The sequence below is a fragment of the Erpetoichthys calabaricus genome, chromosome 4 (genome assembly GCF_900747795.2).
Source record: "Erpetoichthys calabaricus chromosome 4, fErpCal1.3, whole genome shotgun sequence".
NCBI classification, from domain to species: domain Eukaryota; kingdom Metazoa; phylum Chordata; class Cladistia; order Polypteriformes; family Polypteridae; genus Erpetoichthys; species Erpetoichthys calabaricus.
In genome coordinates this window covers 145,926,674-145,998,762 of record NC_041397.2, presented here as the reverse complement: position 1 = coordinate 145,998,762, position 72,089 = coordinate 145,926,674, and positions in this window count along the sequence as shown.

The window sequence follows — 72,089 nt, the reverse complement described above, 5'->3', positions numbered from 1 at the left end:
GTAATACTCCTCAATAATAAAACAAACCCCAGCATCCATATGAATATGAGCCACCCACTCTTAAGCAGCGGCAATTAAAATAACCAGAGAAGTGGCTTTCCAAACTACTTTCCTAAAGACCTGTAGCACTAAGCAAGAAAATAACACAAAATGTAAGTGATACAAAAATATTTTATTAAACAATTACTATACTTACACACCCCTGTGTTGCTATGCAACCCTACTATAAACAACAATATGAATAACACATTGGATACAAACAAATCTGGTTGCAATGAGATTAGATTTAATGGCCTGTATGTAATAGGTAAGGTGGAATAGATCATTACCAAACAAAACAGAAACTGTTCATCCTAGCAGTGGGTGGCTGCAGGCCTAGCTAGGTCCACACCCAGGAAATGATGTGCCTGAGACAATCAACGACAGCCCAGAATTCCAATAGACTCTAGCTGCAGACCTCCAGAACTCCACTTCATTGATAATGTTGTTGCATTACATTAAACGGCAGTGATAACACCTGGTTACACTATGGTTAAAATTAGGGTTGGGGAAGGTTATCTGAATAAACCTGCAATCCACCTGGCTGTCCAGCAGAGCTACTGAATCGCACAGCTGTGGAGGTCTGCAGCTGGACCCATCTCCAAGATCAGCCAGAGAATTCTGCTCAGATAGGACACTCAAACTTGTTGTGTTGCCACTCTTACCTTGCTACTTCAGATGATGATATCCTGCTGTCCTCGCTATTCTTTATTAAAGCATTATTTTCCATATGAAAACCGCTCGTTTCTGAAATTTTGTGGATCTCTTTGGAACATTTGCATTCCAGCATTCTTCACGATGGAGCATTTAGAGTTTTCACATTTAAAAAGTATATTGAAATGGCTCACAATTAACAGTAATGTTAAAAGGTGCAGACAGGAAAAAGGAATAAAAGACAAGAAAATCACAAGTGACACCTCATCAATATTGTAACATGTTGCCAAAATATCAGGAGACAGTAAGTAAAAATGGTGTTTAAGGTATTTCATTTTTCAGAAACCTCATTTATAGTACAGTATATAAATTCAGCAAAATGAACAGATATATTATTCCCATTGTTTTAAGAAATTGTTTAATAGAATTGAGTGAGAAGAAAGGCTGAATGTTTAGTTAATGGTATGTAACCCATACATTCCCACTGCTAGCATGTTTAACACACAAAATGTGATAAATCTTGCTAACCTCATAGAGTTTATATTTAGAATATCATTCTTTTCTCACATTTAAACTCCTTTTTTACTATGGTATCAGTTTAGCCCCTTTGGTAATTGTATATACAATATAATATTTAGATTTACATCCAAACAGAATGATGTAGAAAGAATGTTTTTAGAAACAAACTCATTCAGTTTTCCTCCAGAGACCTATAAATGAGTTTAGAGTTAATGTGTGGGTGCGGACCTTATAAACATACACTGGATATCAAAAGTGTGCACACCCTTTTGGAAATTTCAGCTTTTGTTGATGTAAAGGCCGAAATACAGAAGAGTCAGATGAGACCTTTTTTCAAAATATTTAAGTAAAAATAAATTAATATTTTTATTTTAAAAATCTGTCAAAAATAAACTAAAAGGTATTGGTTGCATCAGTCTGCACACTGTTTAACCAACTTTATGGAAGCTCCTTCTTTTTCTTTGATGATTACAGTACAATAAGTCCCTTTTGGCTACATCTCCATTTTATACATGTCTTTTATACAGAAGAGTTGAAGCTCTGTCAAACTACAAGGAGTTCTTTAGGTTAGTTCATGGATTTTGTATAGGATTAAGGACTGAGCTGTGACATTCAACTTCCTTTTCAAAGCTGTTCTTTGTGTTAGTTGGTTGTATGATTTTCATTAATTTCAGCTTTCAGTTAGAGGGTATACAATCAAGAGACCAGTCTTTAATTAAAAAAACAGAATTATGGGAATTTTTTTTCTGTTTATGTTGTACAGTAATTTTTCTAAAGTAACTATTTGCAGCCAGGAAAATAATATACGGGTGTCTGCCCCAAACCTTGCTATGGCTCTTTGTGGAGTTTATGACACCTTCCACTGTCATGTCTAGTCCTCCCGCCTCTGCAGGACTTCAATACCATGCAGAAAGAATTGTCAGGCAGTCAGTCATCTTCCAACCCGCTATATCCTAACACAAGATCATGGGGGTCTGCTGGAGCCAATCCCAGCCAGCACAGGGTGCAAGGCAGGAACAAATCCCAGGGCAGGGCACCAGCCCACCGCAGGACACACACACACCAAGGACAATGTAGGATCGCCAATGCACCTAACCTGCATGTCTTTGAACTGTGGGATGAAACCAGAGCACCTAGAGGAAACCCACGCAGACACGGGGAGAACATGCAAACTCCATGCAGGGAGGACCCGGGAAGCAAACACAGGTCTCCTAATTGCAAGGCAGCAGTGCTACCACTGCGCCACCATGCCATGCAAGAATTATAAATTCTATGATTAAATCTTGCAAGTACAACGCTATTGTTATTTCCGACCATGCCCCTCTGATCCTGGAGATAAAATCATTATGCCCCATATACTCATCTCGCAGATGGAGTCTTAACCCACTTTTATTGGCAGACGAGAACTTTACAGAATTTATAACAAAACAAATCAGTTTTCTTCTAGAGACAAATATATCCTCAGAGGTCTCTGCAGGGATACTCTGGGAAACCCTGAAAACCTTCTTAAGAGGACAGATTATCTCATATCTTTCCCACAGAAATAAACTGGAAAGCAAGCAGGTATCAAAGCTAACCAACGAAATTACTACAACAGATCAAGAACATGCCAGGTGTCCAAGTGAGGGCTTCATAGGAAAAGGCAGGCTCTCCATTCAGAGCTCAACCTCTTAACAACTAAAGAAACTGAACAACTCATTTTTAAATCAAGACATCATTACTATGAACATAGAGAGAAAGCTAATAAGCTTTTAGCTCAACAAATCCACAAGCAAGAAGTTCGAAATGCAATCCCAGCAATTACCAACACAAACGGAGACATAATCATTGACCCTAAAAATATAATGCACACGTTTAGAGACTACTATAAATCCTTATATTCTACTGAGTTTAAAGAAGACAACACACAATCTAATGCATTTCTGGATGCATTAGAGATATCACAAATGGATACTCTTAATGCAGAGGAATTGGCGCTACCAGAATTACTAGATGCTATAAAGTCACTTCAGAGTGGGAAAGCAGCAGGCCCCGATGGCTACCCTGCCGAATTTTATAAGAAGTTCTCTACTCAGCTAGCTCACCTCCTAATAGATAGATAGATAGATAGATAGATAGATAGATAGATAGATAGATAGATAGATAGATAGATAGATAGATAGATAGATAGATAGATAGATAGATAGATAGATAGATAGATAGATAGATACTTTATTAATCAGACACCATTCACAGAAGCTAGAGACAATAAAATTCTACCTCACACTTTCCGTCAAGCATTAATCACCATCTTTCCTAAACAAAATAAGGACGTATTACAATGTGCATCATACAGACCAAATTCACTTCTGAATAATGATGTTAAGATACTGTCTAAAGTCCTAGCTGGAAGGATGGAGAAAGTGCTGCCTTCAGTAATATCACAAGATCAAACTGGATTTATTAAAGGCCGGCATTTAGCGTCCAATCTCCGACGCCTGTTTAATGTAATATACTTACCCGCAAAGTCAAACATCCCAGAGATTTTATTATCCTTGGATGCAAAAAAGGCATTTGATATGATTGAATGGAACTACCTTTTCACTACATTGGAGAAATTTGGGTTTGGCCTGAACATTTGTGCATGGATCAAACTACTGTATACCAATCCAGAAGCTTCAGTTTGTATTAACAACATTAATTCAGACTACTTTAAACTAGAACGTGGTACCAGACAAGGACTACTTTTTGCAATTGCCATTGAGCCACTGGCAGTTCACTTTCGAAATGCTTATGAGATAAAGGGGATTATCAGAGAAGGACTTGAACAGAAAATTTCTCTATATGCAGATGATATGGTACTGTACAGTATATATCAGACACACAAAATACTGTGCCTGCAGTCCTAACATCACTAGCAGAATTTCAAAAGATTTCTGGTCTCAGAATTAACTTGACTAAAAGTGAGCTCTTTCCAGTGAATTCTCAAGCACACAATATTAGATTGGACACCTTCCCTTTTATCATCGCAGATCAGTTCAAATATCTAGGGGTAAACATCACAAGTAAACATAAAGCTGTTTATCAACAAAATTTTGCTGTTTGAATGGAAAAAATCAAGCAAGACTTGTATAGATGGTCAACCCTTCATCTCACTTTAGCTGGAAGAATTAACATTGTTAAGATGAATATCCTCCCAAAGCTTCTCTTTTTATTTCAAAATATTACAATATACATCAATAAATCGTTCTTTAAGAAGACTCAACCATAACCTCATTTATTTGGAATTCAAAACATCCACGTATCCAAAGAGCGACCCTACAAAGGCCAAAAGCAGAATGTGGCATGGCTCTACCTAACTTTCAATTTTACTACTGGGCAGAAAACATACAACATATTAAAACCTGGACATGGACACAAATAGATGAACATATGCAGGCTTGGTCTGCAATAGAAATAGAATCCTCCAGTTCATCCTTGTATTCCTAGCTTTGTGCCCCAATAAATGTAAGTTGTTGTCAATATACTAATAACCCAATAGTGCTTCACTCACGTAGAATATGGAACCAATGTAGAAAGCATCTTAAGATAGAGAATCTTTTATCGGTGGCACCTCTGCACGAGAACCACCTTTTTCAACCCTCGCAAACATATGCAGTTTTTAATATCTGGAAAACATTTGGGATTAAATCACTTAGAGATCTGTACATAGACAATGTCTTTGCATCCTACGAACAATTGCATTCTAAATTTAACTTTCCAGCAACACATTTCTTTCAGTATCTTCAAATTAGAAACTTTGTTAAACAGAACTTGCCCAATTTTCCTCATCTCCCACCTCCCTCTATGCTGGAAAAAATATTGCTCAGTTTCGAGGACTCAGACAGCATTTCTGCAATATATAAAATTATTTTACAGTCCCTCCTTTTCAAAGATCCAAGAGGACAATCAGAAAAGGATCTCTCCCTCAACATATCAGAAAAGGAGTGGAAGGTAGCAATGCAGAGAATTCACTCAAGCTCCATATGTGCAAAGCAGACAATTATTCAACTAAAAATTATATATCGAGCACATCTGTCTCGCTTATAATTGTCCAAAATGTTTCCAGAGCAAGATCCAACCTGCAAATGCTGCAATCAAGTTCCAGCGTCACTGGGTCACATGTTTTGGTCTTGCACCAAATAACATCATTTTGGACCAAGATTTTTAAATGCCTTTCAGACAGCCTCTGTGTCACAATCCCTCCTAATCCACTAACAGCTGTGTTTGGTGTTCTTCCAGATGGGTTTAAATTGGAGAAGGACAAACAAACTGTAATTGCCTTTACTACACTATTGGCACGGAGATTTATCTTGCTCAACTGGAAGAATCCTAACTCTCCCCTTTTACGTCAGTGGGTAACTGATGTTGTATATTATTTGAAATTGGAAAAAATAAAATTCTCACTTAGAGGATCTGTGCAGAAATTTGTCCATACCTGGCAGGATCTAATCAATAACATTTTAGAATAAGCTTTTAAAGCACTGAGGAAGCAGATTCTCTCCCTATTCTCTTTTTTTTCTTTTACTTCTATATTTATCTATATTCACTTATTAATCTGTCTAATTGCTTATTTTTACTAGGTTTAAGTTTTATTCTGCTGCCCATGCTCTCTTTCTCAGGAGTGGGGGTTGATTCGTCTTCAATCCTATTCTTGTAAAATTGATCTATTTGTATAGAATGTTGTGTGATTTCAATAAAATCAATAAAAATTAAAAAAAAAAAAAAAGAATTGTAAATATGGATACAATCATACCTGGGGAATGTTTTCAGCTTTACCTTCTAATAATACTTTTATGCATATACTAAGATTCACATGAGAGCTACAAATTAAATCTGAATGAATAATTAAATATCCTTAGTTTAGGACCCTAAACCAAAGCTCAATTTTGATTGGTCTCTGAAATCAAAGGTTTTGCCAATATTCTACAATGTCAAGTAAATTTAAACAAATATGAAAGAAAATAACAATTTCAGCAAAAAGCTCTTTGATCTGAGAAGAGCTAGGGTGTTGTACCGTGTTAGCTATTATGAATGTAGTGAGAAGTCAAGCAAAATGACACCTTTTATTGGCTAACTAGAAAGATTACAATATGCAAGATTTTGAGGCAACTCAGGCCCCTTCTTCAGGCAAGGTGTAATACAGAAACTGGAATTCCCTGTTCTTATATAGACGCTATGGCAGATACAGCATTGGAAAACCTTTAAGTGAGACATCTTAGATGTAAATAATTAATAGACCTCTTCAGGCTAGGATTCATTTAGCAAGACAGGAGGACAATGTATAGTCAAGATCTTTTAATAAGATAACTGTCCAACAAAGTCTTCTGAAGTTTCTGATAAATTATCAAAACAATTGTCACACACATGTGAATAGGAGGTAGCTGAAGGGCTTAGAGATGAATGGTAATACATCTGCCCGTGTGCACTGACGCTCTTTCTAAGTTCCCTGCAGGCCTTTCCCGAGAAATCCCACCAGGAGCCACCGCCTCGACTCGGGACACATCACTTCCGGCCCCGGCCCCCGAGGACGACATCACTTCCGGTCCCGGGCCCAAGGACGACATCACTTCTGGTCCCGGCCCCATGGATGACATCACTTCCCCCAAACTTCCTATAAAGCCTCACATCTTTTCCCTGGAAGTCAGTTCTGTTTTGGACTCTGTCTTGCAAATTTGACTAAACTACAAAGCATTTACTTTTGCAGCCACGATACTGAATCATACGGGTGGCTGCGCTGCCCCAACCCTTGCTATGTCACTTGTCCCTTCTTCTCACAGTGGCGTAGTCGGCAGGATGATGTCCCTGAAGAACCCGGGACAAGACCCTAAAACAACCCAGGTAGGAAAGTACCGGGGCTGAGTTTCTGGGAGTGCGTCAGGGGGTCAGGAAGGACCCGGGGCAGGCTCCGTTCCACAAGGGCAACCCTGGGCTGAAGTCCTATCTGGTGGAGAGTGTTGAAGGGACCCACAGGCCTGGGCTGGTTTCTGGGGAGGATGCAAAAGGGGCTAATTATGCTCTCCAGGGTAGGAGAGCTGAGCCGCCCATCAGGACCTAGGTCCCTGATAAGGATGGGCTTTCCCCAGGCCAGCAGGTGAAGGAACTGCAATTCTGGGAGTTTAACCCAAAAAGAGCACACCCAGAACAAGCTATGGCTCTCTGGCAGCAGGTGGGTCTGTGGCTACAGCCATTTGAAAGGACCCCAATACAAATTGTGCAGCAGGTTGCCTGCTTTTTGCTGCTGCAGTATTTACCCCAGGACTTTGCCCAGCTGGCCTGGGATAACTTCCGTTCCATGCAGGAGCTTTTACAACTCCTAAAGACCCCAAGGCCGGCCTTGAAACCTGGGGGTGGGGGGTGGGGGGGGGGGGGGGGCAGAACGGCCCCTTAGTAGAATCCATGGGAACTATGTCCCACTTAGGAAGTCCCTCACTCCGGAGCCTGTTCCGAAGTCGCCGGACCACCTGGCCTGCGACCTGTCGAGGAACGAGGTGGACTGCAGGGGGATGGGGCGATGTTGTTGGTGTGCCCTTAGCAACCCTCTGGCGGATAACAATACTGGGGAGCTACTCATTAATGGACATAAAGTCCAAATGTTTGACTCTGGCAGTAACGTGTCTGTCGTTGCTCGCCGTTATGTTTTACCGCAACAGTGGATTAAAAGAAAGACCAGTTTTAAATGTATACATGGAGATATCCGCGTGTATAAATCCACCTGGTGTTACGTATGTCTGGAAGGAAACCATAAAAGACTCTCCGTGGCGGTTCTTCCGGATCCACCGTTTCCAGTGATCCTAGGGCGGGACTGGTCTGAAAGTAACAGTGGTAGACTAGTGAGTATTCCCGGACAAGCTTTGGCCCTAGTTATAGGTGAGAAAGACTCGTCTCAAGCTGCCTCCATGCCGTGTAATCAGCCGGCAGAGAGGCCAAGAGAGTGACGCAGAAACTCCTGGACTGTCGAGGGCTGCTACGTCATCTACCAGCACCCCGGCAGCTCGGGAGGAATCTCCGCCCCTTGAGGTCAGACCGGACCCGCTCTCTGAGTTGCATTTTCAGTTTAAAGCGACGCCGGCTTCTTTCAAGAGAGAACAATGGAATGACGACTCTCTGAAACATGCAAAGAATGCAGTGGTCCTCATCAACGGCCAACGCACGCATCAGCCCATGCCACAGTGACCTCACTTCGTCATTGAAAATGACTTGTTATATCAGGTCGCGGAGCATGAGGGGAAGGACCGGAAGTTGCTGCTAGTCCCGCGAACCTACCAGCGGCAGGTCTGTGAGTTAGCACACTCCCACCTTCTTGGGGGCCATCTCGGCTCCGACAAAACACTAGAGCGAATCAAGCTCCGTTTTTTTTGGCTGGGGATTAATGAGGAGGTTCGCCGTTTTTGCATTTCCTCTCTGGAGTGTCAACTGTGGCAAATTACCAGGAGGGACCGCGCTCCTCTTGTCCCCCTTCCCCTAATTGATGTCCCTTTTGACTGGAATGGGATCGACATAGTAGGACCCTTGGAACCCTCAGCCCGAGGACATAAATATATACTCGTCCTTGTGGATTATGCAACCCGATACCCTGAAGCCATTCCCTTGCGCTCGGCTACTTCCAAAACAATTGCACGGGAACTAGTAGGAGTCTTTGCATGAGTTGGTGTCTCTAGAGAAGTCCTAACGGACTAAGGGACACCTTTTACCTCGGAAACATTCAAGGAGACTGCCAAGTTACTGAAGACAAAGCATTTAAAAACCGCGGTGTATCATCCTCAAACCGATGGGTCAGTGGAGAGATTCAATCAGACTCTCAAGCAGATGCTTCATAAGGTGGTCAGCGAGAATGGGAGGAATTAGGCTCAACTCCTCCCCCTCGTCCTCTTTGCCTACTGGGAAGTCCCCCAAGCCTCTACGGGCTTCTCACCGTTTGAGTTGTTATACGGACAACAGCCCCGGGGTATATTAGATATCTTAAAAGAGGGCTGGGAAGGAGAGTCTCTTCCCTCGACAAATATTCTGGAATATATCGCCCAGTTGCGCGATAGATTTGATACAATTAGACCCATTCTAAAGAGTCATATGGAGGAGGCGCAAGCAGCACAGGCCCGCCTTTATGACCGTGGCATGACTCTCCGGGAGTTCCATCCAGGGGATCGCGTCATGGTGTTCACCTCTTACTCCAAATTGCTCGCCCATTGGCTGGGCCCTTATGAAATTAAGGAGAGGAAGTGATTGGTGGACTATTTGGTGAAACAACCCAATCGTTGACCAAGCGAGCGGCTGTATAATGTGAACCTGCTGAAACCGTGGAAGGAGAGGGACCCCGATCCCTCCTACGGTCAGCCCCGCTCACTCTTTGCTCAAACAAGTTCCCTTAATTTCGGCAAGCAGTTATCTCCCAGGCAGAGATAGGAGCTGGAAGCAGCTATCCGCTCCGTCCCAGAGGTGGTGAGTGAACAACCTGGCCAGACCTCTCTGGTTGCGCATGACATATTGACTGACCCGGGGGTGATCGTCCAAGAGCGGCCCTATAGACTCCCGGAGGCAAAGAGAGCCGAGGTGGAACTGGAAATCAAGCGAATGCTGGAACTAGGAGTGATTGAGAAGAGTTTTAGTCCCTGGTCCAGTCCCATCGTCTTGATTGCTAAGCCCGACGGCAGTTGGAGGTTTTGCAATGACTTCCGTCGGCTTAATCAGTTTTCCCAGTTTGATGCTTATCCCATGCCTCGTGTGGATGACCTCCTCGAGAGGCTGGGACCAGCTAAATTCCCGACCACACTTGACATGACGAAGGGGTACTGCCAGGTTCCTTTAATGGAGTCCGCGAAGGAAAAAAACGTGTTTAGCACTCCTAGCGGGCATTGGCAGTATAGTGTCCTTCCATTCAGGTTACATGGGGCACTTGCAACTTTCCATCGTCTGGTGGACAAAGTGCTCCGACCCCATAACTCGTATTGTGCTGCCTACCTGGATGACGTTGTCATCTATTCCAGCACGTGGACGATGCACATACAGCAGGTCACAGCGGTATTGCGGGCACTAGGAGAGGCCGGGCTTCGAATCAATCCCAAGAAATATTTCTTCGGGTTGAGAGAAGCCAAGTATTTGGGCTATCTGGCGGGCCGGGGTACTCTGAGGCCACAGTGTTCCAAATTAAATGCCATACTGACATGGCTCCATCCGTGAACCAAGCGGCAAGTCTGATCCTTTCTCGGTTTGGCCGGGTACTACCGCCGGTCTGTGCCTCGCTTCTCCGAGAGAGTGGCGCCCTTGACCGACTTGACGAAGAAAAGAGCTTCCAACCTAGTGGTATGGTCTGACAAAGCGGGGACTGCATTCAGTGACTTAAAAAAGGCTCTGACTTCAGCACCTATATTAATCTCCCCTAACTTTTCTCTTCCATTTGTCCTCCAGACGGACGCTTCAGACACAGGCTTGGTAGCCGTGTTGAACCAAAGTGTTGACGGTGTTGAACACCCCGTAATGTACCTAATCCGGAAACTGTTGGACCAGGAGACCAGGTATGCAGCGGTGGAGAAGGAAGCTCTGGCGATTAAATGGATGGTTACGCAGCTGCGGTACTACCTCTTGGGTCGGGTGTTCACTCTGGTGACGGATCATGCACCTCTAAAGTGGATGGCCCTTCACAAGGAGTCGAATCCGCGAGTCACCAGGTGGTTTCTTGACCTGCAGCAATACAAGTTTTCACTCGTTCATCACCAGGGGTCTCTTCATGCCAACGCTGATGCCCTCTCCCGGGCTCACGACCTCTTGGTGCAGGACGCCTGACCCGACGGGTCTGGGCTGAGGGGGGAGTCTTGTCACACATGTGTGAATAGGAGGCAGCTAAAGGGCTTAGAGATGAATGGTAATACATCTGCCTGGGGGGGGCGGGGTGCACTGACGCTCTTTCTAAGTTCCCTGCAGGCCTTTCCTGGGAAATCCCACCAGGAGCCACCGCCTCGACTCGGGACACATCACTTCCGGTCCCGGCCCCGAGGACGACATCATTTCCGGTCCCGGCCCCAAGGACGACATCACTTCCCCTCAAACTTCCTATAAAACCTCACACCTTTTCCCTGGAAGTCAGTTCTGTTTTGGACTCTGTCTTGTAAACTTGACTAAACTACAAAGCATTTACTTTTGCAGCCAGGATACTGAATTATACAGGTGGCTGCCCCAACCCTTGCCATGTGTCTTGTCCCTCCTTCTCACACAATGTGGATCTGTAGTCAGGTTGTCTGGGACAGTCCGAGAGATGCAAACAATCCTCATATCTGGCCATAAAACTCTTGTTTCTATTCAAACCATGTTGTAATGTGTTCAATTTTAGCATGAGTTTAACTTCCCATTCTTTTCTCTCTTGCTGTGTTCTAAAGTTGCTCATAAGCACAGTGACTTTTAAGTCCCTCTTACAGTGTCCTTGGCTGTTGAAGTGAGTTGCTACAGGAACATACAGTATCTGTTGCCATGTTTAATGTGGAACCTGTGTAAATTCATTCTTTGGCGTAGTATTTTTCCAGTTTCTCTCATAGAGAGTACAGTGTTGGGACATTTCATACGGAGAACTAGGTAGACCAAATTTGATGATCTGCAGGAAAATTATCCCTTTATGCGATGATATGAGAAGAGAAATTTAGTTCAGAATAAGAAAATCAAAAGGTACTGTCAGTAAACTTTTCTTAACAAAATACAGTGTCATGGATGGCACGACTAAGCTGGCATCCCAGCTAGGTCCTGGTCCTTTACCTGGCTGGATGGCCAGGAGAAAAAAAGGCAGGAGACTTTCTGACTTTGCCTTGAAATTGGCAGGAGGAGCCAATAATTTGTGGAGTGTGTGAACATCCTGGGAGGGGCGGATAAAAGACCCTTAAACTGGCGGTGAGGAGAACATAATGGAGCAATCAGGTAGGACTCTATACCCTAGATGGCAGCATCCCTGGGCCTTGGTACCCAAATGGACACCCGCAGGGGATGCTGGAAATTGTACTACCAAGGAGCAGCCCATTTGGGTTACATGAGTGCCACCAGGAGGTGCTGTGGGAATATATGCGCCCTACTTTCAATGAGTTCCACTTGACCTGGAGAGGTATGCCCTAGCACCAGAAGTACTCCCGGGTCTTACCTAAAAGGAGTCACTCTGCCTCACCCAAGTGAGCTGGAGTCGAATGGAAGAAGGAAAAAGCTTGCCTGGGAAAAGTGGAGACGAAAAGAAGAAGAAGAGAAAAAGTGGTTGTGGTTGTGCTTGTCTGAAGGTTATTATGCTAAAAAGAAGCTTGTGATAAGGAAAAATATATTATAAGAAACATTTGATTTGAACCCGACCTTGTGTCTGTGCAGTTGTGTCTGGGGAATGGGGTGGTGCAATGCCCAGTAGTGGTCACAACAGTTATTATACATTTATTTGTAAACCTACCTTTTCTGCAGCTTACATTAGAATATACACATCTAGCTTATCTGTTGGTAAAACTTATAGCAGTGATTTGGGACTTTCTAACCATAAAGCAGTACTTTCACTGACTCATTACATGTCCTTCCTCTTACCAGTAAACATCAAATTATTATAGAAACCTTAAAATATCTGTGCCTCTATCCTTGTTGGATCCATTTCTGATCTTTTTCTATCTTCTCATATTCCATCAACACTAGATAGTTTTGCTGATCACTATAACTCAGTCCTTCATTCAACACTAGATAAAACAGCTCCTTTAAAACATAAGGAAGTTTCCTTTAAGCATTCGGCTCCTTGGTATTATTCAGAATTTCGGTCCATGGAATCAGCTGTGTAAACCCAGGCTTTCTCTGACCATCAAAGGGCTTAAAGGGATGCACTAACTGAAGCCAAGAACACATGTTATGGCAGAATAATATAAAGTGGCTGTGATAACCCAGGGGTTTTGTTCTCTGTTGTTAATAAACTACTTCAACCTGCATCTGGCTCAATTATCTCCTTTTTCTTGTCTGCACCTTTTCCGTAATAAAATTAAAAATCTAAATTATTTAACTAACACAAATCCATCATCCAGTTATATTTTTCCATCTTCTCACTCCATCCAGCTCCTTTTCTAAAATTTTCACCAGTCACATCGGCATTTGTTAATGACCTGATTTGTAAGATGAGGCCAACTACTTGTGTACTGGACCCGATCCCCACCACACTTTTAAATCCTGCCTTCATGCCATAATCCCGACTGTTACGACAATAATAAATACATACCTTAACATCGGCTTTGTGCCAGCCACTTTAAAAATCACTTCTTTAATCCTAATGTTAAAAAGTCTGGTCTTGATGCTGACAATCTTAACAATTTTCGGTCTGTTTCTCACCTTTTCTGCCAAAAGTTCTTGACTGTGTTGTAGCTTCACAACTCACCAAATAACTTCTGATAATTTCACGGAACCCTTTCATTCTTGTTGAAGAGTGCAGCACAACTGTGAGACTTCTCTGCTTCGGGTAACCAATGATTTGCTTGTGGCAGCAGACTCTGGACAAACCAGCATATTAATTCTGTTAGACCTCAGTGCAGCTTTTGACACTGTCAGACATGACATTCTACAGTACATACTGGGTATCTCTGGCACTGCCTTCCAGTGGTTCAAGTCCTATCTGACTGACTGGCAAGAGTTTATTAGCCTTGGCAACAGCAGATCCAGCTCAGCGCCGGTCACACAATGAGTTCCTTAGGGCTCTGTCCTCGGCCCTCTACTCTTTTGTATCTAAATGCTTCTCCTTGGCCATATCATTCATAGCTATTGATTATATTTTAATGCAGATGACACTCAACTCTATTTCAGGGTTAAAAGTGAAACTTCATCAGGACTTTCTCAGCTCACAACTTCCCTCAGAGATATTAAAACCTGGATGGAACAGAACTCTTTAAAATTAAACTGAAACAAAACTGAACTCCTGCAAATTGGCACTAAAGCGCAATTTAAGAAAATGAGCTCCTTCTCAATCACTCTTGATGGTGATCTCATCAGACCTTCTTCTAATGAAAGGAATCTTTGTGTCATTTTTGATTCCTCCCTTTCTTATTCCGCCCACATAAACCACATTAAGAAACTTTCTTAGATGCACCACCATAACATATCCCGTGTTCACTCATTCCTCTCCTTTTCTAATGCTGAGAAACTTGTTCATGCTTTTTTCACATCGATTATTGTAACTCCCTTCTGGCAGGTGCCCTTTCTAATCTTATATCACAGCTCCAATTCATTCAGAACTGTGCTGTAAAAGTCTTTACAACAGCGAGCTCATAACACCCATCCTGCTTCTCCTTCGCAGGCGCCCTGTGTCTTACAGGATCAAATAGAAAATGTATTAATTACCTACAAACTTTAAATGGTCTTTTAGTTGACTGCATCAGTGACCTTCTCGTCAGTGACCTGCTCCTATTTGCCCACTAAGGTCCTCTGATTCTGGCAATCTTGTTGTGCCCACACTAATGTACAGTCTATGGATGACAGGGTCTTTAGCTGTATAGCAGGCAGACTTTGGAAAGACATCCAGAAATTAATTAGATCAGCTGACTCCATTTATTCTTTTAAAAAACAACTAAAACTCATCTGTTCAGGAAGACTTTTTAACTTAACCTAACATTCTGCCACTTCTTTCAGTTTACCTCTCTGTCCAGATGCTCAGGATAATTTGTGTGTGTTATATCACAAAATGTGTTTTTTGTTGAGGCTTTTCTTCTGGTATTGATTTTAATATTTTACTCTGGTTTATTGTCTTTTATTTTATGTAATGCTTTATATATCCTGTATTTATCTGGCTTAGGGTTCTGTGCAAAACATACTGTATTTGTATTCAATGTTACATATACCTTTCTGTTCTTTCTAAGACTCTGTGAAGAGCCTTGAGCATGGGAAAGGTGCTACATAAATAAAATGTATTATTATTATTATTATTGTTATTATTGTTTACAAAATCAAATGACTGAACTAAATATGTACAATTTCATTGACTTATCTGTCAGAAGCACTAGGCAGTACTCCCTTTTCCTCTCCCATCTCATTCACTCACCCCCCCACACACACTCAATAACACAGGGGTGATAGGGTAGTTCTTCACCCAAGCCGGGGATACCTCCTGGTTCTGAAATGTTCTTAATAAGACCTGTGGCTGACATGACAGAGCTCACTCTGGGGCCCTTTGTATCAGTTACTTAGTTAAAAGACAAGCACCATAACTGTTCCTGACCTTCCCTTATGCTCAAAACAGTGCACAGGGTTGTACTCATGCCTCATAGGTGCCCTGTGCTGCCCCCCTGGTTATTTTGATAATTATCTCAAGCTTTTATTTCCCCTTTAATACCTTCTTCTATCGCTCACTCACTCTCTCTGTGGTCAGAGGGCCACATACCCATAAATACTCTCTCCTTTCTACTCCCTTTGTAGAGCAGTCAGCAGCCTAATGTTTTCTTTTTCCTGACATTGTAACTGCCTTTCCCATCATCAGTGTGGTTTCTTCTGTTTTGGATGAGTTCCATCAAGTGGCATCTTCATTCCAGCTCAGCCACTTTATCTAGTGTATACAGTAAACTATTTCCTGGAATGAGAAGACTATCATCATCATAGGTGTTTTTCACAACAAAACTGTGAATTTACCCTTCAACCAGAAAAACATCTTGTGCAGTGAGGCATTGCAGCTTGACAGACATACAAATGATTGTTAGGTACATTTTAACCCAATAAGGCCTAGACAGAATAATGCCTGATCAAGTCACTTTTAAAAAGGCTTCATTCAAAGCTGTGGTCACAGCAAGCCAAAGTCCACACTGAGTCAATTTTCTTTGCATTCTACGATGCTTTGAATGGCTTCAGAAGCAAGGTAGAGTGTAAGTATGGCCTGTCATTATGAATTAAGTGGCTCTACCACATCCTGACTGCAGGCAAGGTTTCAGAAAACAGACAGGGAAGATGGCTGTCCAAGATCTGTTTACTATCGAGTTACCACACTGAAACAGGACCAACACATCAGCCCTGGTGTTCTGAGAGACCATTTCAGGTCTGTCACATGCACTGCTTCAGAAACTGCTGGCAGAGGTGTCAAACAGTGCATACTGCAAGAGGTGGTTACACTAGACAATGAAGGACTACAACACCAAGTGCCACAGAAGAATACTTAAAGGAGAAACCAAATAGAGGAAGACTGCTTCTACTGGTGAGGAAAGCAGGCTCTATTGTAGGCATGGAGCTGGACAGTTTGACATCTGTGGTGGAGCGACGGCCGCTCCGTAGGCTCCTATCAATTATGGAGAATCCACTGCATCCACTAAACAGTGTCATCTCCAGACAGAGGAGCAGCTTCAGCGACAGACTGCTGTCACTGTCCTGCTCCACTGACAGACTGAGGAGATCGTTCCTCCCCCAAACTATGCGACTCTTCAATTACACCTGGGGGGGGTGGGTGGGGGTAAATGTTAACATTATTCAAAGTTATTGTCTGTTTTTACCTGCATTTTTATTACTCTTTAATTTAATATTGTTTTTTTGTATCAGTATACTGCTGCTGGAGTATGTGAATTTCCCCTTGGGATTAATAAAGTATCTATCTATCTATCTATCTATCTATCTATCTATCTATCTATCTATCTATCTATCTATCTATCTATCTATCTATCTATCTATCTACTTACAGTTCATAATTATTGTATAACATATTTTTGTACAAATGATTAACAAACAGAGATATAGTATGCACAGATACTCAGCAGCTCTAGTCAGTGTATGCTAGACTAAATCTGTGAATCTTCAGCCTGGACTTAAAAGCTGAGACATGAGATGAGATGGGGCATCTCTTATATAAGCAGGCAGACAATTTCACAGGTTTGGGCCCTGCACCTAATGACTCCCATTGTCAATCTGTTAGTCCTTGAAATCTTTATTAGGCCTAAATTCATATAGGTAAGCAGGCCCTTGGCCATTTAAGGTTTTATATGAAAGAAGGAGGATTTTAGAAACAGCCCTGAGCTTATCTGGAAGCCAGTGTGTATATTTAAAACTTAGATACTGTACTTAGAACAGTCAGATACTGCAAGACTTATAAATGATTCCAACCTTCTCAGTTGATGCAAAACATTTTTTCTTAACAAGTAAAAATTTCTTATTTTAAGGTAATATATCTAATATTTTGCCCCAAGAGATTAAATATCTCATGTTGCAATGTACTTGCTAGATTATTTTGCTCAATTCAAGATAACTGGTCTTAAGCTGTCTGACTTAGATATAAAGTGTAATTCCAAAAAAATGTGTACTTAAAAAAAAGCACAACATGAGAGAAAAGCCTGTTATCAACTACAGTGATGAGCGAACAAGGACATATATTCTTATTTCAAGAACCAAAACTTTCTAGGTTTATCTTGTTTTAAGAAATGAGTAAGACACAACCCTGAGATTTAAATGAAACTCTTTTTATACCAGAAAGGTTTTAGAATACAACCTTGATTTTCTTAACAATGACGAGATTTCAGATTAACACTTGTCTAATTCAGTGAGCCTTTTTCTGTAACTAGTATGATTTAACAGCTGGATTCCCTGCAAAGAGTAGTACTTTATTATATTCAAATGGTAACATTTTTCATCAAATCAAAATGGTTTCCACATTTTAAAATACATGACCCTTGTATAAAAAATGTGTCTGGTGGTTTGATGCCTGAGTTTTGTTACTGTGTCAAATAAATGGCTTAATCCAAATAGTGTTGCTGGAATTTATTAACATAAAAAGGAAAGTTCAAGAATTTAGGAATCTTTAAAAGTTTTATATAGTTCAATGATATCCTCATGATAGAACGTCACAAGAATATATATTTTGTTTTTCAGTCATATAGTCTCACAGGAATTAAAATTAACCAGCTTCATAGCATCAACAAAACGGGTGGATTTATCCAGGTTAGGGATTTTAATTTCAAATGACAAAACATCTCTATCAAAGAACACAGCATCATGAACTTGAAATTCCAAGCAACTTAATGTGTAGTGTTGATATGGATCAAAAGTCGTTTTAAACTCAAAGCCACAAACGAGCAGCAAATAAAACAACGCCAAATCATCTTTGGTGTTTAAACAGCAAAAGCACGAATGCTGAATGACTGTAGCCGTTATGATGTGGTGTAATATACAGGATCGTTCCATTATTTTAGCAAAAGAATTTATTTACGTCAATGACATTGTTGAGTTTATGAAAAGCTAACAGTATAATTACAGTTTCTTTGCAGTGTCCAATTTTTTTTTTTTTACAAGTACTTTTTTTTTTTCAAATATAATATCCAGCGCTGTTTTTGACCCTTTCTTTGGATGTAATGGAACATACCTTTCTTTCAGCATGCGTAAATGCGCTCCCTGCGAAGCATCCTTAGCTTTCCCGTGCATCAGATGTTACATTTCAAAACTTTCTCACCATAAGATTATTAACAACGTTACAATCGTTACATAGATAGCTAAAATACTGCTTTGCTCTTCGCAGCTGATAAGTATCATATAAACCAATGGATTCACTTGACAAAGTCACATTGGAAATATTAAAAGGTAAGTTTCTGATTGACATTTACTGTTGATGCAGTGCATTCTGTTTTTATAAATCCACAAGAATTCACCTGTCCATGTTGATACCTATAATCATTACAACACAAAATAGAAGTAATGGGGCAAGCTAGTTTTGTGTAACCATTATATAAAATTTAAAAAATAAATGCAGTTGTTTATGTTATAAATATTTTTTTTTTCATTTCCAGTTTTCATCTTTGCAATTTATCCAGCAAACACTGGCCTGAATTATAACTTCCACTGCACGTAGTTCTTGCATTCGAACATATTGGTACATTTTACTCTTGCTATTTTAGGCATTAATGAGTGGTTTGAGGCTGCACAGCAACCACAGACTCTTTTTATCGAGCACCATCATTGTTAGATTTCATATATACAGAGAGTTATTATGAAATAAATGTTGGTTAAATGTCCTTGATTTATTTATTTGTTACAGTGATTTATGAAAAAAGTTGTTAAAGACGTTCTGATACAGACTTCTGCTTGCTTAAAAATAAATTGAAATGTATCTTTTAAAAATGTGCTAAGTTCTAACTGCATTGCACGTGCCTCATGCTATTACCAGTAGTAAAAGCGAACACGACCCAAGTCGCTTCTGTTAGAGATACCTTTAAAGAAAAACTTTAAAATTTAGAGGCCAGTATTTTAAAATTATTATCGATTTTGAGGTATTCACAATTGTAAGCTCATTGCTCAAATATAAAATGATCGCTGCACTTGAAACTGCAAGGGGAGCATCCATCCCCCTTAACTTCGATATCAATACCATACATGAGTGTGTCAGAAGCACAAATTGGACACTTCCAAGAGTTCCCCACTCACTCTTAAATTTTCTATAAAAAATTGAAGGTTTGGGCACGACTTGTACAGCTTTGCCCTGAGTGAGACAGTGCTCTTTATTACTTTAATGGCATAAGTGAAGGCCGCAGTCTGGGAGAAATGTTAATGCCCTGCTAATTTTATACACTCACAAATTAAGTTAGTAAGTCGTATGTATTGTGTCCTTGATCAGGCAACACAGTAAATATACTGTACCTCTGTAGGATATCTCTACTTGCCTAAAACCTAAGTATGATATACTTGTTCAGAAAAGAAACAAAATATAAAACACCTTTAAAAAGGCATCATGATTTGCACTTGTACCATCTTTCAAGACACTCTTAAACTTATCAAAATTTGTAAATTTAGCACTTAAAGCCTAAAACCTGAGTTGGAAATGACTGCCAGTAATTGTGCAGATGACGTCCAAATATGAATGAATTACTGGTCTTCCCTGTTGCTTTCAAGTTGCAAATGTTACAGAAGATCTTCTAGGGACTCTTTCACATGAAGATCTGAACATTTCCTTAGAAGAAAAACCTCATGGCCAGCAGTACATCAAGAGGTCAGCATTATTTAATTTATTTTTTAAGAAATATTGTTGAGCAAACAATGTAGTTATTATCACTTTTGCTTTGTTCTTTTTGTTGAGATTAAAGACTCCTGTAACAACGTTTATGTCAGAAGTGTCCATGTCCTGATGATATCTGAGATCAAGCAGGGTAAGAAATATAAATGATAATAGGGAAAAGGAGGATGTTTCTGATATGAAAGTGATGACAACATAAATACATATTTATAGAAGTGGAAATTTGAAGAGTAGAAACTTGGGCTTTGTCCTTCTCAATTAAAATTTTCCATAATTTCAATAAAAGCAGTTTGAAATGTCATACCTGAGCACAGAACAGCTCAGGCATCCATCAAGGCTGTTGCCCCAACATGTTCACCTCACCATATGAATCTTTGTGTAAACACGTATTTATGAATGTTTGTAATTTATACAGAGTCTACATTAATGCACAAATATTTTGTGTGATAGTTGCCCGGACCCCACCAGTCTGAGACCACATCTTTATCAAAAGACTTCTTTTTATTTGTCTTCTCCACACAACAACACTACTTAATTCACAGTGCTGTCAGCCCCAGTCACCTCTCTCCTTGTCCCTGGGCCACCTGTCCTCTCTCTCCAGGAGCTTCGTCCTGCTCCCGACTCCAGCTCAATGACAGGAAGGAGGCGGCCCCATGTATCCTCACCCGGATGAGCTCCAGGTGCTCTACCTGACGTCACGTCCTGGTGTGGCAGAAGCGTCAGGAGATCACCCGGAAGCACTCCAGGTGACCCTGGAAGGATCGTCCTCCATCTGTGTGATGGAAGTACATAAGTCCCGGATGCCATGAGGCTCGGGGTGCCCCCTGGCGGTGAACAGAGGCCCCAACGGTCCTGAGCCTTCCTGCTCCCCTTCCGTGGGCCTCTTCTACTCCAGGGCGGTTGCCCCCTCGTGGCCCGGAGGACAAATGTGCCCCGTCTTGGTCCTTCCAGGCGTCCCGGCCAGGTCTGACCCCCAGCCATGTACGACATTTGATAAACTTCTTTATCATGGCGCCAGAGAATGATAGTGTGTTACATGTTAATTAGCACACACAAGTAAGAATTTCACAGTACTCATGTAGCACTTATTTAGTTAATACAACATAGTGTGAAAATACTCCATATCAATAGCTAACTGAGCACATACGAGTATTGTTTCTGTGTTTTATCAGGAAGTAAAGAAGATGAGCCACTATCTTGTTTTTAGATACCTAAAAATTTAACAATGAAAATATATGCGGTCAGATACTTGAGCAATGCTGTCTTTGATTACTAATTTCATTTATGTTAAATAAAAGTAAATATTTCCATTTATGTCAGGCTTCATCAAAGTTCATAATTCATAAACAGTTTATTGATAACTGGTGACTTTTCAATGTCCTTTTCCTGTATTTTTTTAACAGGAGCTGCACTTTTCTGTGCAGCAAGATAACTTACAAGACAGCTGCACATCTCCCTCCTCTTCTGAATGCAATACTCTAAAAAATGGCAGACTTTCACCTACCCCTCAATCCAGTGAGCAAGGATGTTCCACAAAACTTTTAAGGGAAGCCAGTCCCTCTAAAATCATTCAACTACCAAGCCCTGAATACATACTTCATAGTGACAGTGAGTTGGAGCAGGGCAGAGAACATTACTTTGAACTGCAGCACATAGGGAAAGAGGAGCACTGTATTCTTTCAAAGGATCTTCACTGTAGATTAATTAGAACTACAGTGACCAACATAGTGCCCATACTGAGGACAGCAACAAGGGAAGACAGATATACCTCCAAACATGAGGTTTCTTCAATGGCAAAATGTATAGTCAAGTATTATCCAATGCTACGTGCAGCTGAAGATCAAAATTCATGGGTGAGTGTAAGTAACTAGTTTTTATAGGGGTTTTAGACTGAGCACTCACACCTTGTATTCACTTGCACACTTTTTAAAAGAGTGTAATCTCATTACAGGAACCTATGTTTAAACAACTCCTGAAAAGGCTACAGAATATCTGCACACCTCAGAAGCGACAGGACTGTATGCCTCTAATAAATAAAGAGATGTCTCGGCGTCACCACTGACAAGCCTGATGCTGCTGAAGTCGAGAATTCAGGCGAGGCCGATTCCACTGCATCATCGGGGAATTCTATTGATTCAGTGACGCTTGTTAACGTGTCACTTTCTAGTCGTACCCAAGAAGTTACAGCAGAGAAAGAATGTGAACCATCTGGTAAGTGCACAATAGAGATGGTCATATCCCATCTTAGTTCAGACTGTTTAGAAAACACAACCGATTTGATTATTCATTTATATGTTTTTGCAGCTGTTGACACAATACTTTTCAGCCCCTAAATACAGGCCAGGCACTACAAAACACTACAGGACCTTTACAAGAAGCCAAATCCAAATAAATTTGCAATTACCTAGCTCCTTGATCATGAATTTAATGCACAGAGGTAATTTATAGATTATATGGGAGGCTTACCCATGCTTTAAAGAACTGGATCATGTAAGTACATAAAACATAGACATTTGACTGAAATATTTTTGAAAATGATTTCTTAAAACAAAATATGTGCTGACTTTGAAGATTGTGCTTATTTTATAGGTAATGGATGAAATGCGTTGTATTCTTAGTTGGAATAATCTTAACTACATCACAGAAGTTAAGCGCAGATGGACCAGTTTTTATGGAAAAGCACAGTTTTATGGTGTAATGAAGAAGATCCTGAAGCCTCCACATATGCACGATGACGGTAGAATTTGTCATGCATATTTTATTCAAACTCATTTTATAGTTAGTTATGCACTTTACTCAGTGTTGCAGCATGATAGGCCTAAATGAAAATCAAACTGAAGTTGTTTAAAGTTATGATATTTTGCAGTTGATGCTCAAAGGGTTGCACTTGTTTATGCCATTTTGTCCATAAAGACCAAGTCTATATTATAGTAAGCCAAACTTTGAGAAATTTTCATGCAAAGTATTATTACTGCTCTCTTTGCCAGTAACTGTTGATTTGTGAATTCCAGGTTCCTTTTTCTTCATTGTATTAGAAAGTTGTACTGTGTTATTCTGAAATACATTTTTGCCTTTAGTTATGTTTTTAAAAAGCCATTTATTTGCATTGTAAATAGTTTTGTCTAGCATCTTTTTAGGACACAACAGAATAATAAACTGACTGACACTATCCTTTATTAGGTATAAATAATGAAGGGATATTTTAAAGAATACTTACAACTTTAAATATGATCTATGTAAGGTTCATTTCAATTGTTTATTCATGTTCGAGCATATTAGTAGATAAAAATAATACCAGACATCATATAATTTTTGGTATAAATCATTCTTAATTTAAAGCTTGTTGTATGTTGTTGTTTTCATTAAAAGGAGAATGTTCGAGTTATACTAGAACATAATGCAAAAGATATTTAATAAGAATTATGTTCTTTTCTTTTTTTTTTTCATTAGTAAAAAATGCCATCGCAATGTTTAGAGCTCTGCCATCCATGTTTCCTTCACTTTCTCTACCCACAAAAAAGTTGGGAAACAAAACATGAGGCATTAGTTCATGGCCTTAAGATAAAACTTTGCATTTTTACATTGTTTAAAGGAAAAATAAAGACAGTTACTGCAATTCTATCTATCTGTGACCAGCAGCAACTTTCAGGGTTGTTTTTAATGTTAGCTACAGGAATGACATTATACATTAAACGGTTTGAATAAAAGGGCTCAACAGAATATAACAATCTTTAATTTTTAATGACGTCTTTGCTATTTCAATTACAAGCTGTGTATAACTGCTTCTGTTAAAATTAGCACATTAATTCAGTATTATAAATAGGTAAATGTATAATAAATCTGTATAGGACTGCAGAGGATACAATAAATTCAGCCTGTTTTCTTTGTTGGTTTTATGTTTGTCTTGATGACCTCCGAGAATCCTGATGCCTTTCTACAGCAAAGACCACTCGCTAGCCCTGCCCTTATTGTGGACCAAGATACTGTAACTGCATGCTGGCTATTGGAAGTGAGCCTGTGACAACTTTCCCTCAAGAAATGTTGCAGGAAGGTATCATGTACCTTATGGCATACTATTATGCACTACATCTAACAAATCCCAAGTGCATTGCCACTGTCCTCTCTGCAATTCAAACTGAAATATTACTGGACACAATTCATGAGAAGGATGTAACTGCGTCATACAGGAAAGCCTTAGCTGAATGGAAACAGTTTATTGGTCAATAATCACTGAGGCACTACTTAAGCCTGTCTAACATAATTAACTTGATACATTTTGAAGCAAAATGATTGGTTAAGTGTAACTGTAAATTAGGTAAAGTGTGATTTAGAAACCATTAATACAAAATTGTACATACATTCCAAATAATCCATCCATCCATCCATCCATTTTCCAACCTGCTGAATCCAAACACAGGGTCACGGGGGTCTGCTAGAGCCAATCCCAGCCAACACAGGGCACAAGGCAGGAACCAATCCCGGGCAGGGTGCCAACCCACCGCCGGACACACACAAACACACCCACACACCAAGCACACACTAGGGCCAATTTAGAATTGCCAATCCACCTAATCTGCATGTATTTGGACTCTGGGAGGAAACCGGAGTGCCCGGAGGAAACCCACGCAGACACGGGGAGAACATGCAAACTCCACGCAGGGAGGACCCGGGAACCGAACCCAGGTCCCCTAACTGCGCCACCGTGCCACCCCATTCTAAATAATTTGAAGGGAAAATACAAACATGCTAGAAGAAAAATTGTGTGAGCCAAATGTAGATCAGGAAATGCATGTCTATGATGTACTGTATATAATTGCCATAATATCTGAAAATCAATTAGATAAATTAATTATAAATAATTAGATTTTTTGTGGATTTTAACTTGTTAGGTTATATTTTCTTTGTCCTGTTTTTTGGCAAAGTTACCACTGTTAAAATTTTGCAAGTTTATGTTATGCGTTTCTGACTGTGAGTTGTGACAAGATGAGAGTCCTGAACTACAATGTACAATAATGATATGGATTTGAATCTTGTGTTATATGCAAGGTAATTTTCCTGTGTCAACTAATTTTCATGTGCTTATGTTTTTCTCTGTTTCTATATTGTAAACACAGCAGTAGTGCTGTTGGATACTGATGTAATACTTAAATAAAGAGCAATGCTAATGATTATGTCTTTATTGTAAGTTATTTTATGTATTCAGGAAGCCAACATATGTCGGGAAATTATATCTTAATTATGTGTCTTGTTGTAGCAATGAATTCTTAATTCAAACCTCTGCTAAAATGTTTGGTTTCGATTTGAAATGAAGACCATCCTAAAATGAGAGCACTGTGCTACTTTTACCTTGTTCTTTTGTAGGTGGACTGAAATGTGTTGTATATATCATGCAAATATAGCTTAGTATGTGTTGAAATTAACTAATTTCAGGATTTTTAAAAAATCCAAGTCAATATATCTCGCTCCATTGGCATATAATTTTGCTTATTTCAAACATTTATTTCTTGATGATCATATTTTTTTTCTTATTCTGTGATTTTTGTAAGATAATTTTCCTGTTTTAAGATATATGCTCTGAGATTAAATATTGGACTACCTATTTCAAGATGAGCTAACTTGTTTCAAGTAACAAGACTTTCATTCTCCATAGGTATTAAGAATTTTCCACTTACAGTATATTAGTGATTTATTCTCTTGCTCCTTGGCCTTCATTTTTCAGTGTGCTAAAATTAAGAATGCAAAATAACTGAATTAAAAATTATTTTCTAATATTCAGTGTATTTCTACTGTAGAAAGTCTAATCTCAAGTAATTTGTTCTAAAAAACAGCATTTTTTCTACTTATTTCAAACCTTTGAACACCTATCAGAGCTTTCTTATTTCTAGACTGGAACAAACTTATTTCAAGATGTCTTGGCAAGTAAAATTATCTTGCTGCATGGACAGATAATTTCACTAATATTAAGTCATTTTCTCCTGAAATTCAGTGTTTATATTTTATTTCTTAGCTAAGTTTTTTTGCAGTGTGGAGCTTGGAACTGGGAGAGGAGCAGAGATGAGGACTCTTCCTGTTGAGGATGAAGAGGAGGCCAGAATGTACAAAGGAGCATATTACATTCAAGAAGTGTGTTTTGACAGGTCCTGCGATGGCATAGTTTTTATTTTTTGTTGCCCTTCTGGTGGAGATTTGTTTCTTTCATTACTTTCTTTCCTTGTTGTTGCATATTGTGAATTTCCCATTGGGATTAATAAAGTATCTATCTATCTATCTATCTATCTATCTATCTATCTATCTATCTATCTATCTATCTATCTATCTATCTATCTATCTATCTATCTATCTATCTATCTATCTATCTATCTATCTATCTATCTATCTATCTATCTATCTATCTATCTATCTATCTATTAAGTGATGTTTCTGTTGTGTTACTGAACTTGTCTGGTGTCTTTTTTGGGGATGGGAATGAGCAAGAGTTCCCCATTTTGTCAATAGTTATATATTCATACTACTATATATACTGAATATATGTAATGCAAAATATTTTGTTGTAGTTTAATTATAAAAACATACATCTATTCCAATATATTTCAAATAACCCAGGTTCTTTTTAATGAACCTAAGCTGTTTGAAAACATATTTCTTTCTTTTCCAGTTAGCCTATTTCATTGGAATATGTTGAGGCTTATTACAGATTTTCCATTTCTTCTGACATACTATATACATATTGCAGTTTTACCATTTGATATTTGGCATGTTGTATTACAGATCTTTTTTTAAATATATTACAGTGCAGTACCATAGTCATATTTAAGACAATGTACTTTTTACATTTGAAAAATGTTTGCTTTCCTTTTGAACATTTCAACACTACAAGTGCAGCACAACTTTACTGGCATGATCCAGTATAATATTTAAAATATCTGTTGTTTTGCTTCTTTTTCCATTTACAGACTGCAGTTAGCCAAAGCCCACCAGTACAGTGTCAGGTAAAATGCGACAGTCAACTATGGATGACACAATGAGAAAGGAGAGAATGTGATTATTGCTAGACACATTCAGCCACACTCACCCACTCTAGCTGAAAATCAGACAATTTTATAATAATGATAATAACTCTTTGCATTTATATAGCGCTTTTCTCACTACTCAAAGCGCTCAGCAATTGCAGGTTAAGGACCTTGCTGAAGGGCCCAACAGAGTAGAGTCCCTATTGGCATTTACGGGATTTGAACCGGCAACCTTCCGATTGCCAGTGCAGATCCCTAGCCTCAGAGCCATATTATATTTATTAGTGATTCTAAGAGCATAGTTGAACTAAAAAAGAAACTAAAGTCTCTTGACAAAAACTGACAGCTCAATCGGGAACTGGTTCAAACTCAAACAGCAGTGGCGCTTGCTTCTTCTCATTTTCAATATAATACTTTGAAAGAGCAATAAGCAATTGACAATTATAACAGAAAAGAAAACTCATTAACAACAAAATTATTTGCTTAAATCAACTGTACATTCATTTCCATAAGCATAATGATATGTAATAATGAATATGCTTGTATTGTACAATCAAACTCCTCCTATTTCAAATTTTTGTGAAAACTCACCAGGACATTTAATGCACTAGTGCCCTAGCAGCACTCCATAAATGCCACTGTAGTGGAAAAACAGGATAAAACACAAATATATATCAAAATAAACATTTGACAGTATGCAGCCTTTAATTACATGTTACTGTAGATCCTACCCAATGGAAGCCACTCTCTCATTATAAAGAATTCAATAGTTACATCACATCTGAAATATGAGCTCCAAGCACAAATCACTTTGAAATCCTGATTTGTCATCTGATCAATAACATTAAGATCATCACTAAAAAAATTGCGTCCCAAATGTAAACCACATAAATGTAAATATTTTCATGACTGTGTTTCACAAATGCACTGCATGTTAGAAATAAATGTAATATATTACTAACTGAGGGGTCAGATTAACTCCTGGGGGGCCCGTTTCTCAAAACATGGTTGCCACAACAGAGACAATGTCTTGGCCAAAATAAACCAAATATATTCAAGATTTGTAAAATGTAGACATTAAAAAAAAATATATATATATATATATTTCTGAATTGATGCAATAAATGTGGATAGGGATACAGGTTGAATTTAGTTCAAAACACCTAACCTTAGGGGCCATACATGAAAGAAAATGGGATGCCTTGACCTACAGCATAAACATAGAAGTGTCCCTGTTAGGCGAACAGAAAAAGTCCCAGGGAAATTCTGGATAAACCTTTCGTATAACTTTCTATTTAAATACCACAAATATGTGCCTACACTGAACAAGTTACACCCCTGGATGGTATCCCATCTTTTTTGTGTAATATTATTTAATGTCAGAGCCAAATCTTAATAAAAAACAGCAGTTCTGATCGTAAGGCTCCTCTTACGTCAGGCAGATGAAGTATGTTCATTTATATAAGAGAACAGCTCTTGTGGTCAATCAAAACCCGAAATAGCACATTCAATTATAGATGATGTGCAAATTGGCTGAGCTAATGGTGAAAATTCAGTTCAATTTGTTCTAACATAGTTCTTCTCAAATGACAGGCTCAGAGAGCAAACTAGGCCAAATGCACCTGAGTGTTGTGACAATCCCTCCAGATAATGTGCTGCAGAAATAATATAAATGGGACACCTCAGTGGGGGGGTGATGTTAATCTTACACAGGCCTCTGTTTCCTTCCCGGTGAAGACAAAGCAACACCCAATATCAAATGATCAAATGGATCTCCTTCTTTTATACAAAACCAAAATTAAATGTCAAAGTGAACATTTCAAAATGTTCAAAGGTATTGAAACAGATTAGTTTTACAGCGTTAAGTATGCAGTTGGTCTCATCCAGCAGTCAAGTAGAAAGCACTTCTCCATAATTTATGACTGAATATATGAAATTATCAGTCAATCATTCAGAAATCCCTTTAACCCAACTCAGGGCCTTTAGGCTCAAGACTATGCAGCAGCAATCAGCACAAGGCAGGACAGGGAACCAGACATGAAATAAAATTTTCTTTCAAATATTTAGAATTTATTAACATTGCATTTTGAATGACTTTAGATGAGTAGCACTGTGAAACTGAGCTTGAATTGCCTAAAGACTAGTCAATAAAAATGTGGCATTCAATTCTTGACATGCCCTAAAATATTTTGCTGCCATGCTAGACCTGTCTCAATAGCTTCAGCACTCCTGCGTACATGGTGAGGAGTCTGACTGACTTGAATACCATCAAAATGAAGTAATCCACTCTGTTTCTCTCTCTCTTTCACTTTTCGTATTCCCAGAGTCACTTCCAGCCAAGCACCAATCTCCTAAAGATACAAGGCTAGGACTGCCTCTAATACTCTGTTCTGTCCCAGCAACTCTTTGCCTTCTGACATTCTTAAAAGGATAGACAGCTGAAGTCAGAAGTTTACATACACTTATCGTGAATTCTAAAAAACTCACTTTTAAACAGTCATAGTACATATCGTTGCTTTTGGTTAGAAAAAATAGGAAACAGCAAAGAGAGGAAAACAAGCAGACTTAAGAGGAAGTGTACTAAGAAATAAAAACACTTTCACTAGACAGCGTAAAGTGAGACAGCAGCAGAAGGCAAAAAGCATATAGTAGTGAGAGCATAGAGGGGGCCAATAAGTATTAAATGGGTACTGTAGTTTGTCACAATAAAATTATATTTAATTTCAAAGAATTTAACCGTCACTCAAACAAATTTTAATCATGAGACCAGTAGAAGGCAAGACCTGTATGATGTTGGACTTTTTAGAAGCTGCCTTTGACAAATTCTTTTTCCAGTAGTCTTACATATGAAGGAGATGCAAGCAGATCCAGAACCTCAAACTGAGGATTGCTGAATTTGAGGAGGAGGTGGCTAGTCTTTGTTGTGGTAAAGAACTGGAAGACCTTGCCCAGATGTCATGTAGGGAGGTAGTGTGCACCCCCAAATAGTAGTGGGAGGAGACCCCAGATGAGCATGACAAGAGGTACACAGGATGAGGAAGTATTAAAACCAAAACATGAGGTTTCCAATCATTTTCAGAAGCTTGCAGAGCTAGATGGTGGTTTCTGATAACTCAAAGTGAATAGGTAGGGATGGGGATCCTCTAATCCAGGGGTCCCCAACCACCGGTCCGCGACCCACTACAGAGACTCACTCAGACTTTTCAGAACGCTTGGCGGGCAGGGCTTTGCAGCGGTGCAGAGAGAGGAGAGAGACCGAGGTGAGAGAGTATTACAATAAAGTATTTTTTACGGTCCCGACAGTTTCCCCATATGACACGAGTCTATAGAAGTCTCGTTACTACGAAGTACATTCAGCAGATGCTTACATTACAACGAAGTGACCTTGAAATGCCTGAATGAATCATCCACAGTGCAGTTAGATCTGTGGTCACAGCTCAGTTGTGCACGTTTGCACAACGATCCCCAAACAGAAACATTGTAAAAAAAAATTCTTTCTTCGAACTTTCCTCGTACTGTTTTTTTTTTTTTTGCTGTTTTTGTTTTCTGTGATATCTTTTGCTTATTGCTCGTCAACATTTGAAAAACATCCATTGGAATTTAACTCATTGTCACCCTCCTATAGAAACGGCAGACACGGAAAAAACGATAACATTGTTAATGTTTGTGATGTGCAATCTGTTGGAATGGCAAATGCAAAGCATATGTCTTTGTTATATGCAAAAAAAGAAGAAAAATCTCGGGTTGCAAACGTATGCGAACTGCTTAATAACTTAATAATAATAGAAATGTTATGTAAATTGTGTATAAACCGCCTCCCCCCCCCCTCCCGGTCCATGGAAAAATTTGCATCTAATAAAGTGGTCCTTGCTGTCAAAAAGGTTGGGGACCACTGCTCTAATCAAAACCAGCCCCCAGAAAGAGAGAAGTAGTGATAATGGGAGGTCTCAGTCATTAGGGGAATACAATGCAGGTATGTTTGAGAGATAGAGAGAGTGTTACCTTCCGGGTGTACAGGTGGGGGACGTCCCTGGAAGAGTGAATAGGCTGTTGGCCAGAGTGGGGATGGATCCAATTGTCATTGTCTATACTGGAACAAATGACATACATAAGAGTGGTCTGTCAGTTCTGCAGTGCAAAATCAAAGAGTTAGGTGCCAGGCTGAGGATCAGAACTGACAAGGCAGTCTTTTCTGAAGTTCTGCCTGTGCCATGCACCAGTCCATTGAGGAAATTAGAAAGCTTAACATGTGGCTCAAATCTTGGTAAAGGGTAGAAGGGTATAGGTTTATGAGGCATTTAGACTCCTTTTGGAACAGATGAGACTTGTTCTGCCATGACGGGTTACATCTGAAATTGAAGGGCACCAATGTATTGGGGAGGTGTATGTGTAGGGTAGTCAAGGATTGTTTAAACTAGGGAATGGGGGGTGCTGAGATTAGGACAGGCCAGGCCAGGTTTAGAACTGAACATGGAGGAACAAACAATGGTGTAGAAATAAAAATTCATAGCAATGTAGATTCTAACCCAACATTTATAGAAGGAGTATAGAGTATAGAGGAATACACATGTTTTAAGAAGGATAGACAGAACAGAAAAAGTGGTGGAGTTGCTATTCACGTCAAAGATAATTTAAATTCAAGTCCTATTCAGTTGGATGATGAGCCCCATCTTAGTGAGGACATGTGGCTTTGCCTGGAAATCATTAGGGAAAGAGGTCTTATTTTAGGAGTGTGTTATAGACCACCCAATACACACAGCAATTTTCAACACACATCATTTTAGTAATATTAAAAAAGCAAGTTTACAGGGGGATATTATAGTAATGGGGGACTTTAATTATCTGAATATTAACTGTGATAACCTTGCAAATGGAGGAGCACGAGAACAGGAGTTTTTAGAAGTAATGAGTGACTATTTATTTAACACAGTATGTTAAAGCACCAACACTGGGTGAAGCCTGTCTAGATTTAGTATTTTGTAATAATCAAGACAGAATTGAGAGTGTAGAAGTGATTGAACCACTAGAGCCACATGACCACAATATAATACTGTTCTCAGTGTTTTGTAAGAGTCTAGATGCAAAGCCAAAAATTTTTAAGTTTAACTTTGGTTGGGCAAATTTTGAGCAGATGAGGCAATGTCTAAGGAAGATAGACTGGAATAAGCTTTTAAGTGTGGAGACAGTCGAGGAGCAGTGGAACAGGTTTAAAAATGTTTTACATTGTGAAATGAATAGCCTTGACACACAAAAAAGGTTTGGGGCAGCCACCCATATACTTGAATCCAGGCTGCAGAAAGGAAAGTATTGAGTACAGTTGTGTAGAGAGCTGAGCCCAGAACAGAACTAAGTAAAAGCAGGATGTGGTCTGGCTTTTATGGCTAGTTGGCGGAAGTGATGTCATTGTGGCTGGAACCAGAACTGACATCATCGGGGCTGGAACCAGAAGTGACGTCATTGGGGCTGGAACCAGGCAGAATTTCCTGTGTTTGGTCTGTAAGGATAACAGAGAAAGATTTAGTGCACCCAGCCACCCCCTGGCCTGCTATGGAATTACCTTCTATTGGTCCTTTTAGCTGCCTCCCATGCACATGTGTGTCACAACATGTAATGCAGGACAGGTACATAACTAACTTTGGAATTAATAGGAAATTTTAAAAAACTCCACAATGGGTTAATAAAGAATTAAAAAAGAAGCTACAAAGGAAAAAACAGCTTTATAAGGCATATAAGACTAATAACTTTGGAATGAATCGCAGGGTGTATGAGAACATTAGGGCAACCATTAAGAAGGATATTAGGGAGGCAAAAAGACAGTTGGAGAGGAATATAACAGATAAGACAAAAGACGACCCTAAGAGATTGTTTCAGTGTTTTAGTAGTAAAAGAACAGTCAAGGAGGAGGTGAAGTGCATCAGAAACTGTAAAAGGGGATTAAAAGATACAGACAGTGAAATAGCGGATGCTCTAAACTTTCATTTTTCTGAGATCTTCACAAGTGAGGAAGTGGATAACCTCCCAGCTGTAAACGGGACTACTAGGGAGGTACTGAAGTATTTGGAAGTTGTAGAGAGAGAAGTACTGCTTAGATTAAATAGACTGAAAACAAGCAAATCACCAGGACTAGATAATATTTACCCTCAAGTTCTTAGGGAGGCTAGTGAGTACATATATAAACCCTTGACATATATTTTTAGGAAGTCACTGTGCACTGGGGAGATTCTGAAGAAGTGGAAAATGGCAAATTTAATCCCGTTATATAAAAAGGGGGAGAGGGCAGATCCAAGCAACTATAGGCCAGTAAGCTTAACATGCATCACAGAAAAATTAATGGAAGGAATTATTAAGGATAAGATTGAGCAACACATGGCAAGGACAGGAGTTATTAGGAACAGTCAGCATGGGGTCAGAAGATGGAGGTTGTATTTTACTAACATGCTGGAATGCTATGAGGAGGCAACAAAAGGGTATGATGAAGGAGGAGCATATGATATTATTTATCTTTCAGAAAGCATTTGATAAGGAGCCACATGGGATGTTGGCCATTGAACTAAAAGAAGTGGGAGTTCAGGGTGATGTTTTTATATGGGTGCAGAATTGGCTCAGACACAGGAAGCAGAGGATGATGGTGCGAGGAACCCCATCAGAATTGGCCGATGTTAAGAGTGATGTTCCACAGTGATCAGTGCTAGGGATGCTGCTAGTTTTAATATATATAAATGATTTAGATAGGAATATAAATAAAAAGCTGGTTAAGTTTGCAGATGATGCCAAGATAGGTGGATTCGCAGATAATTTGAAATCCGTTAAAACGTTACAGAAGGACTAGGACAGCATATAGGCTTGGGCAAATTTGTGGCAGATTGTAACGGTCATCTGGAATATGTGTGTGTCACTGTGAGTTTGTACCTTTTCCCATTCCTGTTATTAGTGGAATGGCTTAATTTGTAAGGCTGGCCAATTGTACAGGGGGAGGGGAGCACCTGGGTTGGAGGGCCAACAGACTGGGAGTAGGCAACAGTATGTAAATGGGTGGAGAAGCACAGAGCCAAGAGAGTAGTGGACGCCATCACAGGAAAAGGCAAGAGGGAAAGTATTGACACCGCATGGAAAACATCAGGTGAACCCGGGTTCATTTCAAGACGAACTAATTTTATTTTCTGGTGAAAGGTATTCCGGAGAGAACCTGACAGGCCAGCACAAGGAACTGTTAATTTGTTTGTTTCCCGGAATAGGAGGTACAGTATGGTTGGCGCCTCATTCCCCACCGCAGACTGAGCTTGACATTCCATACAAATAATACTTAAAGGACTAGGAATACGTTTTTTTTTTCTTGCTGAAATTTCTGTATTAGTAGCTTATGTGTTTAAGTGTTTTGCGCCTAGATTTGTGTTGGGTGGGAAGCGCTGCAACGCGTTATTATGCATTTAGGTTTTTTTGTTACAGTAAGTGTGTGTATTGTCTTCTAATAATCATTTTTTACTTAACCCTGCTTTCGCTGGTGTGTCTCTATACTTGGGGCGGTGTAGTAGGAAAGTAGTGTTAGTCGCTTGCACCCCGGATTATTTTTTTTCTTTTTTCCTTTACTGCTGCTCTACGAGGGTGGCACATATTATAATTGTGCCAGTTCTAAGAGCGATACAAGATGAAATTTAATGTCAGCAAATGTAAAGCATTACACATAGGAACTAAAAATGTTAGGATTGAATACACAATGGGAGGTCTGAAACTCAAGAGTTCACCTTATGAGAAGGTTTTAAGAGTCATAGTCCAGAGAAGAGCAATTAGGCTGGTTTCAGAGCTATAGGGGATGAATTATGAAGAAAAATTAAATGAGCTGAACATTTTCAGTTTAAGCAAAAGAAGATTAAGAGGTGACATGATTGAAGTGTCAGGATATAGCGGGTTGGATACTGGATGGATGGATGATTGAAGTATTTAAACTTATTAAGGGAATTAGTACAGTGGATCGAGACTGTTATTTTAAAATAAGTTCATTGTAGACAGTAAGACTTTAGGGACTTTCAAAACTAGACCTAATGTTTTTTAGATGAGTTAAGTAGACAAGACTGGCGAGCTTTGTTGATCTGAATGGCCTATTCTCATTTAAATTATTCTAATGCTGTAATGTTTTGTGAATTTCCCATTGGGATTAATAAAGTATCTATCTAATCTAATCTAATCTTTTTATATCAAGATCTTGACGTTTTCAATGTGTTAAATTCTAACTATGTTTGAGGAGCTTAAAAAACAGGATTATTGTGTGTATGAGCAGCAGATAACAGCTTTTCTACCTTTAAATGTATCCTGCATTGGTTGTATAAGCAATTGGTTAATGACTAGATTACTGGCTGGAGCAAAGAGAAGGGTATACAAAGAAGATTTAGAACAAGATTTGCTTTCCATTGCAAACCCTGCAATTCTGAATGTCCCTGAATTTCTGTCAATTTCTAATTTTTTAATGGACATACAGTATACAATATTTGTTGCCAAATACAAAATTGAAAATTAGGTAGTGCGTTGTCACATTCTGCTTTAGCTCTTTGTAGAATTGCCTTTTAAATTAAGAAAAACTGAACTGATAGTCCAATAAGAAATATTGAAGGCTAAAATAATTGAATATAACTGCATAGTCTGCCTTGAAAGACGTGGCCGGAGGCAGGAGGAGAGGAGGAAGGCAAAGAGAGTGTAACTGAGGGTAGGAATGTTGGCAGTATGACTGGTAAGGAGAGATAGTTAGCAGATATGATGGAGAGAAGGAAGGTTGATATATTGTGCGTGCAAGACACTAAATGGAAGGGGAGTAAGGCCAGGTGGATTCAAATTGTTCTGTCATGGTGTGGATGGGAGGAGAAATGGAGTAGGTGTTATTCTGAACAAACAGTATGTCAAGAGTGTTTTGGAGGTGAAAAGAGTGTCAGAAAGAGTAATGATTATGAAGCTGGAAATTGGAGGTGTGATGATGAATGTTGTTAGTGCATATGCCCCGCAAGTTGGATGTGCGATGAATGAGAATGAGTTTGGAGTGAGTTGGATGAAGTGATGAATAGTGTAACCAAGGGACAGAAAGTGGATTTCAATGGACATGTTGGTGAAGGGAACAGAGGAGACGAGGAGGTGATGGGTAGGTATTGTGTCAAGAAGACGAATGAAGAAGGTCAGATGATAGTGGATTTTGCCAAAAGGATTGACACGGCTGTGGTGAATACATATTTTAAGAAGAGGGAGGAACATAGGGTGACGTACAAGAGTGGAGGAAGATGCACACAGGTAGATTACATCCTATGCAGAAGAGTTGATCTGAAGGAGATTAAAGACTGCAAAGTGGTGGCAGGGGAAGTGTAGTTAAGCAGCATAGGATGGAGGTCTGTAGGATGACATTGGATATCAAAAAGAGGAAGAGAGCGAGGGCAGAGCCAAGGATCAAATGGTGGAAGTTGAAAAAGGAAGACTGCAAGGTTGAGTTTAGGGAGAAGGTGAGACAGGCACTGTGTGGTAGTGAAGAGTTACCAGACAGCTGGGAAACTACAGCAGATGTAGTAAGGGTGACAGCAAGAAGGGTGCTTGGCGTGACATCTGGACAGAGGAAGGAGAAAAGGAAACCTGGTGGTGGAATGGGGAAGTACAGGAGAGTATACAGAGGAAGAGGATGGCAAAGAAGAAGTGGGATAGTCAGAGAGATGCAGAAAGTAAACAAGAGTACAAGGAGATAAGTCGCAAGGTGAAGAGAGAGGTGGAGAAGGCTAAAGAAAAGGCGTATGATGAGTTGTATGAGAGGTTGGACACTAAGGAGGGAGAAAAGGACCTGTACCGATTGGCTAGACAGAGGGACCGAGTTAGGAAAGATGTGTAGCAGGTTAGGGTGATAAAGGATAAAGATGGGAACATACACACAAGCGAGGAGAGTGTGTTGAGCAGATGGAAAGAGTACTTTGAGAGGCTGATGAATGGAGAGAACAAGAGAGAGAAGACGTTGGATGATGTTGAAATAGTGAATCAGGAAGTGCAATGGATTAGCAAGATGGAAGTAAGGACAGCTATGAAGAGGATGAAAAATGGAAAACCTGTTGGTCCAGATGACATACCTGTGAAAGCATGGAGGTGCTTAGGAGCGAGGGCAGTGCAGTTTTTAACCAGATTGTTTAATGGAATCTGGGAAAGTGAGAGGATGCCTGAGGAGTGGAGAAGAAGTGTACTGGTGCAGATATCTAAGAATAAGTGGGATGTGCACAACTGTAGTAACTACAGGGGGATAAAATTGATGAGCCACAGCATGAAGTTATGGGAAAGAGTAGTGGAAGCAAGGTTAAGAAGTGAGGTGAAGATTAGTTAGCAGCAGTATGGTTTCATGCCAAGAAAGAGCACCACAGATACAAAGTTTGCTCTGAGGATGTTGATGGAGAAGTATAGAGAAGGCCAGAAGGAGTTGCATTGTGTCTTTGTGTAACTGGAGAAAGCATATGACAGGGTGCCTTGAGAGAAGCTGTGGTATTGTATGAGGAAGTTGGGAGTGGCAGAGAAGTATGTAAGAGTTGTACAGGATATGTACGAGGGAAATTTGACTGTGGTGAGGTCTGCAGTAGGAGTGACGGATGCATTCAAGGTGGAGGTGGGATTACATCAGGGATTGGCTCTGAGCCCTTTCTTATTTGTAATGGTGATGGACAGGTTGACAGATGAGATTTGACAGGAGTCCCCGTGGACTATGATTTTTGCTGATGACATTGTGATCTGTAGCGATAGTAGGGTTCAGGTTGAGGAGACCCTGGAGAGGTGGAGATATGCTCTAGAGAGGAGAAGAATGAACGTCAGTAAGAACAAGACAGAATACATGTGTGTAAATGAGAGGGAGGTCAGTGGAATGGTAAGGATGCAAGGAGTAGAGTTGGCGAAGGTGAATGAGTTTAAATACTTGGGATCAACAGTACAGAGTAATGGGGATTGTGGAAGAGAGGTAAAAAAAAGAGTGCAGGCATGGTGGAATGGGTGGAGAAGGGTGTCAGGAATAATCTGTGACAGACGGGTATCAGGAAGAGTGAAAGAGAAGGTCTACAGGATGGTAGTGAGTCCAGCTATGTTATATGGGTGGGAGACGGTGGCACTGACCAGAAAGCAGGAGACAGAGCTGGAGGTAGCAGAGTTAAAGATGCTAAGTTTGTATTGGGTGTGACAAGGATGGATAGGATTAGAAATGAGTACATTAGAGGGTCAGCTCAAGTTGGGCAGTTGGGAGGCCAACTCAGAGAAGCGAGATTGCGTTGGTTTGGACATGTGCAGAGGAGAGATGCTGAGTATATTGGGAGAAGGATGTTAAGGACAGAGCTGCCAGGGAAGAGAAAAAAAGGAAAGCCTAAGAGAAAGTTTATGGATGTGGTGAGAGAGGACATGCAGGTGATGAGGGTAACAGAATAAGATGCAGAGGACAGAAAGATATGGATGAAGATGATCAGCTGTGGCAATCCCTAATGGGAGCAGCCGAAAGAAGAAGAAGTCTGCCTTGAGAGACAGTCCTGTTTCTCTAAAATTATAAACAATAATGCTGGTAATCCAAGAGTTTCATTTTCAACTATCCCCCATAGTTATTCGAAATGAATACCAGCATTCCATTTTAAATGACTTAAATTCTTTCACTGGAATAGATCTACCTAAACTACGTGTAATAATTTCTCAAATGAAACCCTCCACCTGTGCCACTGACCAAATACCAACAGGCTTTTTTAAAGAAGTCTCAGATGTGCTAAGTGATAGTGTACTTGACATAATGAACTCATCATTAGATCTGGGGTCTTCCCTAACTGTCTTAAGACTGCAGTTGTTAAACCCTTGCTCAAGAAAAATAATCTTAACTCCTCTGTTTTTGATAACTGTAGACCGATTTCTAACCTGCCTTTCTTAAATAAAATTCTAGAAAAAGCAGTAATTGAGCAGCTAAATGATTACTTGAGTCAACATTCTATTCTTGATAAGTTTCAGTCAGTTTTTAGAGCAAATCAAAGTACAGAAACTGCATTGGTTAAAGTAATAAATTTAGTAATAGTAAATTTGCAGGTTAATGCGGACAGAGGCCGTATATTTGTTCTTGTTCTTTTAGTCTTGAGTGCAACATTTGACACCATAGACCACAGTATTCTTAAAAAAACACCTAAGACAATGGATGGGCCTCTCCAGCAGTGTTTTAAATTGGTTTCAGTCTTACTTAACAGGTAGAAAATTCTTTCTTAGTTGTGGTGATTGTACTTTGGAGACTCATGATATTGTATATTGTGTACCACAAGTATCTATTCTGGGTCAGCTGCTTTTTTCAATCTACATGCTTCCATTAGGTTGGATTATTTTAAAGCACAAAATGAACTACCACAGCTATACAGATGACACACAGCTGTATTTATGAGTAGCACCTGATGACTATGATGCTCTTGGCTCTCTAATCCAATGTCTTAGCAGTATTTGTGATTGGATCAGTATTAACTTTCTCAAACTAAATAAGGAAAAAACAGAAGTCTTAGTGACTGGCAAATTTGGGAATTTATAAGATGTTGCCATTGCTTTCAGTTGCCTAAATTACTGTGATGCACTCCTAACAGGACTACCTAAGAAAGACATCAATCGGCTGTAATTAGTGCAGAATGCAGTAGCCAGAATCTTAACTAGAAAAGAAAATTTGAGCATGTCTGACCAGTTTTAGCATTGTTACACTGGTTATCCAAGTCATTCCGAATTTACTTTAAAATACTAGTAATGGTTTACAAAGCCTTAAATAATCTGACTCTGTCTTATTTGGAATGCCTGTCCCCTTATACTCCAAGTTGTAACCTTAGATCTTTGAATGGAGAACTGCTCCATGTTCCTTGACCTTGCAGAAGGTCAGGGGCTGCGGATCACTGGATCCTGGTTTCAGCATTCTGAGCCGCATCGTTGGACGTGGTACTGCAATACTGGTGATGCAGTGGAGATTGATCACATCCTTGTGGGCAGATGCTGGAGGCTTCTGCAAAATTGTAGGGTCTACAGAAGTGTCCAGTTTGTGAATTCTGACCACAGACTTGTTGCTAGCCTGAAGGTCCAGCTTAGGTCCAGTAGGCTACCACCTACTAGGAGAATGAGGTTGGACCTGACCAGACTCCAAGATCAGGCTGTTTCTATTGAATTTGCACGCATTTTGTGTGAGGAACTTACAGACTTGGGTGCAACTGCTGATCCTAATATGATGTGGGAGACCTTCCATGACAAGGCTCAGAAGGTTGTTGAGGACTGTGTTAGTGTTGCCAGTGTTCCTTGAAGGAGGCGTTCATCTCTCATGGCACCCTGGATATAATTGAGGAGTCAAATCGAGGAGGAAACTGAGAAGGACAGTTACGAGGGCTCTGAGGGCAGATAAGGAGATGTTGGTTAGAGGAATCTGTGAGTAAGTGACACACCATCTATGATCTAGTGATCCATATCCTGTTTACCCTGAAGCATTACGCACAAATCTGTTTACAGAGAGTTGCAGTCAGAGCAGGTGATGGAATGGTCCTTACAGAAGATGCTGCAATTGTTACCAGCTGGGCTGGCTACTTTGACCAGCTGTTTACAGCTGATCCTCCAGCTATGATATTTGACATGCCTGGGTCCATGGTCCTTGGGGCTGATTCTCCAATTAGTGGTGAAGCACCCAATCTCACTAAGATTCCACAGGCTGACAGCTGAGGGTAGGGAAGACAGCAGGGATCTGTGGTATCGGAAGCAAACTTTTCCAGGCTTCCAAGAGGCTTCCATTTGAGAGACAGGCATCATCCCAACTGAGTGGAAAATGGATCTTGTTGTCCTTATTTGGAAAGGGGAAGGTGATCGCCTGGATTGCGAGGGATTACGCTGCTCTTGGTGCCAGGAAAGGTTCTTGATAAGGTCAACCTCAACAGGATCCATGATTACTTCCTTACCCACCAGCAACCGGAGCAGTCTGGTTTTATGCCTAAGAAGTCTACCATCGACTGAATCCTGGCACTGATGGTTCTCATCTAGTGGTAACGTGAATATTGGTAGAGTTTCTTTGCAGCCTTTGTCGATTTTCATAAAGTGTTCAACTCATTTGATCGAACTGCCTTGTTTGGGCATCCTGAGACTTTATGGGATCCCCCAAAGTTGCTGGATATTATGGCCGGCCTGTACACTGGTACTGTGAGTGCTGTGCAGAGTGGAGGCAGAACCTCTGTGGTTTTCTCAGTTGATGCTGTGTTTTGTCAGGGGTGTGTTCTTGTTCCTACTCTGTTCAATGTTTGCATGGACTGGGTGTTGGGCAGGGTCATGGGGTCTAGCAGTCATGGGGCATATGTTGGTGAAGAAAGATTCACTGATCTTGACTTTGCCGATGATGCTGTGATCTTTGCTGAGTCAATGAAGACTATGATCGGGGTTCTTGAGAGAGTGAACAAGGAGTGTCTGGACTTGCAAGAGTCCTGGATAAAAAGCAAGATCTAGGCTTTTAATGACCTCTTGGGCATAGCCATCAGTGTGTCTGTCTGTGGACAGAATGTTGACCTTGTCGAGAGGTTTACATACCTTGGCAGCAACATTCATGACTCTGGTGACATTTCCTATGAAATCAGTAGACAGTTGTGCGACTGATATTTTTGCAAAAGAACAAAGGTTCAAGTCTTTAGAGTCCTGTTCCTTCCTGTTTAGCTATATGGTTGCAAGACATATACACTATCCAATGACTTGACACGAACACTTTGGTATTGTGTCTCTTTAGAGAATCCTTGCGTACTGCTGGTTTGACTTTGCGTCAAATGAGTGGATGTTCATGGAGTCCCAAATGAGGCACATTACCTGCATTTTCAGGGAGCATCAATTACAGCACTACGGCCATGTGGCGCGATTCCCAGAGGGTGAGACAGTTCACACGACCCTCATTGCCCATGTAACATGTGGCTGTGGCAGATAGATGGTGGCAGATTGATGGTCATATCTGGGGGGTGGGACTGGAGTGCGTGTTAATTCTAATTCTAAGAGCCAATTTTAAAAGAAGTGGCAAGGCTGCTTTTGCTGTTATGCACCCAAAATCTGGAATACTTTACCAACAGAAATTCACCAGGCTGGTACTGTGGGTTATGTAAAAAAAATTGCTAAAAACCCATTATTTTATTATGGCTTTTTCATAGCTACATTTTAGTTGTAGACTATATGGGCATATAATTATCATATTCTTCAGGGATCTATAATCTACACTAATCTCTAGTTTTCTGTACTGTTTTTTCGGTTCTTCTGTGGTGGCGATCCACTACCAACTGATCAAGGCACCATGCAGCCCCTTGTGCTGATGGATTGAAGGCGGGTGTCTCAGCTGTCCACAAGACCAATCATCAATTACTATCATGTGAAGCCTGAAAACAAAGAGGACTGATTTATGAACATTTTTATTAGGTAGAATGCCTGGGGTTGTATTTTTGGCCATGGAAACCCTGCAGATTTTATTTTTTTCCAGCCTTTTCCAGAGGTTTTGTTTTGTTTTTTCTGTCCTCCTGGTCATCTGACTTACCTTTTGCATTTGTTACTCATTCTTTAATATTATTGACTAATCCTTTTTGGTTTTCTTTTCATATAACTTTCTTTTTGTTGTCTTGTAAAGCACTTTGAGCTACATTGCCTGCATGAAAATGTGCTATATTAATAAATGTTGTTGTTGTTGCTGAATGCATGGCCATTCCACATTCCAGATGAATGATGCTTTGATTGAGTCTAATTTCTTAAAGAAATTACAGGGGTGCTGTACAATGGTTAAACATGCATTCTGAAGTCCGAAGGTCATGCACAAATACAATTTCACTTTGGGAATTAACACAATGTAACAAAAATGAGTTTTCACTGCTAAGGTGAGATGGAGGGTGGAAGGTCTGTTAACATCTTGTTTGATTTTTTTTTCAATGTCAATGTCAATTTATTTATAGAGCACATTTAAAACAACATCAGTTGCTTTTCACTAAAACATACAATAAACAAATAAAAATACAATAAAACACACTACAAGCAGCAGTAATTTGAAACAAACAAATCACTAAGAGGAGGGAACTATCAGTATCACTGAAGGTCACGGAAAGTGAGAGAATAGAAATGTGTCTTCAATTTAGTTTTAAACAGTTCATTTGAAGGAGACTCCTTAATGTAATTAGGTAAAGAATTCCACAGATGAGGTTTTCGTAGTACTTGTAATATTCTATTGAAAAAGATCTCTATATTCACTAGTGATAGTTATCCTCAGATATTGAAACTCTTTTGATGTTACTAATGAATAGACATCCATTCTGGTATGATGTGGTAGAGAATTCACTGGGAAAAGAACACTTTTATTCAAATTTGGAATTCTGAGTTCTTATGAAATTTTTCTAACACATTTAAGACTAATGACAGAGATAGGGTTGCCAAACGTTCCTTGTTTTATAGAATCATTCCATATTTGAAACTAACATGTTGTGTTCCATAATTTATGCAGAGGCAAAATTCCAAAGGGGAATGGACATTGACAATGCCAAGGGGGACCACCTGGCAACACCACTTCAAACCTACATTTCAAGCAGCCACCCTCACAAACCCCTGCACCCCTGCTTTATGTCACACCTTATTTTTGTTTAGAAAAGTTGGCAACCCTAGGTAGAGATAATGGTTGCTCTGATATATAAAGCAGCATATCGTCAGTGAGTAGTGATTGTTTCTGTTCAAATCCTTCTCTAATAACCCTCTTTATCTCTTGTTTCATCTGGTAATAAATGTCTAATGGGAGACCCATTGCTGATAGTGGTGCCTTTGTTGAGTGCTTTGTGCTAATTTGAAACAATCAGAGTTTGTATTATTAGTACAGACTGAGGCTTCTGGACTAGTATAAGCATGCAGATATGTTGAGGCCAAGACCAAATGTGTGGAGTGTAGTTAATAGATAGTCCCATTTAACTCTATCAAAGGGTTTTTTGTACATCCAAAAATAGTAAGACATCTGGTGAGTCAGACTTTGCGGGTGAGTATATTACATTAAACAGGCCCTCGATTTGAGGCTGAGTGTCTGCCTTTAATAAATTCAGTTTGGTCTTGTAATATTACTAAAAGAGGCTCTTTCTCAGTCCATCTAGCTAAGAGTATCGCTAGCACCTTAACATTGGTAATATCTTAACATTTGGTCTATGTGATGTACATTGTAATAAGACTTTATTTTTCTTGGAAAAAATTGTAATTACTGCTTAGTGGGATGTTTGGGGAAAATCTTTATTTTTCTCTACCTTCTATGAACATTGTTAATGATAACAGTTTACATTTTTTAAAATGAAATTCCACTGAGTAGCCATCTGGCTTTCCTACTTTGGAGTGGGTTTATGGCATCCTGTAATTCAGAAAGTGTCAGAGGTTTGTAAAGTTCTTCTGCAAATAGAATATCAAGCTCTGGTATTTGTTTTTATTGAAAGAATACTTAGTTTGTGGCTTATCTTCACACCAAGAGAAATATAAGGACTTACACAATTCATTAAATGTATCAGTTATCTCCTTATGCCTCCTGATTTTAATTACAATTTCTATTATTGCTTTGCACACTTCCTTGTTTATAGTTTTGTTGAGCTAGAATCTTATTAATTTTTCCTCCATGTCCATAGTAAAGATGTGATTTAAAAATAAGTTGTTCAGATTCTCTTGTTGTCAAGAGATTGAATTCTGATTGTAATGCCAGTGCTTTCCTATAGAAAACCTCATTAGGAGATATGAGATATTTATATTCTGTTCTGGAGATTTATCTGTAATAAGTTTTGATGCCTTCCTAGTCTCCAGATTGTTTTTATAGGATATGAAATAATTTATCCTCTTAAAACTGCCTTGTTTCCCAATGTTCCTGTTTAAACCTCTAAGGATGATTTGTTCTCTAAAAATTATCAACTTGTTTGGAAATGGATTCTATGAAATTTTCACCTGCTATTGATAGAGTGAAGATCCCAGTTGCAAGCTGCATATGTAGGGGGTAGTGATGTATGCTCCAAAATAAGAAGAGTGTGGTCAGAAGTGTCAATAGTGTCATACTTGACAGTAGGCAGGATATTAGTACCAATAAATAATCAAATCTTGAGTAACTGTGGTGTACTGGTGAGAAGAAAGAATATCATCTTCAATTTGGATATAAAAACCTCCATGGGTCTGATACTGTAGATTGAGATCCACAATAAATCGTGAACAGTAATTAGCTTTGCAGTATTAGAAGTTATAATTGCTGCAGTCAAGGACCTATTCAAGTCTGGATTTAAAATTCAACTATAGTCTCTATGACAACTTTCAAAGAGAGGAGTTGACAACCTTTTATTGTTCTGTTTACTCCATGACAACTTTTCAAAAGTAAATTTACCCCCACCCTGTTTTGTTCAGTAATTTGAGTTATCTCTGTCATAATAAAGCAATCGACAAAGGGGAAATTTTAAGATATTGTTTTAAACATATCTAAGTTCAAACAACAACAATAATAATAGCACATAATAGTGCTATTTCACATATTTAAAAATGACTAGTGATGAGCCGATACTGCAAACATGCTCTGAAGCAGGCTGGTGTCAAATTTATGGTTGGCTTCCAACATCAGACTGAAGTTGGCAGGATAGGCTTCAACCCTCATGACTGTTATAAATAAGACAAGCACAAAGCGTCAAGGTTTGGGGTTTTTGGCCCCGTATACTGTAACAAATGCACGGTCAAACTTTTCCAAAAGAAAAACATCAGACAAACATGGATGGGTGGACGGACATTTTAAAGAGGTGGACTGGAAATTAGGGACGTGGAATGCTGGGAAGGTGCCATGGTGGATGGGTAGTGGACGTCATCAATGGGGGACCAGAGGAGAGAAAAGGACCCGGAACTGTTGGTGTTCTGTTTGTCTGGGATGGGTTATGGTGGCGGTGCTTCGTCCTTTCTATGGGAAAAGAGAGAGAGAGGTTAGTACCCCGCCTTTGTCCCCTGGCACGACTTGTCACGATGTGTTTCGAGTCCTTAAGCTGCTCCCCATGCGTTTGTGCATGACACCGTGAATTGGACATGGCAGATATAACTGATGGATGGAGTGCTGTCTGTTGTCCACCTTTATTTGGAATCTGAAAAAAGACTCCAGTTCAACAGCATTTACAAAGAGTAGTTAAGCTCTGTGCACAGCTCTTGCATATTCAAAGAGTCAACACTATGCCAGAAAAATGCACAATACGTTTAAAAAAACAACCTTTTATCTTAATAAATGTTCATTAAATCCAATGTGAGTTTCATTTATCTATATTTGCGGTTAAACTGATGGACTTCTTCTTGGGAAAAGATGTTTAATGCACTCTAATTAATTAGTGATGTGTGGTAGTGCATTATTAAATAGTTCTTTTAGGTCTCATTTAGTATAAACTCTCTTTGTGGTCTTTTACTATGCTTCCTTTCTCATTTAGGCACTTAACTTCTAATAGCAATTCTATTTTTATTTTCATACTGCAGTCTTCACTGTTCCTTTGAAATTTTACAACACTGTTTCTTTTAGAATTTTCTAATTTAACTTTAGTCACACAATCTGTCTCTTTAAGTTACTGGCCAGCAGTGATGTGCATGGCCACTTTTTGTCGTCTTGGTATCCTCTCTCAGATGATTGGACATTTTACTGTTGTTATTTGCTGTAAGTAACTCTTTTTTCATGAATGTGCTCCTCACTGCTTTGGAACAGCAGGAAATGCTGGTTGGTCGTCACCTTTCCCAGTGCTTTTTGACTACCTTGGGCACAGTGAGCTACACAGGGAAGAGGCCTGTTCAGCTTGGTAAAACTGCAAGAGGTGCTTGAACTCATCTTTTAGGTCACTGCGGAGATGTCCCCTGATCTATAAAGACCTGAGAATACCTTTAAACTTTTCTCAATGACATATGGAAGTAACCTTATATTTGGTTGCACTGCCTTATTTTAATGTAATAAATACTCTGTAATTGTTGCTTTAGAAGGCTCAAACAGCTAGCAAGTATTTCTTTGGTAGTCAGTCTCACACAGGTTTAAACTGAGTTATATTTCATTGGGTGACAATTTAGATTGAACTCATATTTCAATGTTTAGCTCATGGCTTTCCTCTTGAAAATAAAAGCAAGGATATTCATGTGGGGATAAATGGATGACACATACAATGAAAATTTAGAAAAGGGTTACAGAGAGAAGGCTTAGGGAAGAGACCACGATAGGGGAGGAGCAGTTTGATTCTATGCCAGGGAGAGCAACAACTGATGTAGTCTTTGCATTGAGACAGCGTATAAAGAAGCAGATAAAAACACACAGGATTGAATATGGTGTTTATTGATTTGGAGAAGGCTTATGATAGAGTGACACATCAAGAGGTCTGGAAGTTCATGAGAGAGAGAGGAGTACCAGAGAAGTCTGTGAGGATTGTCCAGGATATGTATGAGGGAGTGAAGACTTGGGCTGAAAGCAGTGTTGGGGTAACAAGCAAGATCCCATGCATGTTGGACCTACAAGTAAAACTTTGCCATGAAGCAGCAGGGTTGTTTAGATTACATGAGATTGGATGCACTTTGTTCCCAAGGAGGAGCAAGAGAAAAAAAACATAGTGCGTACACCTAATGAGTGCCAAATAGGTTGTGTACTCTTTGTATTATTTTGTATACTATATAATATCTATGATCTGCTTCTTGCAACTGAGAGGATGTGGCTGATGTCTGCTGGCTAGTCGACCAACCATGAGCATTACCTGGTGGGTAACCACCCAAATATCAGATTGTGATCAGACCTATGCATTGTCACACACATGCACGAATAGGAGGAAGCTGAATGGACCATGTGAAGGTAATTCCATGCCAGGCCAGGGGGTGGCGGGGTGCACTAAACCTACTTCTGTTATCTCTGCAGATCAAACACGGGAAACCCTTGTTGATTCCACATTGAAGACGTCACTTCCGGCTCTGGTGCCAAGAATGACATCACTTCCAGTGCAAACCCTTTAAAGCTGCCATCTTTCCTGCTTGATTCAGTTCATATCGGGACTCAAATCAATGCACATGAGTGCTATTTCAAAACCCATTTGCAGACAGGGACAATATATGGGTGGCTGCCCCAAACCTTTTTATGTGTGTCGAGGCTGTTCATTTCACAGCATGTAATACTCTGATCTACATGCAGTCAAATAAGCAAACCAGGTACTGTGGTGCAATGTCAGAGGCTTTACCTCAGGTGCTGACGTCTGAGGTTTGATCCAGCAAGGGGAACCAAAAGTGCATACACCCAATGAGCCCCAAATAGGTTGAAACATGTGTTGTGTACTCTTTGCATTATTTGGCAGGTACTATATAATTTATACTGTATTTATTGTTGTGGACAGCCAGAGCCCTTGCCCAGCCAGGATACCTATATAGTGGAAGTAACAGGGGAGCAGGGCATATTCAGGGCATTATCAGTCCTGGAGTGCTAGAAGACAGCCCCTCTAGGTTGCAGCAGTGCCTTGGACTCCCACATGTCTTCATGGTTTGGATTAGCCCTGTTGGGTCCCTTGGGTACCACCAGGAGGTGCTGCAAGGTACTGCTGAGCCCTTGGTTGCAGCACTTCTGCCACACCCAGAAGTGCTGCTGGAAGAAGGTTGTGAACACCTGGTGCTCTATAGAAGGAGCCAGCTGACACTACTCTGGAAGCTAGAGTCGGGAGGTGGAGGACAAATCTTTCTAGAAGGAGTAGAGGTGACTGAGAGAAACAGAAATAGAAAGAGAAAGAAAAGTGAAAAAGAGAAAAAAAGGTGTGCTTTTGTTTTTGATGCTTTGGAACTGTGCTCTGTGGGAGGGAAATGGGGGAAAGCATTTCCCACAAGGAAAATAAAAAAAAGTGTGTCCTGACATTATGTCCTACGTCTGTCTGTGTCAGGTTTATATACAGTATACAATACAATACAATACAATATAATACAATACAATACAATATAGGGCGGCACGGTGGCGCAGTGGTGGCGCTGCTGCTTCACAGTTAGGGACCTGGGTTCGCTTCCCAGGTCCTCCCTGCATGGAGTTTGCATGTTCTCCCCTTTTTGTGTGGGTTTCTTCTCACAGTCCAAAGACATGCAGGTTAGGTGCATTGGCGGTTCTAAATTGTGCTTGGTGTGTGTGTGTGTGTGTGTGTGTGTGTGTGTGTGTGTGTGTGTGTGTGTGTGCACTGCCCAGGTTTTGTTTCCTGCCTTGCGTCCTGTATTGGCTGGGATTGGCTCCAGCAGACCCCGTGACCCTGTAGATAGGATATAGTGGGTTGGATAATGGATGGATAATATAATATGTGGAGGTAAAGGTCTGTGATATGGTTTGCATATTTGTAGCTGGAAATGCACAAAGGGGGAAAAATGAATCACGTATCTTACAATAGTTTTTTATTCCTAAGCTTTTGATTCCTACCAGAAATCATCGTCAGTGGAAAATGATTAGACTTACAGGAACTAAAGGAAATATATAGCAAAAAGGAAGGGAGGATAGGTGGATGTGTGGTGAGGGTTATCAATGAGGTGGGGTTCAGAGGGTGTTGGTCACAAAGTCTTATTTATTATTTGCATGTTCTTCTTTTCAAGCCTGCATATGCTGGGTTCATAAGGATGTGTTGAATCATGGGATAAAAGACCAATTGCCCTGGTGCAAAAATGCAGAAGGATTTTGGAAGATAGAGGGTTGCAGATTAATAGGAAGATGACAGAATACATGAGGTTTAATGATGATCAGGATTCAGAAGTTAGCCTACAGGAAGGGCTATTGAAAAGAGTGGATAAATTTAAATATCTACTATCAATGGTAGCCCAGGATGGAAAATTAGATGTAGAGATAACCCATAGAGGGCATTGTGGATGGAACAATTGGAAGGAGGTATCAGGAGTATTGTGTGATGGAAGAATTAAGGTGAAGATTAAATGTTAGGGTTTTAAGACAGTGGTAAGACCAGCAATGATGAAAGAAGCTGAGACATGGACAGTAAAGAGAGCACAGGAGAAGAAGTTAGATGTGGCAAAAATGAGACTTTTTGAAATAGATATGTGGAGTGTGGAGAGGGGGCTGGGCAGTCTCATGGCCTGGAACCCCTGCAGATTTTATTTTTTTTCTCCAGCCATCTGGACTTTTTTTGTTTTTTCTGTCCTCCCTAGCCATCGGACCTTACTCTTATTCTATGTTAATTAGTGTTGTCTTATTTTAATTCTTACCTTGTCTTATTTTCTCTTTTTTCATCATGTAAAGCACTTTGATCTACATTATTTGTATGAAAATGTGCTATATATATAAATGTTGTTGTTGTTGTTGGAGTTATAAAAAAGTGCAGAATTAAAAATGAGACAATTGGAGTTACAACTAAAGTGGGAGAGATATCTAATAAAGTACAGGAAAGGAGATTGAAGTGTTATGGACAATGAGATGAGGAGAGAATGAATACATGGGCAAAAGATTGATGGGAATGGAAGTACACAGGAAGAGAAAAGGAGAGAGACCAAAGCGGAAGTGAATGGGTAGAGTAAAAGAAGATTTGGAGGAAAAGGTTTCATTGAGGAGGAGGTCCAGGACCAAGCTTCTTTGGAGAAGGTTAATCAAGCACGTTGACCCCATATAGAAGTGGAAAAAGAAGAAGAAGCAGCTGTGGACCCTAATTTGTGGGAGACAATAGAATTTGGCCACATACATTGAGGAATTTGAGGATGACCCATGTGAGGCCTGAAGACTTCTACGGTTTAGAGACCACTAAATTTGATGTAAAGGTTGAAGGGTGTCAGTCTCATCCTGTACTTACACACAGGAGGAACAGGAGAACCAATCAGATGGTCAGCTACCAACCCCATTACCTCATATGTTGGCTGGCATTGTGAAGTTTAAAAAAACTTTCATTTCTATAATTAATGCATCTCTGTGCAGATATTAGCCTTTATATTGAGTGATGAAAGCCAATCAATTGCAGACAACAATTGAACACATGCCCCCACTTATCTAAAACAAAGTGCCTGAAAAATTCAATGTGGACAGAAAAGCTAGGAGTCAAGATTAAATTCCCTACAACTATGAGGTAGCACTAACCGCAATGCTGGTGTGGCACCCTATTTTAACAGCAGGCTTTAGTTAAATAACTACAGTATAAAGAATTAAACTTGACGTGGAGGGAGAAAACATAGTTTCTCTACTTGAGAGAAACTTCACTGAACCATATATATCTGATAATCAGTTCAGCAGTTATTAATAGTCTTTAAAATAACAGATCAAAGATCACAGAATGCCAAATCAAATAATTAAATTCATTTTAAACACATCTGAAGTTAAATTCTTGGAAAAATTTGGGATTTCTGATTCCAGCATACAATTACTATAGCAAGTCTCTTTACCCAATAGTCAAATAAAATCAATTGTAAAAGTCTTTAGCACCAGCATGTGATGTGCACATTGAAGAAATAAAGCAAATCCACATTTGTTTTCCCGTGTTTCCATATCTGAAAGCCTGAACAAAGCTGGAAGATGAGAAAAGCTGTTTGTGCTGTAGAGAAAGACATTATTAGAAAGTAAGTCATTTACTAACCTGCTTATTTCTGAACAGGATCACGGGGGGTCTGTGAAAACATAAAAGTACTGTGTCTTAAAGACTCTTCACACATGGTGTTTTGTCCTTTTCTTTGAAAAACCAGTGGCAATCATTTCAACATTTCTCAATAAAATTTGATCAATATAGAATGTAATTAAAGATCTTCAATTCCAATCCTTGAATTCACTTGTACATGCTTCACGTTCATGTGCTAATATGATTTTACAGAAATGTTTACTTAATAATGCAATAGCAGTAAATGAAAGCATTTTGGATGTTGGGAGCATATGACTGAATAACTGACATGGGGATTATGCAAAATTAGTAATATGACATACTTTTTTCATGGGCATTTTAATATTGTTTGCTTTTGTTCATTATTGACCTGTTGCTGGCCCCCATCTAAACCCATTGTATCATAAACTATGTAATGCTAATTCTCCATGACAATATAAGGTTAAATGTTTTTCTCAGCAGTCACTAAAACAGCATAGGGTAAGTAACAGATAAAGTAATGAACATTTTTGTGGAGTATTCCTTTAACTCTGTACATCTCGCTGCATCACACTCCCAAGCTAAGGCAAGGAATGTGGCTATAAGAAACTTACAGATGAGGCAATGATTTACCCCTTTATCACTAGAATTACCAAAGCCAATGAAAAATCCGTCCCACCTTAAATCCCTTTGCACCTCTCCGTCAGTGTCTTTTGTCTTGTAAATGTGCCGATCAAGACAAGCAGCAAGCAGCTTACTATTCCATCCCCCCACCGCTGCAGAATGGGCACAAAGTTCTCCCAGTTCCAGCCTTGATTATATGGGAGTCAGGTACCTAGAGATGTATAGGGAAATAATAGATTGTAATTTGGAATACATGCATTTGTCAGAGGGGGACATTTTTTTTGTTCACTGGGTGGTTCCATTAGGCACCCATTGTTGGGACTGGGGGGTGAGAAGTTAAAAGGCTGTCTTCAGGATGTATGTATTTGCTGTACTGCAAAGGAGTTACCACTTTGAAGTTTATGGCTGCTTGAGATTTACAAACAATACCACGTGTGATAACAGAATTGCTGCTTCCTTGGAGGATCCTGGATAATCCAGTTACTGATTGTGTCAGGATTGTTTGTGTAAGTCTTTACTGTCTTGCAAAGGAGTCGCCGCTTTGAAGTCTGGCCTTGGAGGATGTCTGTATTTACCTGGCTTGGAAATATTGGTTCCTAATCAGCATATCTGTACTTATTAATGTTTGGTAACCATACATTTTGTTAACTTGTGTTTTCATTAATTGTTAAACCCAGGCAATTTAGATGTGCCATTGATTAAACTGTTTGTCAAGGACTGACAACAGCTGGGACTGAAGTAAATATAAACTCCTGGGCAGCAGAAGGCAGGAAGGACAGTCCACAGAAAACGCTGCCAAGACATTCGGACAGAGCACAGGGGCTCGTAGGCAGACGAGGGTACCTGGCTGGCACGACGTGAGACACAAGGACGGCAACATTTACTTCCAGGGAGGAAGAGACAGCTCCACAAGGAGACGCCAATTGTGGGTCCAGCGAAAGAGGGAAGCCGCATGAGAGGACCAAGCAAAGCTGACAGACGAGAAATGAGGCGTGCCTAGGTCCCAGCAACACAAGGAGCCCAGAGTGGAAGAAAAAGGAACAACGAAGAGATGCTGACAGGGATTCAACAATTTGACACAACTTCTGTAGGGGAACGAGTGTCCGGGGAACAGAGTGCATCCATGGACAGTTGAACAATTAAGTGTTGGGGTAACACAGTGCGCCAACTGGACTCTGCACCACTAAAGGTTGTATCCTCCAATTCTTGTTGTTAACGGACTTTTAGAGGGTGGACTATGTATTTTCCTTTTTTAAAAAAAGGGAAATTGATTCCTGATATGTTTAGTTTTTGTTATGTTCGTTTATCTTTTTAATGTACCTTATATTGTTTTGTGTAATAGAACTTACTGTTGTTTTTTTCTAAAATTACTATTGTGTCTTTCATTGTGTGTTTACTCACCGCCCAATTTAAAGAAACCTGTGTGCTATTATTGGTAAATTTCAGGAGTTCCCAGTCTCTTAATAAAACTGGGTGGCGTAGTCGGATATTTTAATGGTGTCTAAGTTAGATTACCTATAAGTGTGACCAGACACCTGTGACACATTTAAGGTGTGTTCCGTTTCTACAACAATCTATGTGAACACATCATTAAAACAGAAATGTTTTTCATATTTTAGTAATAAATGACAAAATATTGACATAAACTGTATAATGTGTGAAGCCTGAAGTCCAAAGATTAAATAAACACTTTCACAAAAGGTACAAGGATGATAGAATAGTTTACGTGGCACAGCAGTAAGAACTGCTGACTTGTAATCAAGAGTCCGCCGGTTTAATCCAGACTGCCTTGTATATTTGCCATTTTGAGTAGTGAGTTGCTCTTATTGTTAATATTATACAATAAAAACATACATTTGATTTGCGTCTGTAACAGCCGGTGTGAATAACTGTAGATGTGAGTGGTGTTTTGAAACAATGGAACTGGAAATTTTCTGATCTGGATGGATAAAAGCTGACACATAAACGGTGGTGAATCTGCCTTCTTGGTATCTCATTGTCATTTGATATTTTTTATTCAGTTTTTTTGAGTGTTCCTGCTCATGCTGAATTAGTATGCACCTTATGGTCCATGATGTCAATGCCACACTTGCAATAAACAGAGACATAGGTATAGAGAGAGGTGAGAGATATAGCAGAGTTGAACTCAGATGATGACAAGGGTTCTACATCGAAGAAAGAATGCACGTTGCACTTTTGCTGTCGCTGTACTTTGTATATAAAAGCCAGATCGAATGTTATTTACCTATTTACCTTGATTTGTTTACTTACTTCCTACACCGTAAAGTCAGAAGTAGACTGCAGAGCTTTGCATGCATATATACAAAGTACAGCAATGGCAAAAGTGTGACGTGCACTCTTTCTCCGATGTAGAACCCTCGTCATCATCTGAGTTTACCTCTGTTATACATGGGGGGAGTGTGAACATGACTGGGAGAATAAAACTGAATTAAAAAAAACAAACAAAGCTAACCTTTACATGTACCATAAATTTACACCAGCTGTTACATATTCAAATCAAATTTTTGTTTTTATTCTAAAATAGTAAAAATAAGAGCAGCTCACTTCTCAAAACTGAGTCATCCGGAGATCTTTTGATTACCAGTCAACAGTTCTTACTGTTGCGCCACCAAAGCGGTCGTATTAAAGTCGTGTCAATGACGCAACCTATCACAGGTTCATTTTCTGCAGTTATATTCTTGAATAAAAGTGTACTTGTTTTGTTATACTTGTACTGTTTGTGAAAGTGTTTATTTGATATTTGGACTTCAGGCTTCACACATTATACACATTATACTCTTCATGTCTACATTTTGTCAGTTGTTACTAAAACATGATAAATGTCTCTATACAACTCTAAGCAACTGACACACAGTTAAACAGACTTGAGCTGAGAAAACTTTGTGTGGCGGTGGGGAGATGTGATAGCAGGCTATTTGTTGCTTATCGACATATTTACAAGACAAAAGATGCTGAAGGGAGGGGTGCAATGGGATTTAAGGTGTTTTACAAGTTTTTCATAGGCTTTGCTAATTCTAGTGTTATCTGGCTGAAAGATCACACATTTGTAAAAGCATTTGAAGTATGTTTCTGAATAAATAACATTTTAATGTATCTCTTTTGAATAGCAATTAAAAAGGGGAAAAATAATTCATAAGGTTATGCCCTTTTCATAAGAGAAATATCAGAAAGGAACCAAATCATTTTATGTTGGTTTCTTTGTTGCCCTGCACTTGTATGTACCTGCACATACTGTATATCCATCTTCTATTACATTATGAATATGGTCTATTCTTTTGTTTAATAAGGTGAGTGTATTTGTTTTATTCGTTGAATGGTAAGTCTGTCACCTGCCTGGCCTATAAAAAGAAGGCTGAAGATGTTTATGCGATCATGTGTAAATTTATGAAATTTGAAAATTTGTAAATCAATTTTTAAATTCTCCTTTCTTTCCTGCATCAGTTAGCTTTTTCTACATCTAAGGTTTATACAGACATAAATAGATCAAGGAATCAACAGGTATTCTGTTGCCTAGGCCTCATAATATCTTTTGGATGTTCAAGTTTAGGTGTTTTCAGCAGGCACACAATTTAACAAAATGAAAGACTTAAATGTGTTACTTGGTTGTTTCTAGCCCTTTTCACACATTCAGCATGGAAATTAACCATCCTAAACAACCAGGCAAGGATTATAAAAGTTTTGTTTTAGTTGTCTTTGAAGAAGTATGTATTTCAATCATAAAGATTTTTTTGAGAAATAATAACTACATTATGAATAAGAAACTAATAAATATCTGAGCCAAATGCTACGTAGAAATGGCATAAATTGTAAAACAAGACCAAAGAACAAGGTAAAGATTTACAGAGTCTTCAAGACTAATCCCTGTTTAGTTAGAAAAACATTCAAAAATGATCGGCAAAAAGAAATAAGAAAGCTTGGACAGTTGGGGTCCATCGATCAGATGGTTGCACCTGTTGAGGACCTGTATCTCTCACTGTTGCTGGTTTTCCAATTAATGGCCACTTCTTGTTTGTCTGCTTGTTATGTATCAGCAGAGGGTGTATTGGACAGGAAGTGAAGTCAGTGGTCTACTGGTGGTTCATGGTCCTGCCTGCAGGCAGAAAAGGAGAAAGAGTCAGTCTTTGTACCCACTCTCTCAGAGGGGAGTACATATAACAATTTTAGGGAGCTCTGAAAATAATCAGTAGACGCACATGTTTGACAGAAGATATATGCCTTTTTTACTGTTTGAGGAAGGTGCCCTAATGTCAGTTTTCACAAGACAAGTGCCTAATGTGTAACTCTACAAAGTTCCATATAGCCATTAGAGCATGATGATTTGTTCATTGGAGACATGGTTGTGTCTGTTGTCACTTTCCTCAAAGATTGGATTGCAAGGTGCTAGCTTATGTGAAAATACTGTGAAAAATCTGCAAAATGATCATTCCAGTTGCTGATTAAGTGATTTTTTAGGGATTTTTCCTGTTATTTTCATAGTTTGTTTACATCTTACAAAATTCGTGGGAAAAACTACAGGTGAGAAATGGGCTTAAAAAGACTACAGTTAAACATGTGGCGTGAACAATTTCTGACAGATGCTAAAAGTGAATTCATCCTGTGGCTTTACAATAAAAGTTACAGTAGCTCACTGTGCTTACCTAAACTTATCTAATCAATGCAAGTATCTGCCTACAGCGACTTTCTAGAAAGCATACTGTGCTCCATACAAAGCAAATATTGTAAATCAGAATAGCTTAAAAAATGTTGAAAAAAGCAAAAAAAGCAAAAAAAATGTGCACATGCAAAAATGTTACTTGCTACAAAATATCAAGTGGAGATCATCCTGCATTCTTCCAAGAATCAAAAAGAGATCTCCAAATGCTCATTTCTAGCAGGGCTCTTCAATGCCAGTCCTGGAGCACTGCTGCAGCTGCAAGTTTTCATTCTAACCATTTTGTTAATTAGGTTTTGCTTTTCAAGACTCAAAGCCTTCCTTAATTATTTCTTTTTTTTCCTTAATTAACAGCCAAACAATAATGTGATATAAAACAAGCCAAAACAATGCCTGCTAACCAGCTAACACAATATTTGCAAATAAAGACAGGTTAAGTTCTTAGTAATAATGATCTGCTCAGGTTCATAAAAACTTTTTTTTACAATGTTCTTAGAAAAAAGAAAATTGACAGCTTTGGAAATGTTTGGTTTGGCAGAATGAGAGCACCAGCAAACCACTGAATTAAATAACAGGTTTAACTAACAAGAATTGGCTTCTATATAAGAACCTCATCAGAGTGAAAATAGTTGGAGTTTAAGGGACTGATTTGCTGGTCAATTCACATCTTATTTCTGATTGGGTGCCGATTAAGGAAAAAATGAAGTGATTCAGAGGATTAACTCAATTAAAATGATGGGGAAAAAATTAATTTACAGCAAAAACTGTTCACTAATCAGAAAAAGGGTTAGTAGAAAACATGCAGCCACAGTAGCGTTACTGAAAAGGAACTGGACACCTCTAAAGGTCCACAATGACATTACACACCAATGCATGTGGCCATACCTGTCATCTCACAATGTTGTGCCCTCTTGTGCCCTGAAAAATTACCAAGCAAACAAACAATGTGAAAAAAACAAACAAAACAGTAAGATTTCCATTAATCAGCTTGAAACAGTCCTATAGCAGATAAATCTGATATCATGCTAAATATTTTCAGCTAAATTGAAGTACCAGTTCAGTTTATCTTGCTTCAACTATGATTTATTGGAATAATAATTACCAATGCTCTACTGCAAGATATATATGTGTGCTGATATAAATGAATATTTGCAAATAACAGTAAACGTGAATACAACAATGAAACATTGTTTTGAGATAGATAGATAGATAGATAGATAGATAGATAGATAGATAGATAGATAGATAGATAGATAGATAGATAGATAGATAGAATGGTACAATCATAAGACCATCTGTTTCAATCATTTCGCACATTTAGGTACCTCCGTTCACCAGATATGCTAGCCCTCACTTCTCTCTTTCTATTTGTGTCTTGTAGCCTTTGTTCATCAGACATTCTAGCATTTACATCTGGATTTATTTGTGCATAAATTATATTGGGATTATATGTATATTTATATATATATATATATATATATATATATATATATATATATTGTGGTGGATTGCCGGCTTTTGATTCCGGTTCTCACCCCAAGGCCACCAGGAGGAGCTCTCCCAACAGCGTGAATGTCCCCCGAGTTCCAGCGGGGCCTCATGGACTATGTAGTTTTTATACACAGCCCTGCTGGATACCTTGGGGGCCACCAGGAGTTGCTGTAGGAGGACTTGGAGGCTCTTATGTGCCCTATAACCCGGGAGTACGTCATGGTCACGTGACAGGAAGATACGATGTGCTCCCGGGTTGAAGAAAAGGACTGTTTACCCTGACCCGGAAGGTATAAGGAACTGTGGACGGATTGGACAGGAACACCTCCGGGTCAGGGTGTATAAAAGGACAATGGGAAATCCCAGACGTTGAGCTGAGCTGGGTGGAAGGGTGTTAACGCGTCTGGGAGTGTGGAGGATTATTGTTTATTGTTGTTATTATTATTATTATTGAGTATTGTGGAGAGGAGGGTGCTTTGTGCACAATTATTATTATTATTATTATTAATAAACCATTATTTGGACTTTTACCAGGTGTCTGACGTCTAGTCTGAGGGTTCAAGGGTCACGGAGACCTCAATCTGTCACAGTTGCCGTAGTCTAGGCAGGATTCTCTGGCCGTCGATTTTGGCAGAGGACCTGTACATAAATAAATTTTACTGTGGGCAGAGAACCCAGAGAAGGCAGCGTCCAGACACACAGAAAAATCGCCAAACCTCACCTTTACCAAGGACGTCATGGGAAAGAAGAAGACAAAGCAGAGCGCCAGCAACAGCGGAGGTCTAAGGCTCAACATTGCCTGCTCTCATGATGAGCCACGGAGCGGCTACGTGCTTCGGGAGAAGCATACGGAAGAGGATGATGGAAATGAGGTATGTGCCGGGAGCGAATTTGAAAACTTATTTAAAATAACACATTTTGTCCCATGCGCATACCTCCCAGGGGTCCATCCGGAGGTTCTGTGGGAGGCAGGAGAGAATGCAGAAGGCAGTAGTGCACTCACATCAGTGGAGCAGTCGAGTGAGAAAGACTTCCGCATGTCGGGTGCTGGCGACGGACACGTGACCCACCCCGAAAGAGAAGGTCTGTGTCCAGCTGTTTACGTCTTCAACCCAGAAAAGACGGACTTGGTTTTTCCGAAAAGGAAGGGGGAGGCGAGCGAAGCACCGCTCAACCCGCAAGAAGGTAAGGAGGGCCGGGATGTAGCTGATCGATCTGTCGACAAATTAATAAAGACAGACGGCAGTTTGCCAAAGAAGGCAACCCGGCCCTCAGACGAAAAAAACTCCAAATCCCAGAAGCCTCCACGAAGCCCGTCAGAGCACGTGCCGACAGCGGGCGTGCTCATTGGCTCCCAGCCGGAGGGTAAGGCTAGTGATCTCTTGAGCATGCCTCCGGCTGAATTAAATAACTTTTTTGATGTGCGCGAGCTGGAGAAGTTGCTTCAGCCCGTGCACAGTTTCTTGCAGATTGTGGCAACAATACATAAGATTGTTGGAGAGTTGGGAGCCGCAGCAGAAGCACCGTTACAAAAGCTGGATGAATACCTACGGCGGTTTGGTAGAGAGCGTCCCGTGTTATATGATTTGGCGGTACAAGTAGGAAATGCCGGTACCGTATATAATGAAATAGGGACGCAGTGTGAAATGGGCCCGCGTTTGATAAGTAGCGGGTGCCAAACCACTGCGAGCCCTACACGAGAGTGTGGGATAATGACAGAAGGGGCGGGGGAAGCGCCAATCAAACCGGAGCAGTTGGAAGGTACTGTCTCTCGGGGTGATAAGGTGCTGAAGACGCCGCCTCCTTCTAATAAAAAATCAAAGGGTGTTCAGACAGAAAAAGGGCTCTCTTTTACTAATAGAGAGACCCAAACTGTGGATATACCCCAGATTAAAAGGGTGGTTCAGGGAAATAAAATCTGTGCCGTACAGCATAAAGGGACACAGTGTGATCCGGCACCACGTTTAATTAGTAGTGGGTGTCAAAGCACTGTGAACCCGACAATAGATTGTGGAATGGTGACTGAGTGGTCGGGTGAAGGTCCGATCGAACCGGGACAGCGGTATGAGACGGCTTCCCAGAGCGATACGGACCTCGAGACCCCGACCCGCGTGATGAGGGAGTTGTTGCTCGTTACTGGAGGGGCGGAGGAAGTGCCGATCAAACCGGGGAAGCTGAAAAGTGCTGTTACCCGGGGCGAGGTGGTACTAATGACGCTGCCTCCTATAATGCGTAGAACAACGGGCGTGCAAACAGCAAAGAGGCTCTCCCTTCTCCATAGAGAGCCTCACGCTGTGCACAAGCCCCAGAATAAGCAGGAGATCCACAAACTGGAACACGGGTCTCCTGACAAGACAGAGAGAAGGGCTGAGAGCAGCAAAGTGGCCGTAAAACCCTCCTTGGTGGAGGAAAGGGCAGAGCAAACATTGACGGAGTTCCCGAGATGTTTCTGGTCTCACAGAGGGGGACAACCAGGAGGACATCATCGGTGTTACAACTGTCGTCGGCCGGGCCACGTGTGGCGAAGTTGTCCCCAGAGGACAGGGGAGCGGTGGGTCAGAAGATACACCGTTCCCCCAAGGTTTGCTGGGGAGCCTAGACAACGTAGCCAAGGTCCGGCTAACGCGTCCTCCTGGAGGAGGACGTCCCTCGCGGGGCTGGTCGCTTAGCCCCAGTTGGCTTCGCTAAGGGGGGGGAATTGTGGTGGATTGCCGGCTTTTGATTCCGGTTCTCACCCCCAGGCCGCCAGGAGGAGCTCTCCCAACAGCGTGAATGTCCCCCGAGTTCCAGCGGGGCCTCATGGACTATGTAGTTTTTATACGCAGCCCTGCTGGATACCTTGGGGGCCACCAGGAGTCGCTGTAGGAGGACTCGGAGGCTCTTATGTGCCCTATAACCCGGGAGTACGTCATGGTCACGTGACAGGAAGATACGATGTGCTCCCGGGTTGAAGAAAAGGACTGTTTACCCTGACCCGGAAGGGATAAGGAACTGTGGACGGATTGGACAGGAACACCTCCGGGTCAGGGTGTATAAAAGGACGATGGGAAATCCCAGACGTTGAGCTGAGCTGGGTGGAAGGGTGGCAACGCGTTTGGGAGTGTGGAAGATTATTGTTTATTGTTGTTATTATTATTATTATTGAGTATTGTAGAGAGGAGGGTGCTTTGTGCACAATTATTATTATTATTATTAATAAACCATTATTTGGACTTTTACCTGGTGTCTGACGTCTAGTCTGAGGGTTCAAGGGGTCACGGAGACCTCAATCTGTCACTATATATATATATATACATATATACTGTATATATATATATAATTCTTTTTGCGTTTGAAACGGAAATTACATATGATCACAGAGGAACAGGAAAAACATTCTTAATAAACCTGATTCTTACCAAGAGAGCGAATGGTGACATAGCTCTGGCTGTAGCGTCATGGGGAATCGCTTCTACATTATTAGATGGATGCCGTACAGCACATTTGGCATTGCAATTACCATTAAACCTCGCTCACGATGAAAATCCAGTTTGCAACATGCGCAAGGGCTCTGGAAAGGCAAAAGTCTTGCAACATTCAAAGATAATAGTTTGGGATGAGTGCACCATGGCACATAAAAGAGCTTATGAAGCCTTGAACCAAACAATGCAAGATCTCAGAGATCCTACCAAAATAATGGGAGGTACTGCTGTTTTACTCGCAGGGGATTTTCATCAAACATTACCAGTTATTCCACAAGGGACACCAGCAGATGAACTCAGCGCGTGTTTAAAATCCATGCTTCTCCCACAGTCAGTTATATGTCACGTGTTCTTGGGTAGGTACACCAAAAAATGTATACATTTATGCACGTAATGGGCAAACAAAAAATGTAGTATACCCGGAAGCACTGCAGTAGTACTCAATGTATCTTTACTTCTTAAATGTTAATGTTTTACTGTTTAATAATTTATACACTTCTTATATGTTGTTCAAATTCTTTCATCAAAAGACCAGTACCAGTAACGGCACACTGCATGATAACGTGCAGTGAGTACACTTGACTTGAACATTCATAGTATTCATCCTCTTTCTCTGTACGTTTAGCATTCGTTTGCTCAGAGGTTGAAGTGCTTGCTGCTTCCTGAGCAGCTCTTCTTTACTCGGCCCGCTGCTTCTCTTTCATTGGTATCTTTTCGCATTAAAACTGATTCAGTTAGTTTTTGTGTTGCAATTACTTAGTACATTTTCTTTAACCGGGGCGGCATGGTGGCACAGTGGGTAGCGTTGCTGCCTCGCAGTTGGGAGACCTGGGGACCTGGGTTCGCTTCCCGGGTCCTCCCTGCATGGAGTTTGCATGTTCTCCCCGTGTCTGCGTGGGTTTCCTCCGGGCGCTCTGGTTTCCTCCCACAGTCCAAAGACATGCTGGTTTGGTGGATTGGCGATTCTAAATTGGCCCTAGTGTGTGTTTGGTGTGTGGGTGTGTTTGTGTGTGTCCTGCGGTGGGTTGGCACCCTACCTGGGATTGGTTCCTGCCTTGTGCCCTGTGTTGGCTAGGATTGGCTCCAGCGGACCCCCGTGACCCTGTGTTTGGATTCAGCGGGTTGGAAAATGGATGGATGGATGGATTTTCTTTAACCTTTCACTTAATCTGGCACTTAAGTCTTCAATCTGCCTCAAGAATGATTAGCGAAGGTGGTAGGGAATGAGAACCCTAACCCTGCTGCGCGTTGCCGAGAGTTGATTCTACAATAAAATAAAGATAAAAAGAGTAATAAAATCAACACCCCGAAAGCGGATAGTAGACATCACGTAGCATATGTGTACCAAATTTCAAGTCAATAGGTGAAATGGTTTGCAAGCTACAGGTGATTTAAAATCCTGGACAGACAAACAAACAGCCACGGTAGCGTATTATAGAAGAACATTTTACTGTTTAATAATTTATATTTATATGCAATGTGCTTCTTATATATTACTTCATATTCTCATATGATAATGATGTTAATAATGTTGTTTATATTGATTTCTATGTTATTTTAAATGCTCTTTATTTGTTGAAAAATAATATTGGCAATTAACAAACTTATTTTATAAATACTACATTTTATTTTTTTCCCTTGCACTCAGTGAGCGAAGCCACTGGGTAATCAGCTAGTATATCTATATATATACAGTATATATATATATATATATTAGGGCTTGGCAAGTTAACGCGTTTTTATCGTGTTAACGCATTAATTAACTAACACCAACAATTATTTTATCATGCATTAACACAGTTTTTGTTATTATTATTATTATTTTGAAAGCCTCAGTCTCGATAGAGATCAATAATCTTCTTGTTACAGCGCTTTCCGATATACTTTTGCTGAAAGGAAAGTTAGCTTTGTTCATTTGACCTCGATTCCCTGCGTGTTAAGTTGAGATTTACAAGAAATATTATAACTGCTACTATGTAAAGGGAATACTGCTGTTAAAAAGTACCTTATTTGTTTAAAGTGTTTGCAAACCAAATACACACAATACACTACTTTTGAGTTCATCATTGAATTTTATTTTATTTTATTTTATATATATATAAAATATACTTTATTTCAAATATTTTATTTTTATATCATACAGTCATACAGCTAATGCTTCTCCACATGTTACTTACTGTAGAATGCAAAAGTATATCAATGCATGCTAATTTCTAGTGGGTGGGTTGTAAGAATTTATTTCCTGGCTTCTGGCATTTAATGTTTCAGGTTAACTGACAAGGTCAAAAGCTCCTTATCTCAAAATTCCTGTGGTATGACAGGTTTGTTCCTGTCTGAGGCAGAAGGCAACCTACCATAACATACACCTACACTCATTCACACTGGATCAAGATAGAATCTAGTAATAGTTGGAGAAAACCAACATAAACCCAATTACATACTGCAAAAAAATGAAATTTCCAGAAACTAAAGTCATTCTACTGGACTTGTGAGACAGCCATGCTAACAAGTACACCCCCATGCCTCTCTAAAACATGTATTTGCATATATACTGTATACAGTGGAATGCAAAGGTTTGATCACTCTTGCTTAAACTGTCTGTTACTGTTAAGTGAGCAGAAGATGAACAGATCATCAAAAGGCATAAAGTTAAAGACGACACATTTCTTTAATATTTTAAGCAAGATTTCATTTTTATTTCCATGATTCACAGAAACAAAATACCAAAAAAATGAAAAAGGCCTGAAGCAAAAGTTTGAGCACCACACATAATCGTTACTTAGTAACATTCCCTTTGGCAAGTATCACAGCCCTGTAAATGGTTTTTTTTAGCCAGCCAAGAGTCTTTCAGTTCTTACTTGGAGTATTTTCACCCATTCATCCTTGCAAAAGACTTCTAACGGTGCAAGATTCTTGGGCAATCTTGCATGCACTGCTCTTTTGAAATCTATCCACAGATTTTCAATCATGTTTAGGGGGTGGGGACTGCGAAGGCCATTACCAAATGTCAGCTTGAGTCTCTTGAGGTATTCCATTGTAGATTTTGAGGTGTATTTCGGATCATTATCTTGTTGTAAGACCCATCCTCTTTTTAACTTCAACTTTCTTACAGATGGTGTGATGTTTGCGTCCAGAATTTGCTAGTATTTATTGGATTCCAGTCTTTCCTCTACTAATGATATGTTCCCCATACTACTGGCTGCAACACAAGCCCAAAGCATGATTGATCCATAGTTGCTTAATAGTTGAAGAGGTATTTTTTTCCTGGAATTCAACACCCTTTTTTTCTCCAAACATACCTTTGCACATTGTGGTCAAAAAGTTCTATTTTGACTTCATCAGTCCACAAGACTTGTTTCCAAAATGCATCAGGCTTATTTAGATGTTCATTTGCAAACTTCAGGCACTAAATTTTATGGCTAGAGCGCATGGAAAGGTTTTCTTGTGCTGACTCTACCGTGAAGGTCATATTTGTTCAGGTGTCACTGCTCAGTAGCACATTGCACCCCCACTCCAGAGTCTGCTAAACCTTCCTGAAGGTCTTTTGCAGTCGAACTGGGATTTTTAATTGCCTTTCTAGCAATCCAACAAGCAGTTCTTCCAGACCTCAACTTGACCTCCACCATTCCTATTAACTGCCATTTCTTAATAATATTAGGAACTGAGGAAACAGCTACTTGAAAACGCTTTGCTGTCTTCTTGTAGCCTTCTCCTGCTTTTTATTTTATTTTTTAGTGTGCTAGGCAGCTGCTTAGAGGAGCCCATGGCTGCTGATTGATGGGACAAGGTTTGGGGAGTCAGAGACTTTATACAGCTTTGTAGTTTGCATCACCTTGGGTTTCCTAAAGATGACAGTGAACAATCCATAGCCCTAATGAGCTAGTGAAGGTCTGAGATCTTTGGAAAAGTTATCAGAGACCTTTAAATACCTCGGGGTGCCCAAACGTTTGCATGCTGCTCCTTTCCTTTTTCCACTGTACAATTGTGCAAAACAAAAACAATACGCTAATCTTGCATAAAATGCTGAATCTTTAACTTTACACCTAACATCAGGTGTTTAGTTTATTGGCATCAAACTTTTAAGTGAAAAGTGACCTGCTCTATGAAAATATTGTAAAATAGAAATTTGGTGTGGTCTGCATGTGTCTGGTATGGACATCCTAAATGGATTCCCTGTGCTTTTATTGCTATGAGGAAGGTCTTTATCCTTAGCATTTTTAATTTATTGTAATGAAATTTTCATTAATTTAATCTCTGAATGATAAACTACAGCTATCTTAAGAAAGTTACTGTAAAAGAAAGTAACAGTTTTAAACAGATTATTGAAGAAGCATTTTCATTTTACGTCTGGAATGCCATACTGTCTCCCCTGCAGTTCATATCTTAGGGATGTTCTCTTTTTTATTTGTACTTTTGTTGTCCCAGCTCTTTTTTGAATCGCTCACTGTGTCCTTTCGTTATAACACCACTTTGGGTCATTCCACACTTCTCACTATCCTCCCACTCAAAACCAGGGACTTTGTGCCTTACAGTGCCTTTTGTTATATTACCCTATTAAAACTCCTCTTGCAAACCAAGTAAAATTTGCTGTAAGTTGTGTTTCTTATATACAGAAAAATTACCATTTTAGTATGTCCTTGGTTAAAGTTCCTGTTGTATTATTTTGCACAGTGTGTGCAAATCTGCTGTAAGTCATTCAGTTTACCAGTCAAGGCCAAGGTATGGGTGAGTTATTAATCAAGTCCTGTTTCATTGGATGGATGTGCCTTTCTTCATGGGTGAGAATGATTTGTATTAAAATCAAGAAAACACAGCATACTTGAAGGGAAGCAAAGTGGAAGAGGAACCAATGTGAGAGAGACCAAGTGTTCAATGAGAGAGCATGTGACTATGCAAATATGTTACAGATTCAAATCATTTAATATGCTATTCATCATCTATTTTTTCTAAACTACATGCATTTGACAGTTACTACTGATGACAACGGTATTTACATTTAAGCAATTCTTATTTTAATGAGACATGCCCTGATCCTTTAATAATAGCAGGATCTGAACGTAGAAAATTATGCAAGATGGGAACCTGGCAGGATTTGGCAGTGGGTGTTATTGAAAGGCAAGTGTTTAGTGGAATAAAAGAAGCAGGTGATAGACAAAGAAGTCGTTGATGAATAGTTAATTAAATTTACTTAAATTGAAAAGTTGTTTTGCTTTTTTGGCAAATACATTTATTTCCTAAAAACAGATGATGTATTATGAAAACTGTACCAGCAGGAAAACTGACAATGCATTTACTATGTAGCAATTATTTGTAGCTAGCTAGGTGGTGGACTCTTGTAGTGACACTAAAGTGCATTAACACCAGGTGAAAACGTGTGGTTGTTGGCTGCTCATACTTGGGTGGGGAGCAAGCCAGTGAGGGAGACATTATAAACAAATATAACAGAATGAAGTCAAGTGGAGTTTAGTGGAGAAATATACACGCTATAAGCAGGATTGTAAAGAAGGTGAGCGTAACGTCCTTATATTGAAACAATTGTACTTTTAAACAATTTATTTGCCTTCGCGTTGGTTCTAGAATGAATAATCTGGCAAATCCATCAGTCACTGTTTAGGGCCTCTAGTGTAGAGAGATGATTACCATGGTGAACATCTAATGATGATGGATGGAAATACCTAACAAAATTTAAAGTTTAATACATAGCCTGTAGTACAACAAGAGAAGAAGGCTTTACAATGATGATGATGATGATGATGATAAAGAAGACAACATAAATGGATGAATGGATGGGTGTGTACATGAAATTTGAAGAATGCAGTGACCTAAAGATGGAAAACAGCAATTTTCAGCAAAGAGGTTCTGCAGAGAATACTTGAGTTTGAAGGTAAATTAAATTTAGTTTTGAGAATGTTACTTAACAAGTAAACATAGATATTTTAGAACTTTCACTCTCTTTGAGTATGATGACCTTCAGTGGGTCAGATTCAATTTAAAGAAATTTAGATTGATAACTTTGACAAATAGAAAAGAGAAATAAATTACAGTGGTGATATATTTGATGTATGTAAGGAAGAGGACAAAATGATTTGGTTAGCAAGACATTGTAAAGCTTTATTTGGAACACCTGTTATAGATGAAGATGATAGAGGAAAAAGAGTATATCAGGTCCAAGTGAGGGTAAGGCAAGTGGACACTTACTTGAGTAATGCACGGAGAATAAAACCCAGCCCAGCCAACATAGAAAATATGAAGAAAAATAAAGAGGTGCATGGGTCTGTTTTGAAGTAAGATACAGAAGTTATGGAAGTTTAGGTCACCATACAAGAGAGAGTAAATATTGAGAAATGTGTTCAGGATGTCATCTCATTCACTTACAGACCGTCCACAATCTTATGTTTGTAAGGTAAAACATGGTCAGATTACAATTAAGCTAGAGGCATATGAAAGTGCATGGCAGGAGGAAAAAGTAGAAGAAAACATAAAGGAATATAGGACAGAGATAAGAGAAATCCTAAAAAGCTGTATAGGTAGTGGAGGTGTGGTAAGAGAAAGTTAAATTAAATAAGAAAGTAAATGAGAATATTGATATGTGGAATCAGATAAAAGAAGAAGAATTTATCAGTACAAGAACCTAAAAGAGTAGAAAGTATATTAAATAAAATAATACTGTGAAGAAATGCATCTTCAAGGAAATATAGAGTTCATGATAGAAGTAGATCAAGTAATGTGCAATATTGTTTTTTAAGGATGTAAGAAAACACCTTCATGATAGGAGAAAAAGTGTGTATGCTGGAAAAGGAAGATTATGGAAACACAAGTAATAAATACATAGGGAGGGATACAAAGGTAGGATAAAGGAGGGAAACAGCCAAGGGTTCGACAACTCCTTTGGAAGTGCACACGTTAACTAAAGAAAAATGAAAATGCAAAGATGAAGAGAATTTATAAAAAATAAAAAAGACCAAAGAAACATTTTACCTTCTTTGGAATTTGAAGAAAAGAAATATTTACTCATCCAATGTGGATGACAGAGACTTCATTCGAAACATATCTGCATCCATTCCTAATGTTATCACTCATAAAATTATAATGGTCAGAGACTTTAATTGTGTTTCAAGTCCAGACCTGGATAGGTCTTCAGCTACAGTGGAGATAACATCTAACAGTGCAAAAACAAGTACACAATTTATTATCGATCATAACTTATCAGACCTGTGAAGATTTCTAAATCCAAACTTAAGAGCACATTCCTCATTCTCACCAGTACATCACTGTTACTCAAAAATTGATTATTTTTTTATAGATAACAAATTTTTGCCCACAATCAAATCTTACAAGTACATTATTATTATCTCCGCCACGCCCTTCTGATCAAGGAGCTCAAATCACTATGCCCCACATACTCATCTTGCAGCTGGCGTCTTAACCCCCTGTTATTAATGATGAGAACTGTACAGAATTCATATCCAAGCAAATTGATTATTTTTTAGAGACAAATGTATCCTCAGAGTTTTCTGCAGGAATATTCTGGGAAACGTTTGAAGGCTTTTTTAAGAGAACAGATTATTTCATATCTTTCCCACAAAAATAAACTGGAAACCAAGAACATGTCAGAGTTATTCAGTGACACTACTAGAATAGATCAAGAACACACCAGGGGCCTCATGCATAATGGCGTGCGTAGAATTCACACTAAAACATGGCGTAAGGACAAAAGCAGAAATGTGCATACACACAAAAAAATCCAGATGCATAAATCTGTGCGAACATCAACTTCCACATTCTTCCGCTCCATAAATCCCGGTCAATGTGAAAAGTAACGTACGTGCATGTGCCTGCTGTCCCTCCCCAACTCCTCCCAGCATTACGCCTCTTTGAATATGCAAGTCAATATAAATATCCCTTAAGCTCAGCCTTCTGTGTAAAAGACAATGGCAAAAGCCGAAGGGAAAATAGAAGAATTTCAGCGAATACCAAGTGGGGGCATGGAAAACATACTATTTGTTGGTTTAAACAGTGGTATAAACAACAAAAGGAAGATGATCAAGTGACATAGAGTGTCAGAGAAACACAGTCCACAAAAAAAAAGTTCACAAAGTCGCACAGTGCCAGAAATAAAAAAAAAAGTTGTCAGATATCAAAGTCGCTGTGAAAAGGTGAGTCGTAGCCCACTGTCTGAGTGTCATATGAAAGCTTATTAGGATACAGAGAAAAAAAAATAGGGACACAGTGGGAAAAAAGCTCGAAATGTCAACTTTAATCTCGAAATTTCCACTTTAATCACGTAGTTTATTTTGTCATTAAAGTAGAACATCATAAACTTCATCTTTAAATTGTTTAATTTACTAGTTTCTCAAATACCATTGTAACTAAAGTAGTATGTTAAATGCTTTGTTTTGTATGTTTTCTTCTATGTGTGTGAATTACTATGTGCTTCTTAAATGGGCTTTCTCTTCCTCCAACAGGACACCGAATCCATTACATTCGTGATATTACAGCTCTCTGAATAATTAAAATACAGTGATGTATACTTGATACCATTTTCATGATGATAGGAGTTAAAACATGTTACTAAACATGGGAACGCAGTGGCACAGTGATAGTGACGAGCTGGCGCCCTGTCCAGCGATTGTTCCTGGCTCCCGCAAGATGTTTGCTGCACTGTACACGACCTTCGATGAAATCATTTATTGCAGCAGTACTGTCTCTTTCAAACGTACTAACCTCTAATTCCTGTCCTTCCTTTTCTTTCTCCAAGTAACCAAACATCACACAATCAGCTCTGTAATAGACGTTAAGCCATCTGTAATCTTAGAACGGCGATTCTTCAAAAATTTTAAGGAACATTGAAATATCTGTGTAGTACATGTTTAATTATTCTATCCATCTATCCTTCCAGTATTGTGCCAGCCCCAGCAAGAATACAGTGCGAGGCAGGAACAATCCCTGAACTGGCGCTGCTACACCGTGTCCTCACATGTTTAATTATTAACAATACAGATTATTTAAATGATGTTAAAATTTTATTTGTATTATGTAATAAACATATTTTGCTGAATTTCATCTTAAAAATTATATCATCATCAATTGTAAATACGCGCTTTATAAAGTGGCTCAGGTTGTGCAATATTATAACTGTATTGCAAGTTTACAGTGAGGTAATGTACTAATAAGTACAAACAGTTCTACATGAAGCATTTGATGGACTGATTGAGTGCGTTTATAGATCTTGGGATGAAACTGTTTCTGAACCGCGAGGTCCGTACAGGAAAGGCTCTGAAGCATTTGCCGTTTGAGTGCAGTTCAATAGACAGTGCGCATGGCTACAGCAGCATGTGCTTGATTCTGTATACCAATAATTCTCTTTCTGATCAGCTGCTGTAGAGCTGTGATTCCACATTCATATAGTGATATAAATACTCCGAGTGGTGCAGTGAGAGGAACAACGCTAAAGCAGCTATGGTATTTGGAATAGTTTGGCCATTCCGTGGACCATTATATTGTTACAGGTTAACTACAATCAGATGCCATAAACTAATAAGCAATATGCGGTTAATTTCAGTGTATTTGATAAAGCCGTGTCAGGGATGTGGATCTGAAAAAGAAAGGGAAACCACACTGGAACAAAAGCACTGCTTTGATGCTGGGTGCCGCCAGTTTGCAAAACCGAGCAGAGAACTTGTGTACGCCAGGGTTTGAACTAGCATGAAAATGTGCCTAGCTTTACGCCAAGTTTAGGTTTTATACATCCCAATTTGAGCATGGAAACGGGAGTACGCAATATTTTTATACATGAGGCCCCAGGTCTCCAAATGAGGAAGTCTATAGGAAAAGACAGGCTTTGCAATCAGAATTCAACCTCTTGACAACATAAGAAATGGAACAACTTATTTTTAAATCATGACATCATAACTATGAACACGGAGACAAGGCTAATAAAATGGCAGCTCATATAAAATCCACAAGTAGGAAGTTCACAATGCAATATCAGCAATTACCTAAACAGTTAAATCATTAGACATAAAATCATTGACCATAAAAATATAAAGCACTCTATTAGAGAGTACTAGAAGTCCTTATATTCTTCTCAGTTAAAGAAGACAAGAGACAGTCTAATGC